This window comes from Pantherophis guttatus, chromosome 2 (assembly GCF_059756535.1).
Source record: "Pantherophis guttatus breed Tessera chromosome 2, ASM5975653v1, whole genome shotgun sequence".
Lineage (NCBI taxonomy): Eukaryota > Metazoa > Chordata > Lepidosauria > Squamata > Colubridae > Pantherophis > Pantherophis guttatus.
In genome coordinates, this window is record NC_142064.1 from 26,160,891 (window position 1) to 26,232,979 (window position 72,089).

General features: G+C 38.2%; 3 long non-coding RNA genes across 3 annotated transcripts; 2 read left to right on the forward strand and 1 right to left on the reverse strand.

The window, feature by feature from the left end:
* Positions 1-12,329: 12,329 nt before the first annotated feature.
* LOC117679102 (uncharacterized) lies at positions 12,330-14,189 on the reverse strand. The gene is made up of 2 exons (XR_004595278.2): positions 14,103-14,189; positions 12,330-12,532 (listed from the first exon to the last, which is right to left on the reverse strand). It is a non-coding gene; the product is annotated as an uncharacterized LOC117679102 (long non-coding RNA).
* A 105-nt stretch (positions 14,190-14,294) lies between these two features.
* On the forward strand, positions 14,295-43,359 carry LOC148115053 (uncharacterized). The gene is made up of 2 exons (XR_015731876.1): positions 14,295-14,556; positions 43,212-43,359. It is a non-coding gene; the product is annotated as an uncharacterized LOC148115053 (long non-coding RNA).
* A 3,356-nt stretch (positions 43,360-46,715) lies between these two features.
* On the forward strand, positions 46,716-55,615 carry LOC117679101 (uncharacterized). Its single transcript, XR_004595277.3, has 2 exons — positions 46,716-46,845; positions 55,059-55,615. It is a non-coding gene; the product is annotated as an uncharacterized LOC117679101 (long non-coding RNA).
* Positions 55,616-72,089: the final 16,474 nt, after the last annotated feature.

The following is a 72,089-nucleotide window of genomic DNA, read 5'->3' on the forward strand; positions in this document are numbered from 1 at the left end:
ACATTGTCCATATTTGATTTTGACCCTTCTCAATACTGGCTTATTTGATTCCCTGATAGCATATAGTCCTGATAGAAACATTCTTCTCCTCTGTCTCTTCACTAATTGGCCTTCTCAGCCATGAAGATTCTGTGTAGCTTGAGTAAGTCACTGTCTGTTAACCTCAATTCTCCATCTATAAATTGGGGCTCTTAAGGACCTGGTCTGTATGACTATTTGGTGATAGATGGGATTAAAATGATCAAAGTGCCCTGTGAATTTAGACGTACTATGTTCCATTATCAAGAAAATAGTAGTGGTAATAACAATAACAACTATTCATAATAATAGCACCACTACCCTCCTATTCTAAAATTATTTTTTCTCTGCTGGCTTGCTGTAGTGAAAATATTTAATTCATTTATAATTTTTGAATGTCAGCCCCAAAGTCCATTTAAAAACATAAATTTTGTGTTATTTATGTGGTAGACACTTAAGGATTTAAATAATTCTTTAAAATATTTACATTTTTGTCTCCTGACATCTTGTTTTACACTGTGTTTTATAGGTCTTGGTTTCTATTTGATGTAGGCTTCAAGCTGGAGATTTATAGTTCGACACCTCGCAACAAATTTTGTAAATATTCCATGGGGCTTGATCCTTCAACATAAACAGTCCTTCTTATTGGGGCCCTGAGGAAAACCAGACTTCTCATTTATTATGTGATCTCCCGAAGTCTAAAGGGAAGTTGATCTTGTTTTCCAGGAACATCTTCAATATGAAAAATGGAATGTCATCAGGCCAAGGTGAATCATAATAAATGCTCTACTTTGGCTGACACCGAGAAATAAATCAAACAGAGTGTGAGAAATATTGGCAACTTTTTTTCTCCCCCACCAAGGTTTGTATCAGTTTTATAAATTAAACACCACACGATGACAGCATAGGAACTGGTAAGCAAAACCGTTGGGTAGATAATCACCATAGTAACAAGGGAGGAAACGGTAACCATCCAAGACCAAAAATAGCACATCTGGGTATAGCTATGGTAGGAGCAATGAAATATGGTAGGCGCAATGAAGACTGCTTTTAGCTGATTAAAAAATACTGGGAATAATTAGAGCGTACATGCATTAGACAGAATTAGTCTGGGGGAGCCAGGAGCTAAAGAAAAACAATTAATGGATTTTGATTTAGAACTTGTTGGTGTGGCAAGGTTCCCTTTCTACCAGAGAATGCAGCATCTGAACTTGGATTCAGGCAGGTTGGATTTCTCAGAAAAGATAGAGATCCTGTTTCCATTAGCATGAAATCAACAAGGAAATAATCTGGAGCAAAGAGCCCCCTCTATTGTCCCAGATATCTCAAAAGCTCATAAAAGATTAGTCTTATTTTCCTCATCTTCAAAATATTTCAGTTTTCTTCCATCAATGGAGTAGCTGAAATGTTATATTCTGCATTTATGGGAGAAAGAACTTTTTAGAAAGTGAAGTCCAGAGGTGAAATCCAGCAGATTCTGACAGGTTCTGGAGAACCGGTATTGGAAATTTTGAGTAGTTCGGAGAACTGGCAAATATCACCTCTGGCTAGCCCCAGAGTGGGGTGGGAATGGAGATTTTGCAATATCCTTCCCCCAGAAGTGGGGAGGGAATGGAGATTTTGCAGTATCCTTTCCCTGGAGTGGGGTGGGAATGGAGATTTTGCAATATCTTTCCCCTGCCATGCCCACCAAGCCACGCCCACAGAACTGGTAGTAAAAAAATTTGAATTTCACCACTGGTGAAGTGTGTTACTTTGCTTACCTTAAAATATGGCAAGCAAATTCAATTTATCTTAAAAGACCATCCTGTTCATTTTGTGGAAAGGGATTTAGACTTCTGCTTCAAAGACTTCTGCTCTAGCCACAATTTGCCATCCAAGAGATTTTTTATATATATACACTTTTCTCCTTGCTTAGTTTCATTGTTGGTTTATGGAAGCTGTTATTTTCATTTTCCTACATATAAATAGATTTAAAAATGTAGGATAATTGCCCAAAGTGACTCACAAAGAACCAATTTGGGAAGATTTTTGTCAGTTTTAAAACTATTAGAACCACGGTATCAGTGTAACACCTTATAACAGCCATTAAGCAGTAATAATAAGAAAAAAAATAAATAAATGTTTCCTATACTATTTGTGGGCTTTCTGGTTATCCACTGTGGAAGAACGGAATAGAATAGACAGGGACTTAGCTTCTGATGCCATGCTCTCTTTCTTTCCCCTTTCCATTGAGGGGAATCCCTGAAGAGCTTTTTAAAAATACATAGTATGTGATTGACATTGTCACGCATGCTTTGATATTTAATACACCCCCATCCTCTTGCAGAACCTCAAGCCATCAAGATTGGTGAGATTCAAGGGCGCATTCCAAACTTCTATATTCCTGGATGCGTGTTTCTCCTGGCTTTCACAGAGAAACGATTCTCTCTCACACACATATTAATAATAATAATAACTTTATTGTCATTGTACGTGTATACACAGTATATCCATACAACGAAATTCACCTAACACCCAAAGACCAGGTCCAACACACATAACTGTTGTGACCCAGGCCCAAGTAAGTAGTAGGAAAATCAGGCAGTGAAAAAACAAACAAACATTATTCGAACAGCTGAGAATTACTTCATTCCCAGCGTCGTTCAACTAAATTAAAGCAAATTCCTCCCAACACAAATTCCTCAGTCCTACCGCAAAGCTTGGTCCAATTAGGCAAACTGCCAAAGGCCTTTCTTGGCAAATATTCAGAAGTCACAGATTCAAAAATAAATGCAAGATGTAGATGAAGAAGACGAAGCTACCAACGTTGTTTTCTGGCAAAGCCCAAACGTCATTGCTGGTCTGTTTTAAGCCTTATGGGAGGGGCCAATCATCTGCTGAGTTGTCCTCTTTGCTTGAGCTGCTCTTGCCTTCGGGCAGCTCTTCTCATGCGTGCATTAGGAACAGGTCCTCCTGTTCCTCTGCTTCACTACTATCAGTCTCTGGAGGCTCTGGAGTCCACACCTCACTCCCCGATGGCCGTGGCCCCATCTCTGCCTCTGACGCAGAGCCCTCATCTGGGCTTTCCCCAGCCTCCAGGACTGGCCAATGTTCTTCTTCAGCCTCATCGCTGTCCGACTCTGTTGCCAGCTCTGCAGGCTGCTGGCAGACCAAACAATAACAATCCCCAAACACACTCCCACCCACCACAATTCCCCACCCCTAAACCACCCAAACATCCACACAACAGACAAGTAATGCCACTTTTATTTTCAATATTACCGCTTGATAGTTCTTTCCATCTGGACTAACTGATTGACATTTTCTGTGCGGTGTTGTATAATGAAGATGCATATGGAAATTGATCCGAGATGCCTATTCTTTTCATAAAATTCAATATAGGATGTTACAATGATCCAGTGATGATGACTATGTGTATATTGACCCTTCCTGAATTTAAGGTAATGTCTTCTGTGAAGAATTAGCAATGGGATACTTCTCAATATTACACCCTTCCATTGTATTTATTGTTGGTCAAGCACAGCTATAACATTTATTTATTTATTTATTTATTTATTTTTGAATTTGTATACCGCCCTTCTCCCTGAGGACTCAGGGCGGTGAACAGCCAAGTAAAAACATCAAGTACAAATATTAAAATACAGTTAAAATATAAATATATAAATTTGGCCCCATTTAATTAAAAACAATAAACAAAACACTTAAAAACACTTTAAAAATTAGGCCAGCCCGGCTTGCTGGAAAAGGAAGGTTTTAAGGGCACGGCGGAAGGCACTGAGGTCTTGGATTCTCCTTATCTCTGGAGGCAGCTGATTCCAGAGGGTAGGTGCCCCCACAGAGAAGGCCCTCCCCCTGGGGGTCACCAGCCTGCACTGTTTGGCTGATGGCACCCCGAGGAGGCCCTCTCTGTGGGAGCGCACGGGTCGATGGGAGATCGTCGGTGGCAGCAGGTGGTCTCGAAGATAGCTAGGCCCTATGCCATGGAGCGCTTTAAAGGTGATAACCAACACCTTGAAGCGCACCCGGAAGACTACTGGGAGCCAGTGCAGCTCGCGCAGGAGCGGTGTTACATGGGAGCGCCAGGCTGCTCCCATCACTACCCGCGCTGCTGCATTCTGGACCAGTTGGAGCCTCTGGGTGCTCCTCAAGGGGAGCCCCATGTAGAGAGCGTTGCAGTAGTCAAAGTGAGAGGTGACGAGGGCATGAGTGACTGTGCACAGGGAATCCCGATCAAGAAAGGGCCGCAACTGGCGGATCAGGCGAACCTGACAAAAGGTCCCCCTGGTTACAGCCGTCAGATGTTCCTCCAAGGACAGCTGCCTATCCAGGAGGACTCCCAGATTGCGAGCCCTCTCTGTGGGGGCCAACGACTCGCCCCCAATAGTCAGTGATGGAGTCAACTGACTATATCGGGATGCCGGGAGCCACAGCCACTCAGTCTTGGAAGGGTTGAGCCTGAGCCTGTTCCTCCCCATCCAGATCCGCACAGCCTCCAGGCACTGGGACATCACTTCAAGGGCATCGTTGGGGTGGCCTGGGGTGGAGATGTACAGCTGGGTGTCATCAGCATACTGGTGGTATCTCACCCCAAAGCCACGGATGATCTCGCCCAGCGGCTTCACATAAATGCTGAACAGGAGGGGCGAGAGGACCGACCCCTGAGGCACTCCACATATAAGAGGCCTTGAGGTCGACCTCTGCCCCCCTGCCAACACGAATTGCGACCGGTCGGAGAGAAAGGAGGAGAACCACCGTAATACGGTGCCCCCCATCCCCAACTCTTCCAACCGGTGCAGCATGATACCATGGTCGATGGTATCAAAAGCTGCTGAGAGGTCTAACAGGACCAGAACAGAGGAACAACCCCTGTCCCGAGCCCTCCAGAGATCATCAACCAACGCGACCAATGCCGTTTCCGTGCTGTGTCCAGGCCTGAAACCCGACTGGAACGGATCTAGATAGGATGTTTCCTCCAAGAATTGTGGAAACTGTCGTGTGACCACACTCTCAACAACCTTCGCCAGGAAGCGAAGGTTGGAGACAGGACGATAGTTGGCCAATATTGCCAGATCCAGGGACGGCTTCTTGAGGAGAGGCCTCACCACCGCTTCTTTCAAGGCGGCGGGGAAGTGACCCTCACTCAACGAAGCATTGATAACACCCTGGAGCCAGCCTCGTGTAACCTCCCGGGAGGCCAGTACCAACCAGGAGGGACACGGGTCCAGTAAATATGTGGCCGCACTAAGTCTCCCCAAAATCCTGTCCACATCATCCGGAGTCACAGCATCAAACTCCTCCCAGGTAACATTCTCAAGACTATTCCTCGTCACCCTGCCCTGATCTACCCAGTCAGAGTCCAAATCCCCCCGGATCTGAGCGATTTTGACATACAGGTATTGTCCGAAATCCTCCGCCCTGCCTTCCAAGGGATCCTCCCGCGCTCCCGGATGGAGCAGGGAGTGGGTTACCCTGAACAGGGTGGCCGGACGATTCCCTGCTGACACAATAGAGGCGGAAAAGTAGTTAAACTTTGCCGTCCTTATCTCCACTAGGTAGGTCTTAATATGCGACCTTACCAGTGTTCGGTCAGATTCAGCGAGACTGGCCCTCCAACCGCTCTCTAGGCGTCTTTTCTGGCGTTTCATCTCCCTCAACTCCTCGGTGAACCAAGGAGCCGCGAGGGATCGACACCGGGTCAGAGGTTGCAAAGGCACGACTCGATCCAAGGCCCCACCAGCCGCCCGATCCCAGGCAGCTACCAGGTCCTCGGCCGAGTCGTGTGCCAGATCTTCAGGAATTGGCCCAAGCTCCGTCTGACATTAACATTTTAAGTGTCACATTTTTTTAAAAAAAAAAAGTATCCAGAAGAGGACAATTAGATTATTTATAGGTCTTGATACTGAGCCTTATATAAGTCAGAGTGAGGCAATAATTTCAGATGGCAGTTACTATTTGGTTTGGAGTGATTAATGAATGGACAATTAAGCTGCATATTTCTATCAACATGTTATGGGCCCTCTAGGTTTGCTTACTGATTTTCAGTCATGTAGATGAATTTGACTTATCAACATTGTTGAAATAAGATTCACCAAGTGAATAATTATAAGTGACCAAATGAATATAGACTTTAATTGATATAGTGGTGTGTTATCTCCCATTCCATGAGGAAAAAAAAATGTCCTGAGCCAGCTGTGACTTTGTGAATAATAATTTGGAGGTCTGGGTATATTTAGTCCTGAGCAAAGAAGTGTATATTAGTAGCTGCCTTCAAAGAGCTGAGAAGTTGTCATGGAAGAAGAGAGAGTGACCTCAACATCGCTGAAAATAATTGAACAGGGGCTAGATAGCCATTTGTTTGTTTGTTTGTTTGTTTGTTTGTTTGTTTGTCTGTCTGTCTATCTATCTATCTATCTATCTATCTATCTATCTATCTATCTATCAATCAACAAGTACAAGGAAATAAGTAATAGTATAGACATAGACATGGACACATGAAAAAAAGTGGCACAAATAAAAGGATATAAATAGGCAAAACATAACCATAAACACATAGAATGATTACATATAAATGTGGACAGTAGGACAGGAATGGCAGGCACGCTGGTACGCTTATGCATGCCCCCTTAGGGACCTCTTAAGAAACATGAAAGGTCCACGGTATACAGTTTAAGGTAAAAGGTATGGGGATTAGAGAGACTAACAACAGGATCAGGTAGAGTGTTCCAAACATTTACTACTCTATTGCAGAAGTCATATTTCCTACAATCAACATTAGAGTGAATTACATTGAGTTTGAATCTATTGATAGCCCTTGTGTTATTACAGTTGAAATTAAAGTACTCATTTACAGGTAGGATGTTTTGGTAAATAATCTTATGAACTAAGCATAGGTTGGAATGTAGACAGCCTTTTCTTCACAGCTATACTTTTAAAAATCCTGGATTGATCCAGACAGGATCAGGAGGTTGTTCTAGTTTCCTTCAATTTTATTATTCTAAGTTTGTGATGATTCCATAATTCTGCCTGATCTGATATTTAGATGGGTCTTGAGATGAAGAGATCATCAAGGTTCATCTAGGATTGGAAAACGTTGCTTGAACTTGGAGACCACTTATTTTAGGGTTGCCTCAAACCACTAGGGAAGGAGTTAAATTATATTTATACATTATATTTCTGGACCCTGCAGAATTTCATTTGCACCTGCCAATGGCTTACTGATAAATATACACTGGTAGAAATTCAACAGCAGAGGGCCAGAGGGTTAGATAAATACCACATGACAAGCGAAGCACAGAAAGGTTAGTACTTTCCCAGCTCTCGTCCTGACACGTTAACCATCATAAACACTCTGACAGCTAGCACGGCACAGTGCCTAAAAAACTGAATAGCGAACCAGGAAGTCTCTATTTTAAATCTTGCCTGAGCTACAAACACAGTAGGTGGCCTTAGTCACACCACCTCAACCCTCACATCTGAAAGGTTGGGATAATAAGTGGCACCAGCAACAAATGTCACAGTGCAAAATGATGCTGTCCAGGATATGAGGCTATTAATTCTGTTATTCACTCTTGTTTTCTGATTTGTTCTCTAAAAGTCCATTACTCTTCCACCCAATATCTGTTGGCTTTTTCCTCATCTTTTAATCTCTCTCTCTCCCTCTCCCTCCCTCCCTCCCTCCCTCCCTCCCTCCCTCTCTCTCTCTCTCTCTCTCTCTCTCTCTCTCTCTCTCGTGGTTGTGCTTGCCTAGTGCCATCTGATACACACACACACACACACACACATATGTATATGTATTGTGCTTTTATTATTTTTATAAATAACTCAAGATGGTGAACACACACAATAATCCTTCCTCCTTCTATATTCCCTACCTGTTAGGTGAGTTGGGCTGAAAGAGAGTGACTGACCCAAGTCATATATGAACAATGGACCTTATAGCATGAACATCAAAAGCGGAAGGGTTGAGAACTGTATTACTATTTAGAAAGCATCATAATTCTGAGGCAGCATATGTACAATGCAGTTCAAAGGCAGAAGGCTCCAGATCACAATGCATAACTTCTCTTCTTAAGATAGCAGAATTGAGTAAGACGATGCTTAAGACCTTGGAGAGCTGCTTCTCTTAACCAGTAGTTCAGATTGGGTTAGAATCAGGGGTGGGTTCTACTTACCTTTACCACCCGTTTGTATCGTGCCCGTGCGCATGCGCAGATCTACTTTGATGACATCCGGGTCAGTGGGCGGAGCCTCCCATCAGTTTTACTACCGGTTCTTGCAAACCAGTCCAAACTGGGGGCAACCCATCACTAGTTACAATAGACTAGTATTGTTGCACTACAAGCCAGCTTCGTATGAAGATCTATAAAATTTACAGTATAATAGGTATAAACTGCCTTGGACACCTGAAGAAGCTCTATAAATGCAAAGTGGTATCTTATTCTTGTTATTTAAAACAGGCTGTAAAGGCTTAGGTGGCCTTTGCGAAGTAGAAATATTTAATAATGGATTAGGAAGCATAAAACGAATGGGCTCTGCTCATTTCAGCTGCATTTCTCTGATAGGTTCACCTATATCTCAGACAGAGAACTTGTCATGCTCCTATTCTGTGGTCAATTTTTAAATAGAAAAGCATCTTGTTATGTCTGGTTGCCAATTCTCAAGTCTAAATACCTCAACTGATATTGCTGTGGTAGAAAATATAATCAAAAATGACCTTCAGATATAAACAAAGATTTTGCTTACTTTACCATAGAAACGGATGTGATCCATCACAGTAGCTCATAAATAATGTGTCAAACTGTTGCACTGATCAATGACGATAAGTAATTGAAATATAATGTGATCTTAAGGCCTCTATGTAAATGTTTGCAGCACTCTTTCAGTTCTTCCAAGGGTTGGTTTTTTTTTTTTTTTTTTTTTGTATGAGTGCATATGTTGATGAATTGTTCCTTAACTGCAAAACTTGTGGAATTGAAATAAATGTCTTCAGACTTTATCCATTCCATTATCCAAAATACTCACAAACAATACAGTAAAACATTGGAGATTTGCTGGGGTCCAATTCCCACCCTAGTAAAGAACTCAGTGGGTGGCCTTGGGCAACTGCTAAATAGCTTAGGAAAATCAGGGCTACAAGATAGGGTGATGGCTATTATCTTAGAGAACTTTTAAAAACATTTGGAAAAACTGCACAGCATTGTTGGTCATGATAGCTAAATAGGACCTCCATGCTCAAAGACAATAACAATTTTATATTTTGGGGAAAAGTCAGGAAAGACTGCTGCCTTTATGTCCTTTGATTATTCTCCATTTATTAAAATTTATGAATTAGATGAAACTTTGGCCTCATTTGATTTCTTGCTGGATTAAGTTACTTGAAAGTAGTCATGGGAAACCCTTACCATGAATTCCAACTCTAAAGCAGTGGCTGGTTTCTCAGGATATGTTAGATTAGGCTAAAAGAGAATTGATACTTATGGATTCAATGCAGTGTGAATTTAGTCATTGTTTTAGTGTCTTCTTTGAATCACAACACTAAACCTTGATAATTCTAATTGTACAAATCTGAACAAATTGGATCAAGAAATTAGCATCCTTTTTTCCAGTGATGGCCCAACATCATCAGAAAGCCTCCTGCTCTCTGAAATTTCTACCCGTCAAATGTTGCCTAAGCTTGTGCTAGATTTTCCTTTCCTTTCCTTTCCTTTCCTTTCCTTTCCTTTCCTTTCCTTTCCTTCCCTTCCCTTCCCTTCCCTTCCCTTCCCTTCCCTTCCCTTTCCTCCCTTCCCTTCCCTTCCCTTCCCTTCCTCCCCTCCCTCCCCTCCCCTTTCTTCTATGAGATAATTATTTCTTTGAGGAAGAGGATACTGACAGATGAGGATCTATTTTCTCATTGCTGTCCAACCCACCCAAAGGATAGCAATAAGGGAGTGCTGTATTATTATAACTTCCCTTTCTCCTTTTTCCTTCCTCCAGTGAAAATTTTGCTTGCTGCTCAGGAGAAAAAAAATAGTTTTCCCTGCCTTTCTGCCTCTTGCAAAGAGTAAACATATGCCCCACTTTCTGCTTCCATTATAGCAGCATTTTATCTCACAAGTTCCTCACCAGATTAGAAAAGCAATGTAGAGATAATAGCAGTGGGAAAAATGATGCACAGTTATAGCAAGAGAGAATGTGAGAGACAGATGGTAGTTTGTGGACACAGAGCATCTCCATCTGGCTGGATTTCTGGCTGAATGCAGGCCAGCTTGCTACAGCTGGAATTCTGAATGGATTCCTTGAAACATTTGCAATAGCAAAGGAGAAAAACAAAGCAAGAACAATGAAAAAACAAATACAAAATATAAAAAGCTTTCTGTATTCAAGATTCAGTCAGATAAACTTACTTATTTAGGAAACAGTCCAGCCGACGTCAAGTGTCAAAGTTTCATGGTGTTTAGTAAGAGATGGTTAAGCATGTGCTTGTTGTCTTCTTTGAAATGGGAAGCTCTGCAATGTTTGATTCAGACTGGAATGCAGGAATTGGGTATGTCTAGTCTAATGAAAAGAAGGACCAGAGGAGATATGAGAGCAGTGTTAGAATATTTGAGAGGCTCCTACAAAGACTGGTGGGGGTGGGGTGTCAAACTGTTTTCCAAAGCATCAAAAAGCAAGACAAGAAACAATGGATGGAAAGAGTGCAGAGAAGAGCAACCAAGATATCTAGGGGACTGGAGGCTAAAACATACAATGAATGGTTGCAGGAACTGGGCATGGCTAGTCTAGTGAAGAGGAGGACCACAGGAGACATGATAGCAGTGTTCCAATATTTGAGGGGTTGCCACAGAGAGGAGGGGGGTCAAGTTATTTTCCAAAGCACCCTGAAGGCCAGACAAGGAATAATGGATAGAAACTGAAGAAGGAGAGATTCAATCTGGAATAAGGAGAAATTTTCTGACAGTGAGAGCAATCAACCAATGGAACAGCTTGCCTTCAGAAGTTGTGGGAGCTTCATTATTGGAAGCTTTCAAGAAGAGACTGGACTGCCATCTGTCAGAAATGGTGTAGGGTCCCCTGCTTGGATGGCGGAGGGGAGGGTTGGACTGGATGACCTAAAAGGTCCCTTCCAACTCTGTTAATGTGTAATCTGAAACTAACCAAAGAGAGAAGCAACCTAAAAATAAAGAGAAAATTCCTAACGGTGAGAGCAATCAGCCACTGGAACAGCTTGTCTTTAAAAGTTGTGGGTCCTCCATCACTGGAGGCTTTCAAAAAGAGACTGGACAATCATTTATCTGAAATAGTATAGGGTCTCCTGCTCAAGCAGAGAGGTTTGCTGGTCTTTGAACAGTGTACCATGCATCATACCTAAGTAGGCTGGTTTAAGGACAGTGTTTCATTTCACTTCATTTCATGGTATCTTGATGAAAATAAAAAAAATTATGAATGAAATGCAGTTCTAGTCATTATCATCCCTATGTCTTTAATAATTTTGCCTTCTGTGTAAAATTTTAATAATTTGGGGAGCAACGTTACAACGTTAGGAAGATACAGGATTTGGGTAGAGGTCTGAGTGTACAGGCTGTTTCTCTATCTCAACCAGGATCTATTGTTTCCAGTTTTGTGTCTGCCTGGGGATTTGTCAAGGCTAGAGGATCCAATAACCGTTTCCCCCACTCCCCTGTTTGTTGTAGATGCTGTTTGGAGAAAAGGAGGTTAATTAAGTATGTGGGATATTCCAATCCAAAGATGAGCTCAGAGTCTGTTGTTTGGAGCTGCCCAAGGCTGGAAAACAAAGAAACCTTCTTTCTCTTTCCTGTACTAATGATTCCCAACTGGCTGTCCATGGAGCACTGGAGAGTCAGAAAGTAACATGAGATGGTCCATTAGAGCAGAGGAAGGGAATAATGCAACAATAATATAGCCCTATGTAGTTCTCCTATTTACAATATAATTTGCTTGTAATATAGCATTTGCTGAATGTTGTGGGACAACTTTGAGAGCTAACATTCTTGGCATGTTTAGTGATTAAGCTATAGACCAGTGGTGGAATTCAATTTCTTTTACTACCGGTTCTGTGGGCGTGGCTTGGTGGGCATGGCAGGGGAAGGATACTGCAAAATCTCCAGTCCCACCCCACTCCATGGGAAGGATACTGCAAAATCCCCATTCCCACCCCACTCTGGGGCCAGCCAGAGGTGGCATTTGCCGGTTCTCCAAACTACTCAAAATTTCCGCTACCAATTCTCCAAAACCAGTCAGAACCTGCTCAATTTCACCCATGCTATAGACATACAAAAAGGGCTTTTATCGGGCCTAGTCAGGAGAAATGGGTTTAAAGTGGCTTTATTATGTGATGGTACATGTTTCTTGCCACTCCTTTTTCACAATCCATTTAAAAGAGGTTGAAAATAGTTTGCCTGTGTTTTCTTCTGAAATTGATCTTGATCTGCAAGAAATCCATCTTGGGGCTGATCCTGAACGATGGTTGGTTTACTGAAAAACCTTCTTCTGGAGCATCGTATTGGTTTTCCTGTAATAGAAAATAATATAAATGGTACCAAAGCTGGTACTATTTTATTCCAAAGTAGAAAAAAGAAGCCAGTTAAATGGGCATTATTTTTATAGGCAGTCCCTGGGTTAAGAATATCTGTCTTATCCCTAGATGTGAATAGGGCAGTTATAAAATGGCAGATGACTCATTTGTTACAGTACTTAAAATGGCGGACAGCTGACTGGAAATGCCATCTGACACAAAATGGCGACAACATTCTCTTTCCTTGAGCTGACGAATCGCTGAAGCTGCACAATGGTTTTATGAGTGTCACAAAGTAGTGCACATATTTTTAGTGCAGTATAAGGCCTGTTTTTAGTAGTTCAGGAAACATTGCTTGGCTTCAGTGGTTTGTCAGTTCAAGGAAGGAGAGCATTGACTGCCATTTTGAGCTGGGTCAAGAGGGTGAGAGATGGAATTCCAATGGGTTTTCCTTGAATTGGGTTCTCCTTAGTGGAAATCTGTCCTACTGTAACTTGGTTTAAAGATATAAAATGTAAAGTTATAAGTTTAAATTTTACCAAAAAAATGTAAAATTTGTTGTTGTTTTTTTGCTCATCCTGATATGCAGAAGAAGGTGTACAGTAACCTGTCCTGGCATCAGTGTTTCAAATTTTTTTACTACCAGTTCTGTTGGTGTGGCTTGGTGGGCGTGGCATGGCTTGGTGGACATGGCTTAGTGGGCGTGGCAGGGGAAGGATACTGTAAAATCTCCATTCCCTCCCCAATCCAGGGGAAGGTTATTGTAAAATCCCCATTTCCTCCCAATCAGCTGGGATTCGGGAGGCAGAGAATAGATGGAGCGGCGCCAGTCAGAATTTTTACTACCAGTTCTCCAAACTACTCAAAATTTCCACTACCGGTTCTCCAGAACTGGTCAGAACTTGCTGAAACCCACCTCTGTCTGGCATAAATACAAATTTGGGTTAAAGACAAAATTAGGGAATAGAACTTGCCCTTAACTACAGGACTCTTTGTATTTTTAGAAAAGTTCACCATTAGATGTTGTTTGGCCAGAGGTTTGTAAAACAGTATGTCTTTTTTTAGCTGCCATGAAAGTTTTATCAATTTACCACTTGCTAGTCACAGGTTCTTGAGTTATGGCAGAGAGAAAAATTAAACCAGCCGAATATATTTTTCCTAATGCAGTAAAGCTTCCTCCATATGTAGTTTTCTGTCACAGAGGAAGCCCATACTCTTGCATTAAGATCAGATCAAATAAAATAATACTATGCCTATTTTCCTGCCCAAAAACCCCTCTGTTGTGGAGGTTAATAAAATCAATGAACCGTGAACCTTTGTCTCTATGAATTTCTACTTTAACAAATGAGCCTTTAAATCATTTAACAGTAAATGTTTTTATTTACATAATAAAAACATATCTATACAATTAATAAACAGCACTTAATTACTATAATTAATTATCCTGTCAACTATATATCTATATCTATTCTCTCTAAGCTATGTTATCTATGACTACTCTTCCTCAGAAGATATATTATTATAAACCACCAGAACTGCTCTTCTAACAGACTTCCAAACTGCTCACAGTTGTCTAATGGAAGATCCTAGAAGAGTTAAGACCTAAGACCAAATAGCTAAGACGAGTGAAGATCGAAGAGCCAAAGAGTTTCTGACAAGAATCTCCTTTTATACTGCTAACTATGACAGTTAGGTTAGGACCGGGGAGATTCAAACATATTAGCTGCCCTCTGATTGGCTTATATATCTGTCCATTCCAAAAGCCATTAATAGGCACAGCTGTAGAGAAATAAATTTTCTCTAACACCCTCCTTTGAATCCAGGATATTTATTTAGTAGGAAACAGGTATCAGTAACAGTAACAGAGTTGGAAGGGACTTTAGAGGTCATCTAGTCCAACCCCCTACTCACACAGGAGACCTGTACTAGGGATTCGAACCGCCGAATTACCGACCCATGTAAAGCAATTTGTCCAACCTTGAGACTCCCCCAAGATGTTTGGATAACAATTTCCTAGAATGGTAAGCCCACGCAAGAGTTAGAGTTCCTTACTGAGAATTTTGAAATTGTAATTTCAGCTGGAGTAGGCTAAAGATTTTGGGTAAGTAATAATTTCAGTCTAGTGTCAAAATGTCTACTGTGAAGACCTTGGTGTTCTCGGAGCTTGGTTGTTTGCTTGTAGAAGTTTCATTACTGAACAAGGTAACATCATCAGTGCCTCTCCAGCAGAGTTTATAGCACCTCATAATTAGGACCTGAACTACCTATTCTAATTGCTATTAAAGGTGTTTTAGCCCCCCCTCCCCCCAATTTGACTCCTTTGTTAAGTTTAAAAGTGATAGATCCAGGAATAAAATTGTTCCATCTTGTACTTCATTAGTCTTTTAGGTTACTTGTTTCCTCATTACCTGGCATGGACAAATGTCTTAATGACTTTGCAAGTCCAATCAATGGTAGTCATCATTTGACTTTATATGTGAAGGGCATACTGACCTGAGTGGAAAGTCCTTCAGACTACACGAGAACTACATTAGCAAGGGAAGGAACCAAAATAAGCTCTTGTTATTTGAAGATTCAAGTCAAAGCCCTGCTTGTCTACAGAGGGAATGAAATTTAATGGTGAAACCAAGAGAAATCTGAGCTTAATGAATCCACGAGATTTATATATAGATTTCTAAATTTAAACTGCTTGGTCATATACGTTGTGTCCTACAGAGTTGTCTCTTCCATTCTGCCCTCCAGATATGTTGTTGATTGAGACCAGTCAGACAAACAAATAAATAAACAATATGCTTGGATATGGATTTATCCTACATATATATATATATATATATATATGCAAGTGATTTATTATCAGTGCTTTTATGCCTCTTTAACCAGTTCATACTAATCAATTTATGGGCAGCAAGATAAAGGTACAGAGCAAAATAGAAAAATTATCTCTTATTTCAAATAATGAAAAACAGTCATTACTTAAAATTATAGGTAGTTCTTGACTTACAGTTTAAGTTGCTAAGTGGGACAGTTGCTAACTGACTTTTGCCCCGTTTTACAACCTTTTTGCCACAGTTGTTAAGTGACTCACTTCAGTGAGTCACTTAAGAGAATCTGGCTCCCCCCCCCCGTGACTGCTTGTTGGAAACCAGCTGGGAAGGTTAGAAATTGTGATCACATAACCCAGGGACAGTACAAGTGTCATATGCCAGTTGCCCAAATTTTGATCATGTGACCATGGGATGCTGCATTGGTTGTAAGTATGAAAACTTGTCATAAGTCATTGCCGTTATAACTTTGAACGGTCACTAAACAAATGGTTGTAATTCGAGAACTACCTGTATAGTTATAAAACCAGACTGTTGTATATCATCAGACATTCATTACATACCTAGATACCAGTGGTGGGTTTCTACTGGTTCGGCCCGGTTCGGCTGATCCGGTAGTGATGATGGTGAGCTGAGAGTGAACCGGTTCTCTCTGATGGTTAGGTTGGCCCTCCCGCCTGCCCCTGTTTTATAGATACATTTCATTTGGTCGTTTTTAGCCCAGATGAAAGGTGCAGCAGAGCGGATTGCTGCATGTCAGCTGTTCTGTAATATACTGCGCTTGTGCGCTTGTGCGCATGAAGCACATGCATGATGCGAACTTGTGGTAACATCGGTTGAAACCCACCACTGTTAGATACCCCCTTGCTTCTGTCTCCAATTAGTAGGATAATTAGTTTGTAGCATTTTTAGTTATTTATTAACATATTTGTATGGCTGTGCATCTTAAGAACATGGTTCTAGATGGCTCACAACAATGAGCCAAAGAGTTATTAGAGTAGTTTGCTTCACATTTATTTTATTATATACAAATTTCTTCAAATATAATTATTTAGTTGACAGAAACACATACCTTTAATTGCTTTTTAGGATTCAACAATACTGGTAGTGTGATCTAATTGAAGTGATTAGATGTAATGTTAAAAGTTGTAAATAATATGAAGCCTTGAAAGAAAGGTTGGCATGAGCCACAAATTATAGCCTGTATATTAGAATTAGGGGCCTCAAGAAAGGTGAAGTCTGGTTATATGAATCTCCATCTGAAGATTGCTCAGGCAGTGACTTTTCTGAGTGAAATGATCCCATCATCCTAACTTCAAAGAACTCACCTTAGAACAGGGGTGTCAAACTCAAACCTGGGGGCTGGATCTGGCCCACAGGGTGCTTAGATCTGGCCCATGGGGCTACCCTGGAAACAGTGAAGGACTGGCCCACTGTGCCTCTGCGAGTGAAAACGAAGCTCAGGAGGGTTGCGTGCCACCTTCCCGAGCTCCCTTTTCGCTGGCAGAGAGTTGCTGGAGACCATCACAGCCAAAAACAGAGCTCGTGAGGGCCCTCAATGAAATCGAGTTTGACACCCTTGCCTTAGAAGCTTATGCTAATCAGAAGCCAACTTCTGTCTTATGCATAGATCCCATTATCTTCTCTGAAACTAATGCTAATTGAACAGAGTATAGCTTTTGAAGCACAGGTGGTTCTTCAGAGGGAAGGAGATAGAACATGTAGTCTGTCCATAGAATTTAAAAACCCTTTATTTACTTATTTTGCTCAAGACATTGTTCTAACATAAGATGTAGTATCAAAAACAAGAAAGAAAAAAACATATACCTTTGGCTCCATCTCTTTGCCTGAATGCTTATCCCCATTCTTGGTTCTGCTTAGGCTTATCTTGACTTTATACATCATGCATTCTTTTCTCTCCCCCCCCCCCCATTGAATGTTGTTAAAAAAACAACAACCAAGCTTTAAAAATGTGCAGGCGCTCTTACAGCAGATGTAATTCAGGATTTTTATAATAATAAAGATGATGGGGAAGATGAATTATATTTAGGCTAGAGTTTCAATTATGTCCAAATGTGCTGTGTAATGCATAGATTTAACCTAAGAACCACAGTCAAGAGTTTAATGGTGACTTTACAGTGACTTTGTGGTTCAATAATTGAAAAATATTTTTTTAGTTAGCCTATTTCAAAATGTGGTAAACTCTCCAGCAATTTCAACCCTGCCTGAGCTACAAATATTCTCCTTTATTGGTATTAAGACCCTCATAATTAGGACCTGAAATTCAGTCTCCAAATCTATTCTACTCTCACCTCTGATTATCTATCTTAGAAAGTCCTGGGTGCCTAGAACCTCTCACCTTGTATTAGAAATAAACAGTTGCTTGTTTGACTTTGACTGATTACAGTACATTTTTCCTGCCTTCCAGAAGACTCCTGAATTTACTCAACTGAGTACTGAGTTTTTAGTAGCTCTTTGTCAGGGTCTTAATGAGATTTGATATTCTTTTCATATACAATACAGTTCTCTGACTTTCAGGAAAATGCACTAAAAATTTAAATGATCCTGCAGTCCTTGCTCAGAAGTGGATTAACAATAACAATGCATCATTCTTTAAAGTGCATTTCATTAAAGAAAACATGAGAATTTAGTGGTTGTGTTATAGATCATTTAATTGTTGTGTATTTAAGCAGCAAAAGAAACCAAAAATATTTCCTGTGTTTTCTTTCATCTCCTTCAAATTTATTATGTCAGTCATTGGCCGCTATGACATCATAAGATGAATTCAAAGCAGTGATTACTTTAGCATTCATACGTTCGCAGCGTTCCAATTATTCAGGCTGCTAAGTGAAAGTATAAATGTCAATTTAGCTATCTATAATGCTGTAACATTTAAAGCTTCATGAATTACTCATGGAATGGGAAAAATCAAGAATTTGCCGAAGGTATTTTTTTTCCCTGTATCATATTTGCTGAAACTGTTTCTTCTAATGCATAGCAGTGATTCATCATTTTGATTTAAAACATTAGATTTATTTAAAGCACAGAAGAGGGGATTTACATTGAATTTAAAAACTTGAATTTAAACACTTTATTGCTATAAGCAAGTAAACCGCAATAGAATTAATGTTGTTGTTTTTTTTAAAAAAATTCTCAGAATGTACAACTAGAAGAGTCTGCCTTCATATTTTGTTTGGAAGGCAAAACTGCCATCAGAGGCAATAGCTAGGCTGAAGAACAAAGGTCATAGGAGATACCTGGTTTATTCACATACCTTGCTCATCTTTAGGATTTGGGATGGACACATTGTTCATTTTTTTAGTCTTACCTTTTTACACCCATTTCTTTATTATTTTTCTTCTGTGAAAAGGTTTGAACAATGTTTTCATGCAAGTTCTCCCTAATATGTACCATACGGAACACATTTTTCATTAATCTACAGTTTTGTATGTACATATATTTACATATGCATTTATATAAGTAATTGTTTTAATTGTTCATTCTTTGATTTTTTTTAAAAAAAAGATGAGATGAACTGTATCACAAAATTTAAGAGCGTGGTTAATATTCACTAAGTTAAGCAGGATAATTTTTATCACTTTATATCTCTCTAAAACATGGCTCACACTTACTGCTTAATTTATGTGCTATGGACTGATCTTATTGTAAATCATTGATAGGACCAGGATGAAGAAGTTAATAGGATGGAGATAAAATATCTATGTTTATATTTATGTTTAGATCTAGTTCTGTACCTATACCTAGATCAATATCAATCAACCCCCCCCCCCCACACACACTAATCATTTCTTTTATTTGCCACATTAAATATTACAATTTAATGGAAATGTCTGGAGATGTAATGATGTTACATCTGGAGGTTCAGAGTTGTTCACAGTCCTACTTTATTGTATTAAACAATCCTGTCTTAGAGCTCTGCAAAAAAGGAAACTGTAAACTTCAGTTCTATATTAATCATAGGCAGGTTGGCATTTTTGAATCTTGGATGCAGTATTGGATGCAGTATTATGTTTTCCCCCTAGTTATTTTTGACTCAAGCTGTGCTTATTTCTTACTGCCTTATTCTTCTGTAATCCAGCTTCCCACACTGTGCTTAATGCTCTGCAGAGTTTCATTGGTCCTATTTAACATCACTACAACTAGTAGAATCAATGATAACATGAATCCCAAGAAACTAAAAAATACACCATGTACCTAAGATTTTTAAAAATAAAAATCGAGAACATTTTTCAGAATTAGAAAATAGGTTTTTTTCCTGAAATCATAAAGGTAAACATTGCCACTTTTCTGAGAATAATGGATATAAGAATATAGGCACAGGCCTATAAAATGAATGTCTTGCCAAAATGAATACCATCTACAAGTCATGAATAGGAATTTAGATTTCCAGTGATTGACAAGGCCTCCTATTTTTGCTATCTGCCTAGATCTATCAGAATTAGGAATTGTTAAGGTAGGTCGTTAAATTGTTAAAAGTAGATAAACTTGTCTTGGAAATCCAAGATATGCAATTATTTTGTAGGAATGGGATCTAATGATTCACCAAGCTAGAGTTTCAGGACTGTAAGCAATACAGAGAAGCTAGAAGCTATATTTAGATAACTGAATGTGTCATAGGCTAATAAAACTGAACACTATTTATAAAATAATTTCAAATTAAATAAAAATGGGAAATAAGGATCCAGTAAACATTTCTCATTCTTTTTTTAAAAAAAAATAAGTTTTATTAATTTTTTCTTTTACATACATATTTTATGAACAGAGTATTGACCCGAGTATTCACATCTTATACAACTTGTAACATAGTTATGTTTTAATTTTTATAATCTATTCCAATCTTCTTTTTTGTTTTTTCCAAATCCAATTTACATATTTCAATTTCTGCCATAATATTCTTTTTCCTTATTTTTGTATCTTATCTGAATCTCTTCTTAATACATAGTATATAAACAATCTCACCAACCACCATTCAAATCCTAATTTCTTAGCATTACTTCAATTAATTATCTTATTTCTCCATTTATAAAATATGTTTCCCAAAATCCTCATCACACTTTTTGACTATAAACAATGTACTTCATCTTATTCAATTCTTACATTGAAATCCTTACATATGAAATTCTTACATTAACTTAATTCTTACATTATCTTAATTTAAGATAATGTCTTATTTTAATCTCTACTTAGTACATAACAAGCAATATCACTATCTGCCCTTAATTCCTAATTTCTTATTATAGCATCAATTAATTATTTTATTTCATCATTTACAACATATTTTTTCAAAATCCCCATCACACTTTTTAACATTTCAATTTTGTCTCTTGATTTCAGTTATTTTTATAATTGAACCAAATTACCACTTCATATTTCATTTCCATTTTACAATAGACAATATACACCATCATATTTGCTCTTACATTCACAATTACTAATGTTAATACAGTTCCCTTAGATTTACTAATATATACCTTATTTCCCTTCCTCCTTTCCACTATTCTTTCCCTTTTAACCATTTTCTCTTGGTCTCTCCAAAATTCCACTTCTAAATAATTTTCTCCTTTCATCCCATTCTCTTATCTTCTTTTTCTTTCTTTTTTTTGTTTTTATATTTATGGTATCTTTTGTCCTGAATCCTTTCTCTAACTTTTGAGTCTATTGCTCACATAATTCTCCCCAAGCTTTTACCTAATCTTTTTCCATTTCCTTCTCTTCCCTTTGACTGATTCTTTTTTTGGGGAATATTCCCCCCATCCATTCTTTTTTTGCCACTGTAAATCCCAGTGTAATCATCTAACTTTTTACCTTCAATTCCTTTTCCTTCAATATTATTTTGCTTTGCATTTATATTCTCTTTTTCCTGTTTTGTGTTCTAACAAAGTTTCTTTTATTTTATTGCCTTTTAATCATTCATGTATGTTTTTAAGCATCTCAAATAATTCCTCACACATCCAAGACTCCATATTGTCAATTTAAAAAAATTTGATATTTTAACTTATATTTAATTAAGATTTAAGTCCATATAGTCTCTTTTTTATTTCCAGATAATATCCAGTTCAAATATTTGTCCAATCCACTCCAATTTAAAGCTTTGTTGTTTTTCACCTCCTTTAAAAATCGAGACTGAGTAGTTTAAAAAGTAACAAATACTCCTTAAAGTTTCTCACAGTTCTCTTAGTGATCAAGGTCACTGCTGTTATTTCCTTCAATTTTCAGGCTGCTCATTGTAGTGCTTTCTTTCCACCAGCAGATGTCTCTCTCCAATCCACCATTCTCAGAACAATAAAATATCAAGCTTACAAAAGTATTTTAAATCCACATAGGAAATACTTTCTCTCAGCTTTCTTCTCCTTTTATTGTTTTTAATTTCTCCAAGTTCAGTTTTAAATCCAGTTGTAAAATTTCCTTTCTTGGGCCACTTGTTTCCTCGCCGGGACACCTTTTAAAGTTTTTTTTAAAAAAATTCTCTTTTTTACCTGTGAGTTGGCCAATCACTCACCCAGTACCAGTACTCCATTCAGACACCGCTCTTGCACAAAATCTTATTCCGGTTGTCCCAGCTTCAAAGCAGTCATTTTTAATGGCCGCCAGTTTGAAGAGCTGTCTCCAATCTTTTGAGGAACTTGCCTGTTCCTCTTGGTTGTCCGAGGCACCTCTCCTTCTTTACCATCCCTACAGGACAGTTCCAGTCCGAAGACCCCCCAACAGCAGTTTGTCTGGCTGGATTTTCACGGGGCTCGTTGGAGCCCGCTATTTTCCAGCCAGTCTCGCCACAACGCTTCCAATGTGGCGAGACCAGCCAGTCTCGCCACAACGTTTTCCCAAACATTTCTCATTCTGTAAATGTTTATAAACCCCAAAGAAAATGCTGGAAGATGACAAGGGATATGTGGATCAGAATGGATTTGTTCAATGTTAGGATCACATTAATTTTGTACACAGCTTTTGAAAATAAACATTGCTTTTCTTTGTTTGCTTTCTCATAACTGAGAATTAGACCCAGTGGTTGTTTTGTTGCAATTCATCTCATTTAAATGACTTAGGCTATATTATGTAAACAGGAATGGATTTCCTTTACTAAAGCTTCTTAATGAACATTAAGCTAGGAAGTTAGCCTCACAAATTCTACTTACAGAGACTTACGTAAATATGTTTGTTTGTTTGTTTGTTTGTTTGTTTATGTGTGTGGGTATGTATGTATTAAATATTCAATTTGCTTGCCATTTTCTTCTAAACACTTGCTTATTCGTTTGAATCATGAGCTTTGAACATTCCTAGGTACAGTAACATTTTCCTTCAAAAAATATTACTTATTAAACATACTGTGATTGGCCCGCTGATTTTTTTATTAAACTCTGCTTATGTGTATGTTTATATGAGTTTGCGTGCACACATGAACACATACATAAACACACACACACACTGAAGAAATGCATACTTAGAATGTTTTCAAAGCCTCACATTGTATCTACGGCTACATTTCAGTAAACAGCTTTACCGCTGTAATTGATTGTGCTTAGTCTTCCAAATAGTTAATTGAAAACATAAATATGTGTGCGAGTAAAATGCCAATATTTCCTTGATTTCGTAAAATAATCTGACAAGTAAATATTCACAAGGTTTACTGTCTACTTCTCGCTTACTCATTTCTCTAGGTTGCTTATTACTTATAACAGCACGTATTTTGGGACACAATCAAAATTAAGCAGCCAGGAGGAGTCCTCCCTTGTTCAGAGAAGGCCAGCCCTGTTTGCTCTTAAAGACCACTTTCTGTGCTGCTCGTTTAGTATGCTGTGTGCTCTCTCTCCTTTTAAAAAAAAAAAACACAAATGAAATTCACTCTGCATTTTCCATTTAAAACTTATACAGCAAAGTGCATCATAACAGGATGTAACTACGTATTAATCCAATTAGTGCAACACATCAAAGGGCTCAGTCTTTCTGTTCTGCTGCTTTATATCACAATTCACGAGGGGAAAGCAGCAGCGTAATGAAGGGCTTGGCAAGGGAGCGGTTTATTTTGTTTCTAGAAAGGGGGGAGGAGGAAAGATATATTGTGGGTTAATTTTCATGACGGGAAAAAAGGCAGAGGAAGAGTAACAGTAAGCATTAAGCTCAAGTGCAATAAATGGAATTTAAAATACTACCGCAGCTTCACTATTGACGGACATAAATTCTGTAATTAGCTGATGACACAACAGAGCTCAAGTGACCTATTGTTAAATTATTCAAAACCTCCCAACCCAAGTGAAGGCAAATGAGATTATTCAATATTTACATTGTGCAACAAGACAGCTGGGGAAGGGTCTTAGGGCTTCACATGACAGTCTTTCCAAACAGAAGTTTGCAAACAGCCCATCTACCTCTATTGATAGAAGTAACTGCCCGAGAAACATATTCTCAAGTACGTATATATATGTATGTTCTTGGTCTCATTTGCAGGACGTTTCTTAATACAGGCATTTCGACTAAACTTCACAGAAAACCTAGAGCTAGTCAACAAGATAGTTGAGTCGTTTATTGTTTCCTTCTGTTGAGAACAAAAAGAATATGGGAAACTTTTAACAGGTAGGTCTTGACTTATGACTGGTTGCTTAGTAACTGTTTGAAGTTATGACCTATCTGAGGGGATTTATGACAGGCCTACAAAGTTTCCCTCCCTATAGTAATGTGACCACACTTCAAGCTTTTGGCAACAGGACGGCATTGTTTGCAGTGATCATGTTTTATGATGGTTTTGCTGAAAACTAGCACTTACCTCTAGTTTGGGGCAAAACCATACTATAACAAACAAGGGGTTCACTTAAGAACTGCTATGTTTGCTTAGCACCTACAGTAAGTGTTTACACATACAACCATTTGTTTAACAACTGCCACATAAAATTGAGTTGTTCATATGACTGACCAGTTTTAGGACTGTTATGACTTATGATTGCAATGGGCAGACTTTATTAGAGTCATAACCCAAGGACTTTACCAGAGACGATTAAGCCTAATGCTACCAGAATGATGAAATTATAGCATCATGTTATTCATACAACTCACAAGTGGGGGGGGGACACTATTTAGAAAGGTTATGCATACTTTAAACATTATTTGGAAGATGTTCTTCAGAACTTTCATGAACCCAGAATTTCTGCTATTCATTAGTATTCTGAGCTGCCAGTTATGTAGGGCTGCTATAAAATTTGTTTTTATTTTAGAGAAAGGTTTTCCTGAGGTGTTGTTTCCCTTATCTTTGGACAGGTGATTGTGCAAAGTGAATCGAGAGGAAGGGAACATTTTAAAAAATGGGGGGGGGGGTTACACAGAAAGATGCCTGGTGGAAGAACCAGCTTTCTAGAAGAATAAACCAAAGATGACCATTCTTTGTAGGATGAGCCAAGAGTTATGTTATTGGTAGCATGACACTTTTCCATACTCCTACCATAACAATGTGTAGAATACAAATAGTTATGAAATCTCCTCTCTGACACTTCATTTTCATTTGAGTTTGCTAAATACACAACTAGATAAAATCTGCCCCACAAAAGAATAAAAATAGGATTGATTAGGTAGACTTGAAAGCTATAAAATAACCTGGCTGATTTTCTCAAAGATTTTTACAAATGTTAATAACTCCATGCAACAGAAAGGATTAGTTTTTCTAGACTTACTAGTATACATTTCAAATAGTAGGCTATTATGAATTCCAAACTAATGACTTATTATCAAAATTATTTTTACTTTATACCTATTGAAAGGAAATGATGCCCATAATTATTATTTTTTCTTTGGGCAAGGGGGGATTTTACGGTAGCAAAAAGTAATTTTGCCCTTTCAGCAGCCTTCTGGAGACTTTCTACTTAGCTAGAAACTGATTCTCAGCACAAAGGATTCTTTCAAATTACATCCCTGAAATAATGATTTTTAGGCGGGTATGAGAAACTGTAAGGCATAGCTGCTAATGATCACAATAAACATAATAAATTGCAGCACCTCTGCTGCAGTCCACCCAAACTGGAAAGGGATTTAAAAGCCTATCAAGCAAATCATGGATGGCCAACATGTGGCCTTCCAGATGTTGTGGACCTGTAACTTACATTAATTCTTACCACCTTTCTGCTGAGAATTGATTGGAGTGGAGTTAAACAGGCCTTGGATGACCACATAGACTAACATCTATGACTTACTTTGCATGGGCAATCAAATTAAATTATAAAATGCTGAGGAAGATTCAAGCTTTCCAGATGGCAGATGGTTATCATTTTTAAAGTCCTCATAGGATAATGATAAAGCAGAGGCCACATATTTTCAAAAAGAGTCTTCTGGCTGCCAGAAGAAGAAAAAAAGCCCAGAAACTAGTGAATTGTGATTTCACTGAATTAGGGCTGCATAATATCTTGGTTTACGTAGGTAGAACCTGGCTAAAGACACACACACACACACACACACACACACACACACACACACACACACACACACATATATATATATATATATATATATATATATATATATATATATAGAGAGAGAGAGAGAGAGAGAGAGAGAGAGAGAGAGAGAGAGAGAGAGAGAGAGAGAGAGAGAGAGAGAGAGAGAGAGAGAGAGAATATGTGGGTGCATGTCTTCAATCTAAATTCTAAAATAGTCTATTCCTATCTCCTATATCCTATAGATACACAGTTCAAATGAATATTACTAACTTTCAGATAATTGTACTGTTGTAGTAAGCACTTTCTGTGAAGACTTCTGACTAAGGGGAACAAAGGTTTTACAATAGTGGTTTCTAAAAATGTTCAAGGATTTTTTTTCTCCCCAAGAATATGTGATAGGTACACTTCTTTATTGTCTTTTATGATGCTGTTCCATGAATACTAGCTGAGATTTTCCTGATGATTTCTGACGTACTATCTGTTGTTGTGGAAGACAAGTCGTGTTAAATGCAGGGGTTCTTTACTTTTCTTTGAGACATTTTATTTCATAAAAAGCTCCATATATTGTAGCTATAAACCATATGTAAGTCAATGGTGGAGTTGTTGTCCTGTATTGGGGTCGGTGGTAGTTGGGAGTGGGGGTTTACAGGCAGTAGTAATACTATGGAAATGCTCCCTTTGTCGCTAGGCAACAGTGTTCTACCTTCCTGTCCCTCAAATGTAATGTCTGTGAAGTCAGTAGCTATTCTCCTCACTTGTCTTCCATTTTCTTGCATATTTTGTACCAATTAGATGCATCAATTAAAAGTTTTATCTAATATATTTTACTTCTCATCCCTATTTTAAAGCACTCTCCCCCCAACACTTAATGGGTCCAGTCTAATTAAATGCAAATAATAATACAGAATGGAAAGTTTTACTAAGTGAACCAAATTATTCAAATGATCAGTTGTGGAAATTTTGTAGTGGAAATACTCTTATGAAAGGATGTTTTATGGAATTCAGTTAACCTAAAATGATTCATACAAACTCCTAAAGATTAGCATGACACTAAGGAAGTGAAAATTCAGCAAAGATAAAACATGAAGCTTTGCGGGAGGCTTCCAGTTATGACTATAATTGTAAATTGGTGCAATCGTAAAACAAATCATCTGATGATTGGACTTGATTTAATGACCATTTTTATTACATTGTTAAGCAAATGACTGTGATCATTAAGGGAATCTCATCTCCCCAATTGACTTTGATTGTCAGAAGCCAGTTTGTGGGAAGGTCACAAATCATGATCATGTGATGTCAAGACACAGTTCTCAGGGTTCAAAGTAACAGTCCCAACGAAATCAAAGCCTGAGACTTGGAGTTTCCTCAAAGTAAGAATTTATTAGGAATGCCATATTGGCACAGCTGGTGAAAACCCAACTCTGAAGGACCCAAGGTTTTCCCCACATGGATCAAAATCCAGAGTTCATGCCCCCAGGTCACACATCCATCACATGGTCCAACATAGTCCTCCTCTGGCTGTCTTTGGTCCACGTCTTCCAAACACCCGGTAGGGATGTCCTTGGCTCCCATGGGAAAGAATGTTATTTTGGCTACACTTTCCCCCAGTTATCTCTATCTCCCCTCTCATGTTCCCACAGCTGCAACCGGCCTTGCTGTGGCAGCCCTGAAGATGTCCAAAATGGCTTCAGGGTTGTACAACGGTAACTGCTGTAAATATGAGCTGATTGACAAGCACCCAAATTGTAATCATGTAACCATGTGAGTGGTGCAACAATCATAACTTTGAGGATGGGTCATAAGTCATTTTTTCCGAGGCTGTCGTCACTTTGAACTTTAATTAAAACAACGATAGTAAGTCAGGGACTATTTGTACATGAAAGAATCCTCCATGAATAACAGGATAGTAAAACTACATGCAATAGTCTGTGAGAATAACCTCGGGAGACAGGAGGAGGAGAAGGAGGAGGAGGACGTATAGTCTAGGCAACAGATGACAAGAGATTTGTTAGCCTATATAAGGAATGGGGGCATGAGAAACATCTCAGAAGGGATCTCCCTAGTTTCCTGGAAGATAAGTCAAAGGAGGGGAAAAGTGCTTTCAAACTTGCAAGATCCTGTTACTGAAACCTTACATAAAGGCAGCATTAGTACCCAGGATTTTTGTTATCTAGCCTAGACTACCTCAAAGGGCTGTGTCATGCCTCCATTGGAGTCTGAATCTGAGACGGAAGATGAACAGCTGACAGAGAGCAGGAGAGTGGCTCTGTTGGCTGTGGAGGAAACTGGGGAAAGGCAAAGTCAGGCTGGGCATAGCAGGGGAGAGGTAGAACAAGGGAGAGGGGATTCAGATGAGGACTAAGGCCGACCCCCTCCTCATCCTAGTGCGCGCAGGGAAGAACTCAGAAGAGAGCAATGGGTTGCATGGCTTACGAGGAAGGAAAGGGCCCTGATTCCCTTCACAAGGCACACCCGGGGATGGAGTTTAAAGGAGATGCAGTTGGGAGGGGCGTTTGTCAGGAACAAATGCTAAATTCATCTAGTGTTGAGAGTGGGGCCTGCATTCCTGGCATTCCTCCTGACTGTTTTAATTATAGTCGTGCTTCTGTGTCCTTATCTTTTCTTGCTGGAATTATTGCTGTGAATTCTTTGCTTTTGGGACTCATGATCTTGCCCTGCTCGAGTGATTGATTTGCAGTCATTCTGCTTACAGCATTTGGACTGGAGTATCTGCGGACACTCCAGTCCAAGCTGGAGTGCAGGTTTGTGGGAGAGCTTTTCTCCAAGCTGGAGAGTAAATGGGATGTTGGGGGCAAAGTTGGTGCCAATAAATGGACTCATACCAGTTTTCTGGCTGTGTTGCCTTCGTGCCATGCCCTGGTCTTCACAGGCTGATTGTCACCTCTTGAAATGATTCTAGCTGAAACCATATTTTTCTTGTTTTGTTTCTTTGTTGCCATACTTATAGGTGGGGGAGGGACTCATGGAATGTAGGATGTCTTTCTCCAATGTGCCAGACATAACAACGATAAGGCTCCTGAGAACCAAGGCCAGATCAGTGTGTCTTAGCAATGGCAGGAGGGAGTGCTGAGAAGTTCATCACCTGCTTGGTTGGAAAACGTGACCTGTGACGCAAGGGGGCTGGACAGTATCTATTCTTTAATTATACCAAAAATGTGGGAATTATTCAGTGTTGGTTTCACATTTGACTGTGCCGATATGATGTACCCAATAAACAGGATTTTTGAGGAAGCCAAGGCCTCAGAGTCTTGAATTGGTTGGGAGCATTACTCAGAACCATGACACAGACGTTGTATAAGATAAAATCTGGTACAGTAAAAGTAAAGTTATTCAATAACAGAGAAATGCTTGGTTTACAGTGCTTGAGAAACTGTATGGACTGCTGAAAAGATAAACAATAACCCAGCACTTTTATAGCATCTACTGAAGACATGGCCCACTTATAAATGATTTAGAAATCAAATAGGCAAATGGCCATTGAAGTAGTTAAAGAAAGACTCATTGGTTTGTTTCAATTGCTGTCAAACAGTAATTATCAAAATACAAAACCAGCATTGCAATAACTACATTTCATTTAGCTATTTTATTTTTATTTATTACGTTTCTAAACATCCACTTCCCAGTGACACCTGGTGGTTCACAGATAAAAACACCCACAACACACACATTGTATAAAATAATATAATGATAAAATCAAAGAACAGAAGATGGCCCAGTCATCCTTATCAAACACCTGGGCACAGCCAGATCTTCAAGGCTCTCTAAATTACCAGCATGATGTTGGGGGACATGTACACAAATGAAGGCAAACACAAAGAGAGAAGACTGGAATCTTTTTCAGGGACCCCCCTCCCCAAACAAATTACATTCAGACAGAGAAATTTTCAAGCACCCAGACAAAAAAGCTAAAGTGACAATCAATGTGGAAGTGACTAATGACTGAAGTTGAATTTTTAAAGCTACACAGAAAAAAATTATCAAAAGGCTGGTGGATTAACTCTGGAGTGCTGAGTTATCTGACAAGTGATAAGATCTTCTTTAAACAATCAGTACGGTGTGTTAAAGGATGGGTTTATCTTGCTGAAGGAATATGAAAGCTGAGATGTAGTAATGAATCTCAAAGACACCAACTAAACTGGCAATGTAGCCTCATATCTTGCATGTTACAGACATAGAAGAGTTTTTGCCAATAAAAAAATTAACAGAAAAAGGACTTACAATTATATACTGTATGCATTATTTACTCCAATTTCAGGACTCATGGCCAGGGCCCCAAAAGATGAACTCAACCAATGTGTCCTTTAAAAAGGCAGAAATCTGTACAAGTAAGCAACAGAATGGCATAACAGAGTAATATAATATTTGGCATAATTGTTAGGTCATAGGCAGTTAGAAGACATATTAGAATGACAGAGACAAAAGTTTAAAAAGAATGTCAAGATGATCTCATGATCTGAAATAATAAGAAATGTATGTGGTATAAGAATGATGGCTAGATCTACAGATCTTTTGTGTAAAATAACTGAAAATAGAAATGAACTTTTGCACAGCAAAAGTCATAGAGATCCAGTGACTTTTATTTATGACTCTTCTTGAAGACAAGTTGCTTAAAAAAACTTCATAATAATACACCACTAAGTTAATGGATTTTGTAAAAAACAGAAAAATCAGTTAATATTTATTCATTATTTTATTAATTTGATTTATAGGACCACCAGATAAGAAGTAACTCAGTAATAACAAAGAACAGAATGATGATGGTGATGATGATTTTAAATCAGAGAGGAAAAGATAATAAACATGTGGCTCTAGGACAGGGGTGTCAAACTCGTGGCCCGCGGGCTGGTTATGTCACTTGCTGGCCCTGCCCCAGCCCGGTTTAGTGATGGGGAAAAAAGTCCCGATATGTCACGTGATGCTGCTGCGAGTTTGACATCCTTGCTCTAGGACAACAAGTTTCCCTCCACTGATCTAGAGCAATAAATAAAAGTCCATATAAGATCCATAGATGGAAAATATTGAGGATCCTCTTTCATTACTGTATTTATAAAGCACTCACTGAAAAGAAGGTAGTTTTGTGCCTGATGCCACTAATCCAAGGATTCCCAAACTGGGGTGCTTGCACCCCTTGGGGGGTGAGATGATATTCCAGGAGGTGTGAAAACTTGGGTTTAGAAGTTTCAAAATTATAGTGCATATGCATAATTGCCGTATTTTTCAGAGTATAAGACGCACCGGAGTATAAGGCGCAACTTAGTTTTTGGGGAGGAAAATAAGAAAAAAGCTGATTGGCAGGTGGATCGGCCTCCCGGAATACCTCCAATTAGCTGTCCCCAGAGGTGAATTTTAGCAACAGGTTCCTTGGTTGTGAGCTCTGTGCCTTGCTTTTTTTTTTTTTTTTTGCTTTTTTTTCTGCCTCTGAAACTTCTGAAACTCTGTTTCAGAAAAAACTTTTTTTCCTGCCTCTGAAAGCCTCCAAAACAGGGCTTCAGAAAAAAAGCCTCTGAAGCTCTGTTTGGGGGCTTCTTTTCTGAAGCTTCGTTTCTGATGCTTTTTTCAGTCTCTGAAACCTCCGTTTGAGAAGCTGGGCAGGGCTACATTCGGAGTATAAGACGTACCCAGATTTTCACCCACTTTTTTGGGGGGAAAAGTTGCGTCTTATACTCCGAAAAATATGGTATATGTAAACTAAATGCATGTAATTATTTATTTTGTAAGGGGTGCGAGAATATATCAGAAGTGTTCTAGGGGTGTGGGGTGTAGAAAAGGTTGGGAACCCCTGCACTAATCTATTTGAAGCTAGATTGCAGGCTTAGTATTCAGATGGAGCTTACTTAGAATTTTAGCTTAAATACACCCTTTTAAACATGGCACTCTAAATTCCTGGGCCATGCTTTGCCTACCCAAAGTCTAGCCTTGTGCTTGACTGAGAAGTTTTAATCTTTAATATAAAGCTTAACTTCTTGCCAGTGGGTGAGCTCCTATAATAAATTTTTGATAGTTTTCATTTGCCGTGGACCTTTCACGTTTCTTAAGAGGTCCCTAAGGGGGGCATGCATAAGCGCACCAGCATGCCTACCGTCCCTGTCCTACTGTTCCCATTTATATGTACTCATTTTATGTGTTTATGGCTATGTTTTGCTTATTTATTTCCTTTTATATGTGTCCATGTCTATGTCTATACTGTTGCTTGTTTCCTTGTACTTGTTGACAAATAAATAAATAATAATAAATAAGAAGAAGACTTTATTAGCTAAAGTGCTGGCCTATACCTGTTCACTGGAGTTTTTGCTATTTATTAAAGTCTGCAAAGGCATCTAAATAACTTACTATTTTGGAACTGCCCCAAACACTTAAGAATTTCTTCTTAGGCATATCGTAATGTCTTCTCCTTTCTTCTTTCTTGTTATGAGGAACATTAATTCCAACATTAAAGACATCCCTTAATTAACCCTCTTACAATCTCGTTTTCAATTTATGTTAATTCTATAATTGTTTTAATTGGTGGTTATATTCTGTTTTAGTAGTTAGTTTTATTGTTCACCAGACAGAGTTATCTTATGTGAGATGGGCAGCCATATACATTTGATAAATAAATAAAATAGAAATAAACATCGCTTCCTCTTGCAAAAGGCAATCAAAAGAGTTTGGTGTGTTTTCTTTACTGTGCATTTTAGTAAGTTCATTATGGTCACTTTAGTAAAATTCCTAGGTCACACAGATGAATTCTTCCAGTCTCTCTCTTGTTTGAGCAGACAACCTGCTAATATTTACAATGTACCTATACTTTGTATGACAGCACACAGAATGAGACAGGGAATAACAAGGAGTTGTAGAATGATTGGAAGTCCAGTCACCATTCTTTTCTCTCGCTGTCTATTATGTTACTGCCTATTTTCCTTCAATATGTACTATTGTTTGGATTTGTTTAGCTTTCATATGGCAACTTATTGGCCTTTTGTATAATAGAGATGGCCTATCTACTATGTATCTATAAATCTATCCATCCATTCATCTATATACAAGGTCAGATGAATCAGTGGTAGTGCGATTTTGAAGAATTCAATAGAAACAGGAAAAGAAAAAAAAAGATACAAGTGGTGATTTTCTCATTGCAGATTATTATTAAAAGTAAAAGATGCAGGAACAAGAGTCACCTGATGAAAGTGTGAATTCAAGTGTGAAATGCACGTTATTAAAGATGCAGTACATCTCTTGGGTGTTTGTCTTGCAATATGCGAGTGAGCTTCAAGGTGTTGATTATCACCTTTAAAGCTCTCCATGGCATAGGACCTAGTTATCTTCGAGACCACCTGCTGCTACCGACGGCCTCCCATTGACCTGTGTGCTCCCACAGAGAGGGCCTCCTCGGGGTGCCATCAGCCAAACAATGTAGGCTGGTGACCCCCAGGGGGAGGGCCTTCTCTGTGGGGGCACCTACCCTCTGGATTCAGCTGCCCCCAGTGATAAGGAGAGTCTAAGACCTCGGTGCCTTCCGCCGTGCCCTTAAAACCTTCTTTTTCCAGCAAGCCGGGCTGGCCTAACACTTTTTAAAATGTTTTTAATTGTTTGTTATTGTTTTTAATTATGGGGCCAAATTTATATATATCTTTTTAATTGTATTTTAATGTTTGTAGTTTATGCTTTTACTTGGCTGTTCACTGCCCTGAGTCCTCAGGGAGAAGGGCGGTATACAAATTTAAAAATAAATAAATAAATAAATAAATAAATAAATAAATAAATAAATAAATAAATAAATAAATAAATAAATAAATAAATAAATAAATAAATAAATATCATCCATAGTTAAGTCACTGAGGCTACTATATTATATATTCTGAAAAGATACTGTATGTATATCAGAATAGGAAGCCCCAAAGTCAACACTGGCGGCTGATGAAAATAATACATCTTGGGAATTTACACCTCTTCCACTTAACCAAAAAGATGCAGGATGCAAGCAGATATTCAGAGATAAATGTAATGCCAAAAATATACATTTGGACTACAAAAAAAAAAAAAAAAGAGAGAGAGAGAGAGAGAGAGAGAGAATATCATGAAAGTCTGGAGAATATTATGATATGCAGTTGACAAGGTTATTAATCGTTATGGCTAAATGAAATATGCAAGCTAAACAATGCTATATAAATATATATTTAAAAAGAATAGAGCATCCAGACATCCAGAAGATGGCATAGATGGAAAAACCTTCACAGAAAAAAAATTATTTTTGAAGAAATTAGAAAGCAGCATTTAAAAATTCAAATATCTGGAACAGCATGAAACAGACGGTAAGTGAAAAAAGAACAGGTGAATATTGATTTTGATCAATGTGGATAACCTGTCATAGCTTTGAATAAAAAGGGAGTGAACAAAATTCAGTGAAAGTAACGTTAGTCTTGTACTTTAACTTGGCCAACTTCTTGAGGTACCTAGTTTTGAAAGTTGTTCTAAAGTAAAAACAACAACAAATGAATTCAATGTCTTTAAAATGCCTTGAAAATTATTCATTTTCAAATTTTCAATTATTAAATGATGAAAGCATGATTTTCGACTACCTTGTAAAATTTTCAGAGAGATGGATTGGGGAATAAGACAGCAGGAAAAAAAATATATAGGAAAGAACTCAGCATCTTTGAAGATGTCTATGGGGGAAATGAAGAGATGTGGGCAAATAATTTTCTTTTCTCATAAGATGTTTTTATGTCTCCTCAGAACCAAAATCACATTTTGAAAATATGCACTTTCCTTAAAAGAAGACTAGAGAATACTGTTAACATACTATGTTGATATTCACTTCTTAAGTATGCTATATGTGTGTTGTGGCTATAAAGCAATAATTTTATTGTCTAGTTAGATCTTCTAAATTTCTTCAGATTGTGGCTTATATTTATGCATTTTTGCTGCAGAGAAGGCAATAGAAATCAGTGATTGATTTTTGTGCTTTATATTTATTTTATTTTATTTTATTTTTGCGATTTATATGCCACCATTCTCCTGAAGGACTCAGGGCGGCTTACAACAACAATCAATAATACAAATAACAAAATAAGTTAAAAACCCCTTAAAAACCATATTTAAAATTATTACAGTTTGTGCAACCCCTAGCAGATCAAGTTATTTGACAGAAGAGCCACGTCTTCAGTTCGCAGCAAAAGGAGATGAGGTCCGGGGCTATCCTGAGCTCTGTGGGCAAATCATTCCAGAGGGTCGGTGCTCTGACAGAGAATGCTCTCCCCCTGGGGGCCACCAGTTGACATTGTTTGGCCGACGCACCCTGAGGAGGCCTGCTCTGTGGGAGCGCACGGGACGGTGGGAGGAAGGCAGAAGATGGTCCTGCAAGAACCCCAGGCCTAAGCCATGTAGGGCTTTATAGGTAAGCACCAGCACCTTGAAACGGACCCGGAGAGCAACCGGCAGCCAGTGCAGCTCACGCAGGAGAGGTGTTGCATGGGAGTAACGAGGAACTCCCGTAACTACCCGCGCGGCCACATTCTGGACCAGCTGGAGCCTCCGGATGCATCCCAAGGGCAGCCCCATGTAGAGGGCGTTGCAGTAATCCAACCGAGAAGTAACAAGGGCGTGGGTGACCGTGGCGAGGGCATCTTGGTCTAGGAAAGGGCGCAACTGGCGCACAAGACATACTTGTGCGAAGGCCCCCCTGGTTGCGGCCATCAGATGGTCATCCATGGACAGCCGAGAATCCAGGAGGACACCCAGATTGCGAACCCTAGCGGAGGGGGTAAGAGTGTCCCCTCCTATCACTAAAGATGGTACCTCTAGATCCCGCGATGCCGGCATTCCCAGCCACTCAGTCTTGGATGGGTTGAGTCTGAGTCCAAGCCCGCACTGCCTCCAGGCAACGGGACATCACGGAAAGGGCATCCCTAGGGTGATCTGGGGTGGAGATATAAAGCTGGGTATCATCCACATATTGGTGATACCTCACCCCAAAACCACAAATGATCTCACCCAGCGGCTTCATATAGATATTAAAAAGCAGGGGGGAGAGAACCAATCCCTGAGGCACCCCACAAGTGAGGGGCCTCTGGTAGGATCTCTGACCCTCGCCGATACAAACTGCAAGTGGCCCAAGAGATAGGAGGAGAACCACTGCAGAACAGTGCCTCCTATCCCCAACCTCCCGAGTCGCTGCAGGCAAGATCTTTTATCATTTCAAGAATAAATGTTCATTTATGCCGGAATGTAACCTGCCCTTACTTGATTTTTAAAGAGCTGATAGCTCTTATAGGTAAACCCTGTTTCACTAACATGGCTGCTATAGAAAAATATAAATGGTATTAAAAAGTATTTTGTATAGTTTTTGGATGCTTTAAATTATGAATTTATTTTTTAAAAATCATAGCATTTTGAGGATGGCCATTTCTGTTTTAGTTATCAATAATTTTTCAAAATAATCTATTAAGAGTCTATATCAGCCTATATCAGTAAATCTATGAATAGTTAACAGGATAATATGTGGGTATCTCCTGCATATTGATTACCTAAAACAGAAAGTCTGCTCAGATATTTTCCTGTAGAGGTGGAAGGCTCAGTATAGGAATAGAATATAACAGAACTGTCCTTTTATTCCTTAAGCCTCTATGCATCAAATATATGAGAATTTAGGAGAAAAGAAGGTTTAAATGCAAGGGTGATCCAGTTACACGTATGAATTGGGCAGTTTTTCTTCAAGATAAAAATTATTCACTGCAAGAAGGAATGGATTCAGGGTATGAATCTGTGGCCTATTTTTGAAAAATCCTTGTGTTCTAAAAATGAGAGGACTGAGCATATGATCTAGATTTAATGATAAGCTAATGATTAAATTAATTTGGTATCGAAATCAGTGGATATTATGCAAATCCTTCCTCTTTTTTTATATGTGGTAGTATAATTTAGCTTATTCTTTGGAAGCAGAACTACATGAAGATGGAACTTAAAATTCAGGCTGGGAATAGAAATTATTCTTCCCAGGAAAATTATGTTAAATGAATATAATTTATTGATTTAATTGATTCATCTATGCCCTGATTTTCCACAAATTACAACAGTAACAGATTTGGAACAATGTCCAGGAAGAAAACATAGTTATTTCAGAATTCTGCTTTCACTTTTTGTAGTTACAGACAGCAGAGAAATGAAAACTTTTTCTGCAGACCTTAAAGCAGAGAAATACGTTGTTCAGAAAAGCAAAATTAGCTGTGAACAATAAACATGGTTATCTGGCTAGTGATATATTTATGAAAAGGTTGTAAAAAATACTATTTAAAAAAAAAATTAAACTATCCTCTTAAATAGTTTACAAATTGCAAAGTCAACAAATAGAATGCCCAGATTCTGTCAATTCTGTCATTTTTCATCTGAGAGGATGGACAAAGCTAAGAGGAAATAAAATAATTTCTATGTCTTGAAGTGATTTGATGACATCGGCAGTTAGAATGAAACCCCTGAATTGCATTCTGCCAGCTGACACTTTGATGGCTACATAATAATATTGGCAGTATAGCCTTTTGTTGCACCATGTAGAGATAGAGAAACGATCTGTGTTTTTGCATTTACTCTGAAATGTTCCAATTTGGATGGAATAATAGGACTTAATGTGCAGTTGTTATCCTACCCAGAAATCTCAGTGAAATCAGTTAAAACCAATCAGTGTGTAGGCAAAAGGCGATTTGATTTCTCTTAGTACCACTAGGGTGGCTGAACCTACGCTTCTGCCAGAAATTATAGCACTTTGTATCTTATTATGATATTAGGATCAGAACAAGTGTTCTGAAACTGACATATTTTATTGCTGAATATGTTCTATTTGAAATGAATCTCCAAAAATCTTTATATTACACAATCTTTATGTTTATTTTGGCCATACTCAGGTAGCAATTTAATACCTTTCATATATTTGACAAGCATTTCTAAATCAAGAATTTAAGTTTTAAAATCTTATTACTATAAAATATAGAATATAAATCACTTTTGCCATAGATTCTGCTAGGGAAGAATTGGTTCTTTTAAATTTTTTTTCCAGTAAATCCATGACTGAATGAAAGGCAGAAGGAATATGGTTTGATTAGGATTTGTCCTTCTTTGGGGAGAAAGGGGAGAAATCCAACTTTTCAAAGAAAGAAAATAATATTTTCTTTCATTTCCCTGGAAAAATGCTGTTCATGCTCATGTATATGTGAGACTCTTGGTAGAGGCTGCTCCTCCTCTGTGGCATTTCCAGGAATAAACTTGCGATCATATAGCATTATTTAATCACATCATCCATCTATGAAACTTTGCAAAGAAGCAGCATACTGAATAGGGAACAACATTATTCTCTTGTGATTGTAAGTGTGCAGTTTATTTTGGCTTTAGTTAGAAAGAATCACCCTTATACACTTTCAGAAATAAATGCAACCCTTTTTTTTTTTAACATACCAGGGATTTAATATCCATATATTTTAGAAAGAAGTTTGACCACAAAGTTTGCCGTTATAAAAATCACATTCTTATTTACAGACCATGAACATTACTGGAATATGATCATTGTTGATTTGAGGGTATTTTGGTTATTATAATTTCTGAAGCAAATTATGTATGCAAGTTCAGTAGTTCCATGGAAAGGCATAACCATTTTCAAAGATTACTGTTTGTTCCCATCTATTTTATAAGGGTAGTGCTAGTCAGCATTCAGTTAGTTCCCAATAGTATTTTAATCTCTGCTGAACAATTTGACACAGAATAGAGCTAATTAAATATGAAACAGTTCTGGCCATTTTTCAGGCTGATTGTTCAGTGTTGAAGGTCACACTTGAATTTGTTTTGCCATTGTCATGGTAAGATCCCAATCTTCCATTCTACAATCAAGCAACTGCACAACCAAATAGCACAAATAAAGCTCAATTCTTATGGTTTTCATATTAAACACACTTGGAACAATGTGAAAGAAGCTCAAGCAAGTTGTAGCCTTAACAATCTAAAGAAACGATTGCAAAATAATAATGTAACAGGTATTAAGATATATAAATTAAAATTTAAATGCAAGCTAATTTCTATTACTTAAACAACAGTACTGGGACAATAAAAACTCAAATGCTAAGGTTATTATCATTGTAACAGAGGTTTCTTAGATGATTAAGTCCACCTTCCTACAATTCAGGAATTCAAATTAAAGCAACTTCAGCAGATTTTCCTTGAAAAAATTATTGACAACCGCCCAGTTAAAACCATATTTAAACTCCTTGAAGAAATAGATATATTGTATTTTATATTGGCTAATACATGATAACATATGTACAACAAACAGGTTATGCATGCCAACCCTAACCAACGATGTTCCCAATTTTCCATGTTTTGCACTTTACTCATGTCAGTATGAGAAGGAATAGAAACGGAGCCTTATTTAATTTTGTTCTCCAAAATGTGTAAAATAAGTATGAATAAAACCCATCTATGACTTCAGCTCATAAATGGACGAGTCAAGAACTTGTAAAAAAGCAAGTGTTGCAATTACCGTTTACCTATGGACAAATATCTATGCTATTCATACTTCCATATGAATCTACTGATAAATATTTATGATTTATTATGGGGACAAATACCCCTTCAAAAATTAGTAAACACCAACTCTCAGCATCTCTTATCATAGTCCTTGCTGTCTGGGATGAAATTTTATTTAAAATAAGCAAAACCATATCATAACTATGCAAAGCATAAGTTGTATTTAAATCTTCCCCCTCAAAACATTTAATTGATATGATTTTTTTCCCCTTGAAGTTTTTGCTTATATGTCTTGGTGGAAAAAACCTGGAAAAATATATTAGTGTTTTAAAAAGGGATTAATATAAGGCAAATGACACTGGAGAATTCTAAAAAAGCCACTAGTCTAATATTAAAATTATATTCAACCTCTCAGTTCATTATGTCAGTATTTAAATTAAGGATGGGACATATATTATAAAGCTCTTTATAAAATCCACAATGACAATATTCCTTGGCATATATTGACTCAAATATATGATAAACAGTGTCTATTAATTTTGGATTAATTTGAATCAAATGGATCACCTTCAGCCTGCAACTGTTTAATTTAGCATTTATAGACCCATACAGAAAGTATCTCCTACGATAGCACTAGCAATAGTAATATGCACTTAGACTTATATACCGCTTCACAGTGCTTTACGGCCCTCTCTAAGTGGTTTACAGAGTCAGCATATTGCCCCCAACCATCTGGGTCCTCATTTTACCCATCTCGGAAGGATGGAAGGCTGAGTCAACCTTGAGCCTGGTGAGATTCGATTTGCCAAACTGCTGGCAGCCGGTGATTAGCAGAAGTAACCTGCGAAACCACACTCTAATCACTGTGCCACCACGGCTCTTATATCACCATATATAACTTGTAAAAATCCAGATGATCACTCGATGGTAGCCAAAAGATTAAGAAAATGCTATATATTTTTCAGCATTGCCTAGCCATTTGGCATTTATTTAGGTTTTCCTCCTCTTTATATCTAACAATGGAGAGTGAAGTGTAAGAATAATATCTTTTAGAAACAGCTGAATCCAGTGCTTCTTCCCCAAAGAGTCAAGCTATATTTTTATATTTCTCTTTCCATGTTGAGTTACAGAGATATTGTTGTGCTCCATTAAAACAATGGCCTTTTTAAGGCTTGATGATCAGCTAGGATGAAGAAGCTTTTGTTCTGCCACTTTGAGGTTCACTGAGCAGGTGCTTGTCTTCCTGGCAGAATTTTATGGTAGTGGATGAAGAATTTGAGGAAAGGGAAAAAAAGAAAAGAAAAGAAAAGAAAAGAAAAGAGAAAAGAAAAGAGAAAAACATGTGTGGCTAGTTGATCTAAGGAAGGTCAACGTATTTTTCTCTTTTTAAAATACACATTGTGAAAAATCTATTGTATTGAGATTTATAATGCACAACAATCTCCTAGTTTGGGAGAACTAGGAAATGATTGTGAAGACTAGGGTAACTTTTGTTTTGAGCTATTAAATAATCCACAGATAGCAAAGTTCATACAACAAGACTAGATTGCACAAAATATGTGGATTTGACATCAATGTACATTCTTATAATACTCCAATGCACTAATTTAATGCATGTTTTTGAAACAGTTTGTGTATTCCAAAGAAGGGTCAAAGAGTCTGGTCATGCCTTAAAAGGCTAACATATTTATGAAGACATAACAATCATTGCCTACCTCTATATCTCTCCCTTTTCTCATACTTGAAAATTCCTGGGCAATTCTTTGTCAGCGTCATGCTTAATTCTGTAAATAAAGTTAAAGACTAACAATATTCAAGAAAAGAGAGAGTTGTCTTGGGAAAAAATTCCCAGGATAAATACAGTGTATGGTAAAAGAGAAGGTTTCTCTAACATCTAATTTAACTTATCTTCCTTAACCCAGGGTTGCATAAGGATCATGGAAAATAAGTAGCTTGTCAGGAGTAGCGCTCCAAACAATAGGCTAAACTAGAAAAAAGGAATATGGACAAAAGCAAAGATGACTTTGATCCCTTATATTTAAATTTATAAAAAATAAATCTGTACGGTTTTTCAGCATGTACTTAATAATTCGGATAAATTTATTATTAATCAAAAATTAACGTACCACAGGATGGACTCCATAGGCTACATCCAAAGTTTTATAAACAATCATCTCTGCCTTAAAAGCGAAACATGCCCTCTGTGGATGATTTCTAATCATGGCAACTTTTAGACTTATGGACCATGCTGGCTGGGGAATTCTTGGAGTCCCCAAGTCTTAAAGTTGCCAAGGTTGGACACCTCTGCTGTAATTATCATATGATCAAGACTTTCTTATTTTTCCTCAGCCATTGTTACACAATCTATTCTAGTCTGTCATTTAAAAGAAAAATTGGTGGACTTCAATCTCTTGGGGAAAAAATGTTAACCAACCCAACCCAACCCAACCCATTTTAAGAAACCAATCTCAGAAACCTATAGACTGCCCATTCCTGTCAAGTTGATATCTATTTATTGTACAGACTTCACTTGGGAATCTATCAGTTTCACTTTCTATAGTATAGCAATAGTTATGAACAGGTTTTGTTGGTTAGTTGGTTGAAGCTTTTTTGCATTTTCTCTAATGGCTAATGTATTTTCCAACTCGGGTACAGTCTCTAGTATTTTTAATTCCAAAGTGTAAAACAAAAAAACCCAAAAATCTAAGAAGCCTGTTGAAAAGGCTTCTTAAGATGGTTTTTTAAAAATGAGTTATTATAATACTCATCTGTTTTAACATCTTTTTTTTTAAGTGCACTTTGTCTGGTGTCCTTAATTATATACAGCTGTCTACCATTAATATTGTCAGATGGAGAGTGGAAACAAGGGAAGGATATGCAGTCAGCAATGAAGGCCTGTTTGAAGAAAGTTCACTGCCATTTCTCCAGCCATACCCTTCCCCCCACATCAACATATTGATTTTGTTTTCATTATGCTTAGAATAATCCAAACATTTGTCAGCTGCATCCTTAAGCATGTTGTAACCAAAGAGTTGTTTTCCAAATAAAGTGGGGAAATCCTTCCATTGCCCGATGATGAGTTTCTGTTCAGTCTGAAAATAAATATTAATCTACAGACTTCTTGTCTTGAGAAATTCCAGTTTCTATCAGGTAGCAATGGAGGGGATGATAATTCTGGTGATGAATTATGCATTAATTGTTTTCTTCTGTATGGGAAGGAGGGAGGGAGATTGACTTTATGACTGCCTCTCTCTAAAAGGGTTACGAGGCCTCCTTTTTTATTGTATGCACCATTCTTTCAAATCAATATTTATGCATTTTCTCTAATGCTAATGCACACTGATCCATTTGTTAAAATAAACAATAAAATCTGACCTATTTACAGTGCTCAGTGCTTGCAATTCAATGGCACTCTATCAGATCAGATCACAAGAAATTGTCCAGAAGAATAGTGTAGATCGAAATGGGGTGAAATTATTTTTATCAGTATGTTTTTAAACTGCAGCCTTTTAATCTTGAAGGGTTGAATTTTGGTGGGTGTTTAAATCACATGGACCTATAATTGTGTAGGCTGGATATCAACATCTTCTTAGTACTTGAGTATGTTAGCAGAAATGACGGCTATTGATGTAGAACTGACTGTGGCAACAGAGATAAAGATATGATATTGAGGGAGAAGGAGCTGTTGAACAGATCCCAGAAATTTTAACTAAAAAGGATACACTAAGTTATAGATTATATTGAAGAGAACACAACAAGATTTCCTCCTCCTCCTCCTCCTCCTCCTCCTCCTCCTCCTCCTCCTCCTCCTCCTCCTCCTCCTCCTCCTCCTTCATTATTCAACCACCTCTTTGGTTGTTCCTGATCTGAAAAATACATTCTGTGAGACATAAACTTTCTGTCTTCCTTTAGGATTTCATTTGAGCTTGGAAAACTAAGGAGATTGCAGATCCTTTGAGAGCTGATGGGCTGAAAAATGTACCCAAATAATTTAAGCACCTTTTTAAGAACTATACCCTGCATCCATACAATTTAACTGGATTTTTCTTCTGTGAGAAGGTAATTCGATTTCCATCAAATTGAATGAGAATAGTTTTTTTTAAAGGCAGAAAATTAGCATGATAATTAGTCTAAATGTTTATACATGTTAAGCTTCTTAGGTGTTTGCTGTTGTAAAAATCAGAAAAAGTCAAAACAGATATGCATCACGGTGTCTAAAAGAGAATAACCACATCCTAAACTATTTAGTACCTGAAGTTTAATAAGGTTAATCAATGTGCTGTTATGTTCAGATCCAACATTAGTGGAAGTCAAAACTTTTATAAGTAAAAAAAAATATAAGTAAATATTCTTGCTTTCTGGTCACAAGGATGAAAAGATGGCTCTAAAAGGCTAGTAACCACTTTAAATTGCATTGGGCACTTGGGCACTTGGATAACTGACATGTTATCATCAATTGGTAAAAATTCAAATATAGATATTTTTCTAAATCAAATATGCATGTTTGACATCATATTTGGTGACCTGTTTCCTTCTCTTTGTACTATATAAATTGATCCTACATTTGTTGCAATATATCAAATCATTAATCCTCCCTCCCTCCCTCCCTCCCTCCCTCCCTCCCTTCCTTCCTCTTGTTGAAATTAAAAGTACATATCAAATTCAAATACATACTTATGCATATAATATGGGTTACAACACTGCAGTGATGGTGATGACGCAGAACAAAGCAACTTTTGAAAACCTAAGACAAGCATTGTGGAAAAGGGACTATCCATATATCCCATTTCTGGAAACTAATCAACAAATAAAATGCAACAGCATTCTCAAAACAAAAGCAAAACGAAGAGGCTTGGAAAAAACAGAGCTAAATAAAAAGGTTTGGAAATTATTTTATAAACATCAATCTCCTCAAATGTTGATTACTATTAATTAAAGACTCGGAAAGTCATTTTTCTTTTTTTAAACTTGATTGCATTTCAGGATTATTCTGAAAAGGTTTTCTGAATTCCACAGCTACTTTAGCTGGGAATTCTGAAGACTGCAATATTCAAAATCTGGGAAATATGATTTTTTGCAAAGCAGCTCTCTACACACTTTAAAATGTGCTCTCAGTTTTCACTGCTGACGCATAAGCTTCATAGCACTGCTGTTATTGCTTTAACAGATGATTTTAATTTTTTGTGTCTGAAGTTAAAAGCAAAGAATTTTGCACCTTGGTAAGGGCGCCATTACTTTTAATACTGATATCATTAGTTATGGAACTAATAATTAACCATGGGCATATGGCTGTGCCCACTTCACCGCAGGCCCTCCTGCTGCAGGCAACCCATCAAGGGCATTTATCATCTGCTGGCCCTCTATCAGCATTTTCCCCTGCCATTGGTCCCCCATCCCCTAGTCTCAGACAATTCACAGAAGGACAATTTTTTCCTGGCCAACTGGCTGCATGGGACAAATAACTGCCCACCTGTCATGGCCCTGTCGGAGCCTGAGTCTATGGAGGAGGAGGAGCCAAAGCTGGGGCCAACGGAGGAAGAGGGTGCAGCCTCGTTGGCTCTGGAGGAATGACTGGAGGAGCAGGATGAGCCAGCCCTGGTCCCTTGGGCGTGGGAAGGATTGCCAGCAAGGAAAAATGGATGCAGGATGACCAAGAGAGTGGGGAAGAGAGGGCAGGCAGTGGAGCAGAGGAGCAATGGCACTCTAGCGGTGAGCAAGGACTGCTCCTTCCTGATCCCCAAGCACAGAGAGTGGAGAGTAGGCAGGAGCAGCGTAGGCTGACCCGACTACTCAGGAAGAGAGCACCCCACCACTCTTCAAAAGGCTCACCTGAGGACTGAGACTTAAGGAGGCACCATTGGGAGGGGCATTTGTCGGGAACAAGCGTTGAATCCATGGAGCCTCATGTGCAGTTGCCAACGTCTGGATTTTGCCGTGCTTTGTCTTGTGTGCCTTGCCCGGTTTCCCTGCCTTGCTGGACTTCTTGCCTTGGTTTCTGCCTTGCTAACTTTACTTCCTGGACTACTCGCAGCCAGAGGCTGTCGGAGATGCATGTGAAAGCTTTGCTTGAGAACTTGCAGTAGACGTGGGGATGTTTGGGAGAAAGTTGGAGCCAGAGGTAGTATTCAGCAGGTTCTGACAGGTTCTGGAGAACTGGTAGTGGAAATTTTGAGTAGTTCAGAGAACCGGTAAATACCACCTCTGACTGGCTCCAACCCCATCTATTCTCTGCCTCCCGAGTCCCAGCTGATCAGGAGGAAATGGGGATTTTGCAGTAACCTTCCCCTGCCACGCCCACCAAGCCACGCCCACCAACCATGCCAAACCCACTGAGCCATGCCCACAGAACCGGTAGTAAAAAATTTTGAATCCCACCAGTGGTTGGAGCAATAAAGGGGAGTTAGAATTGTTCTCTGGCTGTGTTGCTTCCGTGCCTAGCCCTGGGTCATCAAACCATCCCAGCAGCCAATCAGCTATCAGGAGAAGCTGAAAGTGCATAGGGGATAAAAGTGAAGGGGCTATGGCTTGCCAGATGAATTTCCTCCATGCCAGGGAGTTGCCCGTGTAGAATGTGGCTGACTTGCTGGGAAAACCAATACAGAATATTGCTGTTTTGTTGGAGAATGTTTTCTCTCACTGCTCTGCCATTCCTTGCCTTGCAAGAGAAGACGGCCCAGTTTTCTCCCCGCCAAAGATTTGACACTAGTGCCTGCCTGGGTGGGTAGTTAAAGGGAAGCACAAGTGTTATTACCACCCCTCCTCTCTCTCTTTCTCTTCAACTTGCGTGCACTCTAATTGGCTTGTTCTCCTACACTTTTCTTCCAGGGGAAAAGAAAGAAGTGCTTATGATTTCTTAAAGGGCGTGCCCAGGTTATATACCTATTTTCATTTGTCATTTTTACAAACAACTCAAAGCAGCAAACATATCAAACACATCTTCCTCTGATTTTCCCCACAGGAATCCTGTGAGGTGGCTTGGGTTGAGAGAGAGCGAACTGGCCCAAATTCTCCCAGCTGGCTTTCATGGTTAAGGCAGGACTCAAACTCATGATCTCCTGCTCTCTAGCCTGGTGCCTTAATCACTAGACCAGACTAGCTATGCAGTATGTACAGTTATTGCCTAATTTTCATCAGTGGTAAGAAAGCCTTAGGCCTTTCCATGATAGATATTATCGAATCAATTTATACCTGTGGAGTTAATACGCAATATTTGGGACTTTGCTTTCTTACAGTTAAAATATCTTACATGTTCATCAATAATCCACTAGTTTCAGAAAGGGATGAAGTGACTTGCAACTTCTCAGAGCAAAGCTGATCTTCTGTATGCCTTTGGAGCAGATAGAAGAACACTGAGATTCATACAAGTTCCATATTATTGCCTCACTGAAGGAAAATTGGATAGAATACTTTAACAGAATGTAAGACAACAAAATCGAGTGGCCCACTTTACACTTAATGGAAAGCATCAATTGCTTTTCAAATCAGAGAAATTGGATATGAATACTTCAGAGGGTATTGTTCCTTCTTTCAAAACATTGATACAAAGGTCAGTATTGATCTAAGGCTAACACAAGCATTGTAGAAAGGCTTACTGTAAGTGAAAGCTTAGCGAAAATAAAAATTCTTCTTTGTGATATCACTAACACTCTACAAAACAGATTCAAAACACATCTAAACCCTTGGAAAGGTGAATGAAAAAAGTAAACTGAAAGTAAAAACTTCTTAAGTATTGAACAAAAAGTTTGAGAGCCAAGGTGATGATGACAACTACAACAATACAAATTCTAATAAGTAGCAATAGTAGTGATACTATTAGATTTAAGAATGACGCAGAAAAATACAATTGTAATAGTTATAACAATCATGGAAAAAGTCTTATTATTGTGGTGACAGTGATGTGTATGCATGGTACTTTTTTGTAAAGGTATTCCAGATTAAACTAAATGAGAAATAAGAGCCAGTTTGGTTTGTAGTCTAGTAGTTAAAGCACCAGGCTAGAAGCCCAGATATTGTGAGTTCCAATCCTGCTTTAAGCATGAAAGCCAGCTGAGTGATTTTGGACCAGTCATTCTTTATTAGCCCATCTCAGAATTGTTGTTGTGGGGAAATTAGGAGGCGGAAGGAATATTAGGTGTGTTTGCCACCTTGAATTATTTATAAAAATAATAAAGATGGGATATAAATTAATAAATAAAAGAAGGGAACGGTGATCTCATCTACTCTCACTTTGTAAACTTAGTGTGTCTGAAATCTGACCAGGATTGTAATATCAGTGAGGGCAGGATGGATTCATAATCCTTATCCATGAAATTTATTTATTTATTTATTTATTTATTTATTTATTTATTTATTTATTTATTTATTTATTTATTTATTTATTTATTTGATTTATTTGATTTATTTGATTTATTTGATTTATTTGATTTATATGCCGCCCTTCTCCGGAGACTCAGGGCGGCTTACAATGCATTAAGCAATAGCCTTCAGCCTTTTGTATATACCTGCTTAGTAGGGCTTTTTGCCCCCCCCCCAAAGCAGTGTTCTATTTTATACAAAGTCAGTTTATTGCCCCCACAAACCAGGTCCTCATTTTACCTACCTTGAAAGGATGGAAGGCTGAGTCAACCTTGAGCCTGGTGAGAATTGAACTCGCAGTAATTGCAGGCAGCTGGCAGCTAAATGCTACTTTTAACAGTAGTTTAGTCTGCTGCGCCACCAGGCTCCTAGTATACCACATTAGATCAGGGATGAGTTCTACTTACCTTTACTACCGGTTCGCAATGGAAGCGCGCATGCGCATGCGCAGATCGTCAATTATGAGGTCTGAGCAGGTGGGCGGAGCTTCCTGCCACTTTTACTATTGGTTCTAAAGAACCAGACAGAACTGGGAGCAACCCACCACTGCATTAGATACTTGCACTCTTGCTTCTGTCACTAATGACTGTTGTCATAGATCATTGTGACATATTGTATATATCCACAATATAATCTTTACAGTATAATGAAATAATTGGAAACATTGGTCATACTTTCCTTACTTTACTTTGTGGTAGGGAAAGAAAGAAATAAAAAGGGAGAAAGGAAGAGTGTGCTTGCTCCAACCAAAATATGAATATATATGAATCCCATATAGTGTAGTTAAACATGTACCTCAATGATACGGTCAGGGCAAGATACATTGCTGTCTAAAACAAAAGACAAACTGGTGCATACACCCCAGGGGTGGCATTCACTGACTTTTCCTACCGGTTTGCAAATGTGAGCGCATGTCCATGCATGCACCCGCCCTTCCGTGCATGTGCTTTGCTGCCACCTGCCCTTCCGCACATGTGCTTTGCTGCTGCCTGTGCCTTCTGCACATGTGCCTGGCCTCAAAAGCGTGCCTAAATAGCATGACTTGGACCAAGGGTGGGTGGGTGGGCCCACCTCCAATTTCCGCTACCAGTTCAGGTGAATCATTCTGAACCGGCTGAATACCACCTCTGATGCACTCTCTATTTGAACTCATTGTTCCTCCAGCTCAATAGGAGGTCTTAAAAATAACCAGACTCCAACCCATTTAGGGTTCCACATGGAAACAAACCAGTAACCAAACCAGTAATACAATTTCCATAAAGAAAGCTGTAACATGACAATAATGAGGTTGAACAGGCATCAAATGGGCAACTAGATTCTGCACCAGTGGAAGTTCCCAGATTGTTTTCAAAAGCAGCTCCAAGTATAGCAAACTACACTAGTCCAATTGATGTGAGCTTAAGATATAGTAGTCAGTACATACTTACTTGGTTGAATTTGGACAAAGACTTTCTTGTCTATGGATTTCACCCACTTTTTAAGTAGGAGCCATGAGTTTAGAAATACTGCCAAATTTGGAGTTTTCTCAGGTCAAAACCTTCACCCACATCTCCACTTTCATTTGGTCAAATTGGAGATGGCATGATATTGTCCTCTCCCAGTAGCTTCATGCACAGTAGATGTTAAAGAAATGTCTTCATATGAAACTCAAATAATGGCAACCTAGATGGATATTCTTAATGAGGATGCTGCTTCTGTAATAACCTTGAGTTTTGATATTGATGAATTCTGAGAAGTGCATTTTTGTACAAAATAGTTCTTAAAACATGTCACTCATGTAAGCTGAGAACAATGAATGGCCTTAAAGATTAAAGGTAGCATCTTAAAGTAACTGGTATGAATAGGCAATCTGGTGTCCTTGAAAAGTTTTGCAGAGAATTATTGCCACTCCTTGTCAACCAGTATGCAGACAAGGGCTGATTATAACCAGGTTCAAAATTCTGAAATATATTAGGTTGCCATCTCTAAAGACACTTAGCCATCTGAATTGTTGCTATTCTCTACAGCAATCTCTTCTGCTGCATAGCAGTCTAAACAGAACGTTACTAAAACATAGATTAATAACAGTCCTTGTACAGGAGAAATAACATCAAGTTCACCCAATTTTAGTGAAAACATTCACTGACTGAGAACTTTCTAGCTCACCTTGAACAGGTAGAGATTAAATCCAGCTTTCCTGGGCAAGGAAACATTTCATTGTTTCATTTTTAAAAAAATTCTCTTTGAGCCCATTACTGGACTCTGACAATGACTTAGCTTTTCCAGGCCTTCATTTAATTAGGAAGCATTCAGAAACAAATGAGACATTGCCTGATTTTTACTGACATTTCCTACTAAATATCCAGATGATCTCTTCCAGTTATTTCACACAGGTGTAAATTATCATGAAGGCCAAGATGTAACCTACAGATATCCACTGCACATATCAAGGTTTAAAAATGAGAGAACTACCATATCATCAGGTACTTGACTTCTAGACACCATGATTGATTTTATGAAATCCTAGTGAGAGATCAAGACAAATTAAGAGGACCACATACTTTGTGATATAGGCAATCTCTCTTGTTGAGCCAATCTTAAATGGAATTGACTGCAATGAGTTTATGGACTGTGCATCAGCCAAGAAACCATGAATATGCAGTGTATCTTGTCCCAAAAAAGAGGTTTGTCACTGCTTTTCTGCATGCATAGTAGTATTTCATGACTTTTTACGAACCACTGAAACCATTTTGTTTGCTAAAGAGAGATCCATCTCTCCCATGAACTTCCTTAGCTAGCCCTTCTCAACCAACAACTGCAAAGCAGTGGTGGTTTGCAATATTTTATCAAGAATCTTGACAGCTCAGCTGATGAGATGGTTAGTTTGTGGGAGGAAATGATACACCAAGAATGAAAATTTAAACCCTAAGATCTCAACAAAATACAAATACTGAAATATTGGCTGCTTAACAGATCTGAGCCATGTCCATCCTATATTCATTATAGAGTACATTAGAAAGGTACTGATTCCTTTCAGTATCTCTAACAATCATGAAATCAGGTGAGATCCTTGTACTACAATCAAGTCATAGACAATTATGACAATTCAGTCTTAGACAAGACTAAAGTGTATTCAACACTAGCATATTGCTAGCAACACTACATAATTCAGGAACAAGTTGTCAAGACAATTCAATTTATCAAGGTAGAGAGAACTGGAAAAATTGTAACAGTTCTTCTTCTTCTTCTTCTTCTTCTTCTTCTTCTTCTTCTTCTTCTTCTTCTTCTTCTTCTTCTTCTTCTTCTTCTTCTTCTTCTTCTTCTTCTTCTTCTTCTTCTTCCTCTCCTCCTCCTCCTCCACTTGCCTTACTCTATATCAGTGGTTCTCAACCTTCCTAATGCTGCGACCCTTTAATACAGTTCCTCATGTTGTGGTGACCCCCAACCATAAAATTATTCCTAAAACCATTGAAAATATGTGTTTTCCGATGGTCTTAGGTGAGCCCTGTGAAAGGGTCATTCAAAGGGGTCCCGACCCACAGGTTGAGAACCACTGCTCTGTGTAGTTTTCTTGGCAAAGTCTTTTGGAAATGGTTGCCATTGCCTCCTTCCTAGGGCTGAGAAAGAGTAACTGGGCCAAATTAATACAATTGGGTCAATCACTGCAGTATCTTCCACCTCCAAGATAGGACTAGAACTCACAATCTCCCATTTTCTAGTCTAATGCCTTAACCACTAAATAAAACAGGCTCCCATTTGATTTTATAGATATAAATTGATATTATAAAAAATACATTTTCTCATCCCCTGAACTATCTGATTATATTTCTGTGGTTAGAAGGCATAATCACCAAAAATATTGGTGCAGTTTTCCACTGTAGCATAATATGGAACAGGAACAGCCATCCAGCTAATCATTACCACCACCGCTACAAATTATTCCTGACAAAGCCAACATGAAACCCACACATTTTGTATCATGACAGAACCTCTACAGTGTCCTTCGCATCTCCTCTCTCAAAAAAATTGAAAAGGGTCCTGGTCTAAGATAGATGGTATGGCAAGCTGAAAACCATAGATCACAAAGCAGAAATGAACTCTGTCTTCCTAATGCCTTTCTGATTAATATTTAGTTGACTTGGTAAAACTCAAGAATGGAATTTGAAAGGTCAGGGGCTAATTCATCATGTCATCTGTCACAAAAAGAAAAATGTTAAACAAATAAATGTTGTGGAGAGACTACTGAGCTTTCCCTGATTGGAAGATTCTATGTGGTCTAAAAGTGTTGACTCTTTCCTTTCCTTTCCTTTCCTTTCCTTTCCTTTCCTTTCCTTTCCTTTCCTTTCCTTTCCTTTCCTTTCCTTTCCTTTCCTCTCCTCCCCTCCCCTCCCCTCCCCTCTCCTCTCCTCTCCTCTCCTCCTTCCCCTTCCCTTCCCCTCTCCCTCCCTCCCTCATTCCCTCCCTCCCTCCCTTCCCTGATAGAGCTCATTGAAGGAATAACTTCATTTTTTTTACACTTCTAAGGGTGGGAGGGAATTCCCACCCCTCACTACAGCTATATATATATATAAATAAATCCATCTTCTGCAGGGATCTGAACAGCACTACCTTCATATTGTTGTGACACTGACCAGTATTTTAAAGTAAGAGAGTGGGGGAACAAGGCACCTTGATGGGGTAGATGAAAGGAATAAAGGAAAACCCGTCCCCAGGAAAAAAAAATACTAATTTTTTAATGGAAAAAGACATAACTTGGTAGGTAAGCATCCTCATAAATTCCAAAAACAAAAAAAGGGGGCAGCTCTTAATGATACACTTAGAGCAAATCATTTGTCTTGAGAGACAAGCAGTCTCTGGTGACCTGTGTGAGAGCCACCAGAGACTAGCAGCCTAGCTACTTTCAGCTAAATGTACTCTCATATTAATATTTTAAAATGCCATAATGCTTCTCTGTAAACCTCGGAGGACAGATACATCAATTTACGAGGTCTTCACTCCAGGAAATAGAAACAGGGATAATCTGCCATTAAAAGAAATAGTTCATTATGCCAGCTTCTTGGGAGCACATAAACTATGTCCCAAACATATTTAAGTTGCTAATCCTCCCTTTAATGGGAACGGTCTGGGGCATTTTTGTCCCTCCTCCTTGTTTATCACTACAAAAGGTTTGTTGCGGTATGAAATTTTAAGCTCATCACAGTGATCAATCAGCTTCAAAGGGAGATGTTACCCTCAGCCAGAAATCATTACTGATCCATCAATTAAACATAAAGTTTCTATTTTCAGAATGACTTGCAGTACAAAGGACTGGCAATGCATCATAGTTGAAGGCAACAATTTTACCGGTGGGGCTTCTGTTATTATAGGCTTCCTCCATTACTTTTCTTTCTTTCTTCCCCCTTAGTCTACATTTATGTTCCTTCTTGTTTCAGTAACATACAGAATATTTTTTTTATTGTATTCTTAGGAAGAAAACAACAAAAGAGAAGAAAACACATTTTCACAGGAAGATGAAAATGGACAGTATCACACTTTATTAGAAGGGGAGAAAGTGGCAGAGAGATTCATTAGCATCCTTTCCTTTGGGTTGGCATGTACTGTTGACTGTTGATGTGCTGATGCTAACTCTGCAAACACTTTTCCTGACATAGGTCAAAGCCCCTGTTGAGCAACCAAATTACAACTATGTAGGATTAGATGCTTTTAAAGCTGGTATATGCATTGTCTTTTTCATACTTGCATACCCATCTGGTGTCTTGGGCCATGAACGTCAACCAAGAAGCCCAGGCCTGCAACAAAGGAGTCCCTCAAATGGCCAAACAGAGAATGGCAGATAGTTACAGTATATAGCTGTGAATCAACTACTGAGTGTATTTCAGCCTTTCATATCCTCAATATCTTCATGGGGATCAAGTTCTTTATGTAGGAGGAGTGAAAGAAACTGGTGGTGGAGTTAAAAAAGGGATCAGGCTAGAATCTCTATGTCCAAACCCCTCCACGTTGGATTCCATTGACCCATAACCAGCTCCAACAGGTGCTAACCATTTGTTGAGAAGATTCCTGTGCATAGGCTTTTTAGCAACAAAGTTCTCTAATTAGACCTTCACATGTGGACCATCCTCACTCAGCTCCTATAAGCTAAAGATATACTAATGATCTAGACAATTTTATGAGTCTTTGAGAATTATATGAATGAGAAGAGCCATGGTGGCACAGTGGTTAGAATGCAGTACTGCAGGCTACTTCTGCTGACTGCCAGCTGCCTGCAATTTGGCAGATTGAATCTTACCAAGGTTGACTCAGCCTTCCATCCTTCCAAGGTGGGTAAAATGAGGACCCAGATTGTTGGGGGCAAGATGTTGACTCAGTAAACCGCTTAGAGAGGGGTGTAAAGCACTGTGAAGTGGTATATAAGTATATAAGTGCTGCTATTGCTATTGCTATTGCTATTTTATGCCAGTGAGATGTACAACCATGATGATAAGCAATTGACTATAGCGATTTCACTGTTACTTGCAGCTCAGCTAGAGAAAGAAGATCCTTTTAGTGCTACTTTCTATTACCCCATTTAAATCTATATGGTGTCTGCCACAGGATATAGGAAAATATAATATTTCATGAGAAAAGGGAAGAAAAAATAGAAGGAAAAAGGAAAGTGAAATGAATTGAAATAAATTGTACTCCTCCTCCTCCTGAAACCAGTTGAGGGGTCACAGTCAATATGGAACTGAAGTGGGCATACCAATTACCTCTTGAAAAAGAAGGGACAAATTAATTTGGCCATTTTGGATTAGCCCTTCTTGGTTTGTTTCCTATTTCATCAAATATGGTCAGGCGTGGGGCTTTGGACAGGAATAATAGTGTATCAGAAGAGCAAAATTGTTACCTTCTCTCAATTTTATTGTTGACTAATCTGAAGGAGAAGGAGAAAGGAGAGGAATTATGGTTTGTTGCACATTCATTCTGATGTTCAGACTGGATTTGGCATTTTTATCCACTATTGAGCCCTTCCAAGGACTTGGGATAAGTAGATGCCCCTGTTTGATGGTGTTAAAAGTATCATTGCAGGAAGTAAGCTTTTCTGCGTAGAGCTGCCTTTTGCAATTGCCTGATGGTGATTTTGCCAGTGCCAATGGTGTTCAATTGGTACTCCAGTTGTTATTATTATATACGCAACAATTTGAAATCACAGCTGCCAGTTCTTTAGCTGGTATTGGTCTTCATACACATATTGGCAGCAGGAACAGCAGCTTCAGTTGTTTTCAGGTTTCAACTTAAGGATATGCCTTAATTACACTAGCTCTGAGATTTCCAGGAAATAGAAAATTTACTCATTACTAATTTCTGCACATTTGCCTGTCATCCTGCAGAATTACTTGCTTCTTTCAATGAACAAATGTGTTATTCTCTCTTTTTTTCAATTAGGAACACTCTGCACTTGGCTGCTAATGGCAAGGTTACAGAAGCTACAGAAGTTCCAATAAATGATTAAAAGAAGAAGAAGAAGAAGAAGAAGGAGAAAGCATTATAGTTTTACAGATGCTTTGGCTTTCCCATCCCTTCCTTTTATCAATATTGAATCACCACATCATTTCTATTTTTAAACTTTCAAGAAATCATGATTGGAATTCTTTCTCTTTAGGCTATCCTGTCATCTCACATTTTACTCATGTTTTTCGGAACAACTGATGCTTCAAGAAGCAGGAAACAAATTACAAGTTTAGAAATAGTCACAGGGCATTGCCCCATTCTTGGTATCATTCTGGTTGACTTTGCAATGATACTGTGGCTATTTAGTGCTAAGAATATGATTTGTGGATTTTTTTTTTTTTTTTGCTGGCAGATGCACATAAATCATTGACTTTCCATCAATCATTTCACACCTGTCTTTAGGTGAAGCTATGTTTGTGCATGAATCACTATATGCATGAATCATATAATGTGTATTACGCTGAAATACAGAGATGCCTGGAAACTAATAATCCATTTCTCTTTCCCTAATTTTGGACACAAAATGCAGATTTGTACTCCATAAAATTATACATAAACTTATATAATATATATAATATATAAAAATTAATCTAGTTTAACTGGATCAATGGATAAGAATATAAACTGACCACATTTTATGAAAATTTATCTATCTATCTATCTATCTATCTATCTATCTATCTATCTATCTATCTATCTATCTATCTATCATCCATCTATCTATCCATCCATCCATCCATCCATCCATCCATCCATCCATCCATCCATCATCTCTCTCTCTCTCTCTCTTTCTCTCTCTCTCATCTATATCTACTATTAAAGTTCTTTTGTATGGTTTAGGTTACTTTTTCCCTTTTGTTTCCTTAATGACTTGGTTCATTCTTAACTAGTTCTCTAAAGGATATTTTCCTGACTGTTGTCCATACTGCTTATGTGCTTGCTTCAATTTTAGGTATGGCAGCTTCAGGCTAGCTTCAGGCTTTCCTCCTTCCCTCTTTCATTTTCCTAGTCAAGCAAGTGATTCCATAAAGATTTTATTGCCTATCTAGGGCAGTGTTTCTCAGCAACATTAAAATGCATGGACTTCAATCCCAGAATTCCCCAATCCATCATGCCAAGGTTAAAAAAAAAAAAGCTGATCTGTAGATTGTAGGGGTCTGATTGAGAAAGTACAATTTTGGCTCAATCCTAGATAAGACCAAGTGGCTGTGAGGTTTAGGTCCTCAGAGGTTTCTGGGTACAATTAATATCTATAAAGGCTTTCATTGCACAAAGTTCTGTGCAATGTCTGATTAGTTCTGTTTGTCCCATTAGTTTTGTTTGTTTCACCTGATCTGACAGGTTCTGGTCCCTTCTATTGATCAATGCCACCTGACTCACAAAGGTACCTTTGCCAAGGTACCAACTCTGTGGAAGAATTTGTTTCCTAGATTCAGATGCCCTCAGTCTTATTGATCTAATATAAGGCTCTTAAAATTGGAGAAGACGTTGTGTTTAATATAGAAACCTTAGAAAGAAGAATATGCTTAGATTTAGTCAGTGGTGAAATTCAAAATTTTTTTACTACCGGTTCTGTGGGTGTGGCTTGGTAGGCATGGTGTGGCTTGGTGGGCATGGCTTGGTGGGCATGGCAGGGGAAGGATACTGCAAAATCTCCATTCCCATCCCACTCTGGGGCCAGCCAGAGGTGGTATTTGCTGGTTCTCTGAACTACTCAAAATTTCTGCTACCGGTTCTCCAGAACCTGTGAGAACCTGCTGAATTTCACCCCTGGATTTAGTGCAAACTGTGCCTCATGAGCCTATTGAGATGTGGCATACTTCTCTCAAATGACTAGGCATCAGATATTAATACCATTATGCAAATTTGAGTAGAAAATTAGCTTTGTTCTGTTCCAAGTATATGAAGTTGTGATGTATTGCAAATGTTCTGTAATGATTTATTTTCTCTCTGTCTTGAGCAGTATTAATATGAAAGGGAAAAATGAACTTATGTTCCCCAGCTTCAGAATATGTATAGGTTTTGTAGTAGTTTGAGAGAACATTGTAGGCACAATTGCCCCTGGTATCAGGGAGATTCATGGTTCTCCTATGGCACACCTCCTTTTATCTTTTTTCACATATTTCTGGTGTTGCAAATACCACCTTTTGAAATGGGGGAGGCAGAAAGCAGATTGTTCCTCCACCCCAGTGGTGGAATTCAAATTTTTTTTACTACTGGTTCTGTGGGTGTGGCTTGGTGGGCGTGGTGTGGCTTGGTGGGCATGGCAGGGGAAGGATACTGCAAAATCTCCATTCCCACCCCACTCTGGGGTGGTGGGATTTGCCAGTTCTCCAAACTACTAAAAATTCCTGCTACCGGTTCTCCAGAACCTGTCAGAATCTGAATTTCACCGCTGCCCCATCCACAGTGAGGTCAAAGCTCCTTGTCAGACCTCAGTAATGGAAAATCAGATTTTGAAAGAACTGTGGTTAAAAACCATGGTGGCACAGTAGTTACAATGCAGCATTGCAGGCTAATTCTGCCATCTGCCAGCAGTTCGATTTTCACTGGCTCAAGAGTAACTCAGCCTTCCATCCTTCTGAGGTCGGTAAAATGAAGACTCAGATTGTTGGGGCAATATGCTGACTCTGAAAACCACTTAGAGAAGGCTGTAAGGCACTGTGCAGTGATATATAAATCTAAGTACTATTGCTACCAGACCAGAAATCAGGAGACTGTGATAGTTATGAAAGCCTTAAGTATGAAAGTTGGCTGGGTGACACTGGGCCAGTGACTATTTCTCAAGCTTCTTGTTGTAAGAAAAATAGGAGGATCCAGAGTATGTTTGTTGATCTTCAAGTATTTATAAAAATAATAAAAGTAGGATTAAAAAAATGAAATAGAAAGAAATGCTTAAGAATGTTCAAAATGCAAATACTGGTCATCTATAAAGAAATATTGTAAAGTAATTTATATTATCTTACCCTATTTCAGATGAATATTAGAGTTGTAAGTACAGTATTATGCTCTCTATGCAATTTGGGAATATGTCTCATTAATCTCTATATCATTTATAAGGAAGACATACAATAGAATGTGTCATTACTAATATACAATGTTTCTTCAAACTAAGGTTTCTAAGTATTGAAATGCTTGGGGGAAAAAAACTTCGAGATTTCTCTTTAAATATTCAGGGAAGATTCCAATAGTAGAATATGATCTTCTTCTTGTGCCATATTCGCCATCGGACGTTGGCGATCATGTAGGCCATCCTATTTTTGTCAACAGCCACATGAAAGAGTGCTGCTGAGTTTTGTCCAAACCAGTCCCTTAGATTTTGAAGCCATGATGTTCTTCTTCTGCCTGGACCTCGTTTGCTTTCAATCTTTCCCTGGAGGATTAAGTGAAGGATGCCATAGTAGAATAGGAAAGAATTCTTTATCAGCCAAGTGTGATTGGACACACAAGGAATTTGTCTCCAATGCATAAGGTCTAAGTATACATACAAAGTGATATGTCGTAGATCATAAACCATAAGATACAATAATAAATCATAAGATTCAAATAATAAGTGATAAATCATAAGATACTAATTGAAGATAGTAGGAAAGATGAGGCGAGAAAGATGAAAAGACGACACGGTTAATAGCAATAGAGTCTACTACATGGGTAAATATCTTTAGGCATAAGACAGTGGGAGTTAGGTGTTTAGCAGTGTGATTGGTACATATATATTTATGTGTGTGTGTGTGTGTGTGTGATTAATCTGGACTGACTTTCAGTCTATGTTCTGCCCCACTTCCAAGTCAAATATTACTTTTTAAATTCTGACATAATCTAAAACATATGTGACTCCATATGTTTCTGGTCTTCAATTTCCAGCAGCTCACAGCCTAAGGGTGGTGAGACTATTAGTGAAGCAACATATGCATGATCTCTTCAAATTCTTCATGAAAGGTGGGAAATCCTGGGAGTGCAGATCAGAGATGTGACAAAACAGTTACCAGCTTGTCAAGCCCACGGATGGACATCTGTTGCTACCTATCTTTTTTTTTTTTATCTGTAAGTGCTACATTATGATCTTTTTTAAAAAATTACATGTATACATTGGGTTTGAAGCTTTAGAAATGAAAATGACAAATCTGGGAAATCAAATAGCATGATAATCTAGTCTTCCAGTTCAAGGAAGAGAATTAAAAGAATGATGATATACACAATGTCAGCTACCTGTCAAAAAATGTTAAACAGAAATCTTTTAAATCGAAGAATACAATGAGCCAGTGGTTTGGACGATAGCCTAACAGTTCAGCAATATCTTATTCAATTGTATTTAGTTATTTCTAATTTAAAGATAATGTTCAGAATCATACAACTACACTCAAATGAATACAATTCCAAGAGATTTTTGTCCAAATTCTACATTGTTTATTCCTGGTATCAAGTAAATCTTTTCCCCAAATACTTTTGAATATTTCATTTTTTTTTCTACAGCTTCTCTCCCCCCTCCCACCTCTCTCCTGCATTACTGTAGGTTTTATTTTATTTCTTTTTTTATTATTATTAATTTTTTATTAGTTACATTTCTTAGTGATTAATAAACATTGTGCTGTCTGGGCATTAAATTTGCTTAATAACACATATTACATTCTTAATCTCCACTCCAACCACTGATAAAATTGATTCCATGTTTGATAATATACTGAATCTTCTTTCTGTTTCATTTTTAATCTCAGCCTGTCCATTTCTGCACACTCTAGTATCTTCTTAATTATTTCTTAATCTCATAGTGTTTCTTTATTTTTCCAGCATTGCACAAATACAACCCTCGCTGCTGTCAAAACATGCAATATTAAATGCATACTTTTCTTATCATGTTTACCTGATATTATACCTAATAAAAATATTTCAGGTTTAAAATCTACATGCTGATTTTATTCAATTTCTATCAGGTTTAATTTATTCAGATTTCTGGGAGAAATAGAAATGTGACAAACAACTGGCTAGGAGCAGTTGTTGAGAAATAGGCAGCCCGAGAAGAGGAGACATCCAGACTGGCCTCAGATTCAAAAGATTTGATGGACATTCAACTTGGATCATGTCATTTTAAGCAGAGGAACTTTCTAGCATCAAAAATTATTTTTGTCTCAGGCTATCCAGCAAAGTTCATGACAGAGCTGAATGTGGGGAATTTGTAGTTCATAGTTCAGCTTCTTTGGCCAGTGTCCTATAGCAGTATAAGGAAATATGCATAAGGGGAACAAATGGTTTTCAAATATTAGACAATAGTGACATGCATTGGACATCACTCAAGAAAGGATCAAGGGGCACAAAGAGAGAGAGAGAAATAAATAGGCTTAATGTCCTTTTTCATCTCTTCACAAGGACAGCCATATATGTAATCAAAGCATTATAATTGCAAACACTTTGTATAATTACAGTCTCCCATTTTGAATTTTAAAAAATGCACAGTGAATAATAAACAAACATGATGAACAGGTACAGACTTACTCAGAGTCACAAAGGTCAGATGGGAATGATTCAGAAACTTGACCCAGGTCTCTTGGGTCTATCAGCTAAATCTTCCTTCAGAACAAGCAAGATTTCTGAGTAAACATCAATGTCACCCTCCAGGCATCTTTCTGTCTTCTGTTCCCCCTTTTCCAAAGAAACAAAGTGAAGGAAGCCAATGAGAAATTAAATGGCCCTTGCAGCTTGTCTTGAAGGTCAGTAAATTCTACCGACATCCACAGTTGAAGGAAGTTCCTAACTGGAAGGCTTTTATAAAATGGAAAGCACCATTTTAAATTTTGTATTGACTGTTCCTTGAATAAAAGAAACAAAGGTCTATACATTTCTCAAAAGTATTTTTTTAAAAATCAGAGTTAAGAGCACAATGTAAGACCTTCAACTCACAATTTATTTATCTCTACATCTATAAGATCATCCTTATATCAAATCAAGCATGCTTTGAAAAGGTCAAAGGGACATTCTCTCTCTCTCTCTCTCTCTCTCTCTCTCTCTCTCTCTCTCTCTCTCTCTCTCTCTCTCTCTCTCTCCCCCTCCCTCCCTCCCTCCCTCCCTCCCTCCCTCTTTGGAGACAGAGAGTTATTTGAAAACAAAATCTATCCAGTTTTCTGAGCCTAGATTCATACTGGTTATAGTTGCAAATTATACAGTTTAGTTCCAGCTATATCTTATAACTCCACATTTGTATGCTTACACTTTCTTGCCTACTCTTTTCTTAGATTACCAATACACGTCCAAAATTATATTTCTATGTTTCAAGGTATTTTTCATTGCAGCTCGCTCTCATTTACCATAACAACAAAGATCCGAACAGTCAAAACAGTATTTCAAAACAGTATTTCAATGGTCATGTACAGCTGTGAAATCTGGACTACAGAAAAAAAGCATAAGAGAAAGAGAAGGTTTCAAACTATGTAGACAGTTACTAAGAATACCACAGGCTCAATATACCCTAAACTGCTGTCATGTGGTGATGATTAGCAAGTGGAAACTCATAATTTGGGTATGTTTTGTGAACAGATGATTGACTAGAAAGGTTGACAAGGTTTTGAGAGAAGAAGATAAATAGTTGGATGGAATGTTCGTGGAATGTTCTTGAAAGATCTATGAATTATAGCTGGAAACATGTCAGTGTTATCAATGTCATCATGCAGTTATCAAGACAGTATATTATCCCCATTTGTTTTCCTTCAAAAGTAGGAAACTACTCATTAGGTCCTGGTGGCAAAAGGTTTCATATCTCATATAGCAAAAGCAATAGCACTTAAACTTATATACCGTTTTTACAGCCCTCTCTAAGCAGTTTACAGAGTCAGCCTATTGCCCCCAACAATCTACCTACTGGGGAAGGATGGAAGGCTGAGTCAACCTTGAGCCTGGTGAGATTTGAGCTGCTGAACTGCAGCTAGCAGTCAGCTGAAGTAGCCTGCGGTACTCCACTCTAACCACTTTATAACCATATATAAACCTTCATCTGAGTAATAGGGTTGCTTTTATGTTTCCTTCAGTAACAGAACACTTAGCTAAAGGAATATTAAAACAGAATTTGTTTCTGATCATTGCAAGGTCGCCATCCTCATAAGGAACTGACCAAGGTACTGATCTCTCTCAATGGCTGCTCTGTTTCTGCTCTGTTGATAATTCTTGTTGGACTTCAAGAAATGCCTGATGCCTTGAGACCAGAAGAATTAATACTTGTCCTAAGTAACAATTCACAGGACAGTGAAATCACAAATAAGTTACTGGCTAACATTGGAGCAACATCAAAAAACAGCATTTAGTTTTTAAGCAATCTTGTTTAGAATATGCCATGGGTGCTATCTTTTTATAGTTACCATGTTGCTTCTGATACGTGGTACTTTGATTTCTTATTTGTTTATTTTCTGAAGTAGAGTGGTGATTCATTCCAAGATCGGATTAAAACTGATTTCAGTTCCATGTCTTGGTATATTTATAATTAATTATAATCTTTATAATTAATGAATACTGTTTGGAAAACTCAAAAATCCATCCTATCATTACCTATCTTTAAAATAAATATATAACTATTTTTGTTTGTTTGTTTTTCCCAAATGATCACTCTTGAGTTACTCACAAGGTGCCATCGTATATTTGAATCAATCTTTTGAATCCTGTTGAAATCCAGAATATGGAGGGAAGATGGGTCCAGATTATCATGAAAGCAAAAGCTGGAGCACTTTCACTTATACAATTGGTCAGTTATACAATGACCAATTAATACAGAGAAATATTTGATTGATGCAGCTCTGTGCTATTACAATAAACTAAGATATGCCCGATATAAGAAATGCCTGAACAGTTTTAGGGCGTGTCAAATTTTTCAACTTTCAATTTCCAAATATTGGGGTGCTCAAATATTGTGACATTCCTTGGGGATTGTAAAGATACCTTATTTTTCAGAGTATAAGATGCTCTGGAGTATAAGATGCACCTTATTTTGGGGGGACAAAAATAAGAAAAAAAAATTCTGCTTGAGTGGCTCTCTGTTTGAGAAGCTGTGTTTGCAGCCTCCAGAAGCTCCAAAAACTCCATTTGCAAAGGAGCTTCTCTTTGCAAAGGCAGCCTCTCAAACGGACCTTTTGGAGGCTGTTTGAGAGACTGCATTTTCAGCCTCCAAAAGGGCGTGGGCTGGCTGGTGAGTGGGGCTACATTCGGTATAAAACACACCCAAATTTTCACCCTCTTTTGGGGGGGTGGGAAGTGCATCTTATACTCTGAAAAAATACGGTATTTTGCTGACTTTAACGTAATTTAGATGTGCTTGGTAAGCAACTACATAAATATCATAACTTTTTAACATTTTGCTTGTTTCATAAACTTAGCTGCTCATTTCAGCCTCCAAAATCTTATTAATCTAGGCTGCAATTCTGCCTACCCTAACTTCATTCTTCTTTATTCATCTGTTAGGAACCACTCAGGTATTCTTAGCATTTCCTCCTTGGTTGTCACTTCCATTTTTCTTTCCTGGCACTCTATTCATTGAAACCTCTTTCCTTCCTTTCCTTTTCCCAAGTATGTTCCTGAACTGGAGCTGTATGTACAGGAATTGATGGGTAGTGAATCAGTGAGTTGGTACTCAGCAGGGGAGTATCAAAGACCAGATTATTCAGAGGCTCTTACAAAGTTGAATCTTGATCAGTCCAGCTGGAGATGTTATGGTTGTGACATTAATGTGTAAAGGCAGAAAGTGTGTGTGGGGGAGGTGAAAATATAAGGATGTTCAAGTACTTTGACTTTCTACTAGAATAAAATTAATATATTTTTCTTAGAGTATAAATATAAACAGAATAAGAAGAGACATGGAAAATTATTACTAGATTATTGATTTGTAGGCAGTTATATTGGTATTATTTGATCTCAGTATAACACCTTTATTATTAGTACAGTGGTTTAGTGCACCCTGTCATTAACACAGCTGCCTGCAATTTCTGCTGGTTCGAATCTCTCCAAGGCTCAAGGTTGACTCAGCCTTCCATCCTTTCTAAGGTAGGTGAAATGAGGACCCAATTTGTGGAGGCAATAAGCTGACTTTGTATAAAATATACAAAAGAATGAAGGCTATTGCTTAACACATTGTAAGCTGCCCTGAGTCTCCGGAGAAGGGCGACATATAAATCAAATTAAAAAAAAAATATTTATAACCTTTCCGTACACAGGATTCTTAGGAAAGCCTTTACTTTTGATTTTCTATAGATACCTACTTTTTTTTGTTATTATCGTTAAACCTTGTGCCTGAAAGGTGCTAAGTAGAAATCATAGAATAAGGAAAAAAAATATACATCTATTTTTATAAGCTGCCTATAAACCACTATGTTTTTTTTAAGCATTGATGTTTTGAACTAAGTGCATTTTCATAATATCTTGGCAGCAGTTTTTGGATTTCATTTCCATTTTTAATATAACAGGAAGGGGAAATTTTTAAATATAGTATGGGAATTTTTGCTGTTGTTCTGCTTTATGGATGTATGTCTATCAAAGTGAATGAGGGTCTGAGCATGAAAAAGCATACTATTGCTTTTTATTACATAATTATTCTTATTATATAATGGTTTAAGCTAAATGCCCAATTCCTTACAGAATGTAATAATAATCTACATTGCATGTGGAAGAACCATTCTATTGTGATTTCCCACTGAGATTTTTTAAAAAGACACTTAGTCTAGCACTTTAGTAGAAAAATGAAAAGGTTTATTTTCATTTTTTTTCTCAGTTCTTTTTTATCCCTGAGACAAATGCTGTTATTAGAGTAAGCCAGTAGAGATTTCCATACCATTCCTCAACTTAAATCTCTACACACTTATATTTCTTAACTCAGTCACCTCAATTGTGAATCTACTCTGAAGCGAAAAGTGTTGGTCTCCAGGGATTGCAATTCTTGCAACTGTCAAGAAGTTTTAAATGTTTTTGAAGAGAAGGCAAATGCTCAGGTTTAGATGAAAGATGCATGTTTGATACACACACACATTTCTCCAGAAGATATTTAAGAAATGCGTATATTAATAATAGATATTATCAGTATATCCCACTAAAGTAGTTTGAGTCAGTGTTGTAAGAATGATGCTTGTAGTTTTATTATTATTTATTTTATTTATTTATTGGTTCGATTTATATGCCACTCTTTTCCGGAGACCCAGGGCAGCTTACAATGCGTTAAGCAATAGCCTTCATACTTTTGTATATACAGTACCTGCTTAGTGGGGCTTCCCCCCCCGCAAAGCGGTGTTCTTTTTTATACAAAGTTAGCTTATTGCTCCCACAAACTGGGTTAGAGTGGGTTTCCTGCCTAAGCAGGGGGTTGGACTAGAAGACCTCCAAGGTCCTTTCCAACTATTCTATTCTATTCTATTCTATTCTATTCTATTCTATTCTATTCTATTCTATGCTATGCTATGCTATGCTATGCTATGCTATGCTATGCTATGCTATGCTATGCTATGCTATGCTATGCTATGCTATGCTACACTATTATTAGTAATGGTCACCCAGGATCATCACTATACAGTTTTCACTTTATACATACACATATTTGCATAAAAATTGTTTTTCAACTTCTGAATGGACAAAACAAGTGTCTGTATGTTGGTGCTATGTTGTCTGACTATTTCTGTTACTTCATAATACAAAAGCAATAATGCTTTATGGGATTCCAAGTAGAGATACAGTATGTTACACCAATACATTGCCATCTCTATAGGAAATCCCTTTTCCATTCTGAATGCATGTTTTGGTCTTTCGAGCCCATCTTAGCATATGATCAGCCTGAAAGATCATTTTCACATGCCAAGGTCTTAAGATATAATTGTGAGATTCATCTTTATATTGTATTTGTGCTGAAAGTTCGCAACAATTGAAGTATGTTTCGTATGAATAGTAGCACCCTAATTTTTCCTCTGATTCTATTCCCTTTTCTTTCTTTGGCTAGTGAGAACTCCAAGAGAAGTTAACCTTAGCAAGAAAGGCCAAAGAAGAAAAGAACAGCAGTCAAGAAAGAAGAAAACAGGACCTTGGACAGTTCCAAGTGTATCCTGTTGGCTCTGTGTGTGTTGGGGGAGGGTTCCCTCTATTGACTAATAGGACTCTGCAAAGCTTTGGCTGGGTGCACTTCAGCAATTCTTTAGGGCAGAGGTCTCCAAACTTGGCAGCTTTAAGGCTTGTGGACTTCAACTCCCAGAATTCTCCAGCCAGCTATTCTGGAAGTTGAAGTCCACAAGTCTTAAAGCTGCCAAGTTTGAAGACCTCTGCTTTAGGGGAAGCATTTCTTAAAAGCCTCTTTGCAGAGCTAGCACTTCTCAGGAGCAAAATCAGGCTGCCACATTGCTTAATTTTGCTTTGCTCAAACAGCATCCTCTAGAAATTGGCCCTTCCAGCAACCTGAACTGAAGGAGAACATCAAGGTTAATACAAAACAGCTCAACAATGTGAACAATGTCATTACAAATTTGATTGAACATGAATAGTGTTCTCTGTGTAGCTTAAGCAACCTATAGAGAGCTGGAGGTAAAATAGGACTTTCAAACAGTTCTATTAAAGAAAAGCAGAAGACTTAATACTGAAAGCATTCTGAAGACAATCGAAATCACTTATAGATCATCAGGATCTATACCGCCTTGAATTTCATTAGAAGGACTATGAAAGTCTCAGTTTTCTGCGAGACTGAAGACTTCAAGGGCTATGCTTGGGGTCTATCATGTGACTTTAGGGATGATGTCAAGGCTTCTCAGAGGAATCTTCTATTATATGCTTCATTGTTTGAAGGCCTAACAATTTCAGTATCAAGTGGAAACAATTTTTGGAACATTTATCTAGTTTTTTAAAATCAGATTTCAATCGTTGTTTTTTTCTTTGTCCATTGATAAAAAGGGAACAAGTTTGCAGAAACTTACAGAGGATAGTTTAAAAGGCCTTACAAGATCTAACAATGGAGCTGGTAAGAAAGATTGAAAGAGAAAATAACAAAGAAATTTAGAATCTTTTTTTTTTTTTTGCAGTTGCAATTTCTAGTCCTTAGGATCACATGTGCCTCTCCCTAAATTCTACTTTTGTGACTCTTAATCAGCTATCTAGACTGTGTGGGCTTTCCTGAAGATGCTGTAGTAAAAAATATCTATTTCATTTCTGCCTCTAACTAAAAGCTGAAGTCATTTATTCAAGGCAATGAATCTACTACTTCCAAAAATCTGAGCAACATTAATGATATTAAAACAGAAAACATAATTTGAAAATAGTGAAATGTTTTTCCTTGCTAAATTGTTGGCACACTGGTTAGAATATAGTATTGCAGGCTAGCTCCACCCACACACCAAGAGTTCAATCCTAACTAGTTCACTTGAACACCATCGGCATTGACAAAATCACCATCAGTCAATTGCAAAAGGCAGCTTTGCTCAGAACAGTTTACATCCTGTGATGATACTTTTAAACACCATCTTTTAAAGTATCAGCCTGTGATGATACTTTTAAACACCATACTTGTAAAGAACAGCTGCCTATCCTTGATCCTTGGGAAGGACTTGACAGGTGGATAAAACTGCCAAAATCATTCTAAACATCTGGCTGACTGTATAATGAACTGTAATAATAATAATAATCCTGATAATCTCTTCTAGATCTCTGAGTTTGGTTGTTTGCTTGCAGATGTTTTATTACCTGACTAGGTTACATCATCAGTGTGTTTGAATGTGGGTTCCCCTCCTTGATTATATACTATAAATAAAGTTTTGGTGGGTGTATGGTACTAATATAATCCTGATTTCAGGGACTTTTAATCATCTCCAAATTCTCTCTGAGGCATTCATTCTTTCTGTGAAACAAGAAACTCTAATGAAGGGTGAAGCTAGAACATTTGGAAGCTAGAGCCAGTTTGGTCTAGTGGTTAAAAGCACCAGGCTACAAACTAGGAGATTGCAAGTTCTGGTCCTGTTTTACCATGAAAGCTGTCTGAATGAATTTGGGCCAGTCACTCTCTCTCTCAGCCCATTCTGCTTCACAGGGTTCTTCTGGGGAAAATAGGGGGAGGAAGGAGTATTTAGGTATATTTGTCCTCCTGAGTTATTTATAAAAATAATAAAGGTGGGATGTAAATAAATAAATAAATAAATAAATCTGATGCAGAGGAGAAGGCCCACCATGAAAGCCTCCAAAGAATTAGTCCCACCTTTTTCCAGGTCCCTTGCCTCTCCCCCTTAAATGTGAATTATTCTATTTGAAATGCAGTGTTTCCACAATCCTTGAAGAATGAATCCATTTTTGGAGAACCATTTCTCTGTAGAACAATTAGTGCATCTGTAAGATGACAACAATTGTATTCATTTCCTCACTGACAATTGCACTTTTGGGTTAGTCATCTTTCTCTAACCAGATGACAACCAAACCAAAATGTTGCACAAACATTTTCTCCCCTTGATGGTCATAGAAAGAACATAATTGATCCATATTTGTGTGTGTGTGTGTGTTGTATGTTGCAAAACACCAGTTGTGAAAGATGTCACTTCCATCTCCAGAATGCAGGTTTTCTAGCAAGCACTTTGAAAAGAAAAGAAAAATAAATAAATAAAGTGTTGCTTATCTAGCAAGGCATTGTCAAATAACACATAATTTCCCCCTCCTCCTCAGCAGCCACAAAGATATTTTGCTCATGAAGCATTTGAATGACAATGGCACCTAAGTCAAGGCTAGGCATGAAAGCTGAGTGACTGTATCCCCGAACAAGTCACACAAACTGTAATTTTGTCACAAAGTCGGAGGCATTTCCTATAATCAGACAACAATCCATGATTTCATTACAGGAAAAAAAAAAGAGAGAGAGAGACAGAGAGACAGAGAAACAGAAAGAGAAAGGGAGAAACGCACTGATGCAGTGGACATGGATTAAATCCCCCATGTTAGACTGAGAATTGGATGGGAATTTTCTCTCTTCTCTCTGCTTTTGCCCTGTTACACTCCACACACAAAACAAACCCAGTGAATGAGGTGCTTGGGGCTTCATCTGAATAGAGCTGTTTAGCAATTTGTTTGTCCTGCTCTCTGTCCCCCACCCCCACCCTTTTTCTTTTTTCATTAAAAATACGTGGTTAACACTGGCCAAGCTGATTTGCATGCGTGTGTTCCTGATTTGTTCGCCACTCGGCCTCCCATCTTCCACATCTTAATCACATCTAGGCATCCGCCCCATTACATTACCAGAAGGGAAGTGATGGACGTCCCTTGACTTTCTCCATGACCCCCTGATAATCCTGTTTCACAGACAGGCTCCCTGCTGGAGGGAACACAAAAGCTTCCAGTGTAGTTCTTTACTTCCAGTCGATATTCTGACAGACTTGATCTAGCAAATTAGTGTGCTGTGGTAGGGGCTCGACAAAAAGACCCCTTTTGACACACTCTGAATCAATACAAAGGCCAAGAGAGAGAGCCATTTCACCACAGTTCTGTTATTTTTTTCCCCTTTCGGTGACCCTGTCTTTCCTTAAGGGGGGAGGGGGGGAAGCTTGTGTGACCTTGTCAGATTTTTTAAAAATGTAATGTTAGAAAAGTCAACGTTGCTGAAGCACAAAAAAAAGGGGGGGTGAGAAGAAGGGGAGGGTAATTCTAAAAGGCTGAAATTCAAGGGAACAGATGAAATGGTCTTTTTTTTAAAAAAAATGTTGTTTTTCTTCATTACCCTCATCATGATTATGTCATTCTTATTCATCATCAATCAATGTTCACATTTCTGAAATAGCATCATGCTTCAAATGCTGATGTACCCACATCAGAGTCCTTCGGGAGAAGGGCGGTATAGAAATAAAATTATTCTTATTCTTTATCATACCAAACCAGGGATGCAGGATTTGGAGCAACCCTTAATGTTGCTTCAAACGATGCACAGTTTTCAAACAGAGTGTCCTATTGCACTATTTTACAGCATGTCTTCTGCATGGGTCCCAAGACAGCAAGTTCAAAGAAGCTTCCCACTTCCCCACCCACTTCTCTGTATGCCAGCCCACTTTTTTTTCAATGCTTCTCTTGCTGAGCCAGGAATGCTCTTGCAAAAATCAGGCTACAGTTCAGGAGAGTAAATAGGAGAAATGTGATAAATATGAGATGAGGCGAACCCCTAAGTATTTGTTATATGGAGACAATGCTTGGGCTTTCAACTTTTTTCCACCATTCACAGAACAGCACTTGTTCTGACATTTGTAGATTTCAGAATATTGCAAACTTTTCTTAGAGAAAGAGTTCTATCATCATTGTCATCATCGTCATCGTCATCATCATCACCACCACCACCATTATATTTTGTCTGTCTCTCTCTGTCTCTCTGTCTCTCTGTCTTTGTCTGTCTGTCTCTCTGTCTGTTTCTCTGTTTCTCTGTCTCTCTGTGTCTGTTTCTGTTTCTGTCTGTTTTTCTGTTGTCTCTCTCTCTGTGTCTGTCTGTCTTTCTCTATCTCTGTCTATCTGTCTCTGTCTGTTTCTCTCTCTGTGTGTCTGTCTCTTTCTGTCTCTGTCTCTGTCTGTCTCTTTGTCTGTCTGTCTGTCTCTCTCTCTCTCTCTCTCACACACACACACACACACATTGTCTCTGTCTCTCTGTGTCTCCCTCCCCTATGCATTTTAAAGGACTTGCCCAGAGCACCATCCTGTACTTGTTAAGGCACTTCCTTTCTTGTTTTCTTTACTTTGGCACAAATTTCTTCTTGCACAAACAGAAGGATTTTTATATTGAGTGGAGGAAATGAATACCTAATTTTCAATAATACTTTTATTCTTCCACTTCCTCAGATGCACCATATAGTTTCTCACTGGAATTTCTTTGCAAAGGATTTTGTATCCCCCCCCCCCCCCGCGGTCAGGTGGCATAAAAGGGTATCACGAACAGGTGGCAGATAGGGTTTTTTCCCCCCACAAGGAGAATTCTACCTGGATTAGTTGGAGCCAGCTGAGATAGGTAGTTTTACCTTATTCACTATTATAGCTCATTCTCATTTAGACCTCATCAGTAGAATTGGTCATGTGTTGTTAAGGAGTTACTTTGTTCCTGAAATAGTTTTTCTTAAACCATTAATATACTGGTTGTAGCTAATGCTGCTTCTCTGTAAGGTGCAATGCATCCCATACACGCAAGTGTGAATTTACGGTTGCTTGCTCTTTCATTGTCAGCTATACAAAAGAGCCCAATTTTTTCCCCTCAGGCATCTGGGTGTTAGACAGCATGCCAGGTGTCCTACCCCCAAAACTAGGTGGAGTCAAGATAAATAAATAGGTGGAGCCAGAAAAACATAATTAAATTAAATTAAATTTGTATGTAATGAGAGTTAAGGAAGGAAGGAAGCAAGCAATTTCTAAGAATGTTGCCAATAAAACAATAATAATGGAGGGACATGTCCAGGCAATTGCCTAAAGTCAAGACTGACTTGAAGACACAAAGGGAATTGGGGGAAAAAATGAACTCAGCTAATATTACTTCATAGATCATTTCTTTCTTTTCTCTCTTGCATTCAACATGAAATGGAAAGGATTTGGAGGTCACATGTTTTACAAACTCGGACGCTGAGGGGAAAGACCCACATGACTCTTAATTCATGCAGTTGTGATAAAAATGCATCGCGTCGATAATAAAAAGATAACTAAGATAAATTACTTTTAAGCTGCACTTTATCAATAGAAACTATGTCATCTATTTTTGAAATTTGACAAAAAGATTAAACTCCTGTAGGTATAATGGCTTCTTTCATAATCACAAACCTTTTGAAACAGCCCATTCTTTTAGCAGCCTTCTCTTTGCATTTTAAGAACTCCTAGCACTAAAAACTCCCCCCTAAGTCAATATCATATGAGACATTCCTAGCACTTGAAAGCACTTTTCTTTTTGTGCAAAAAAAAAAAAGCTCTTCCAAAAATACAGGTGGACAAATTGCCTTTCATATTTGCCATACAGTATGTACATTTAACCTCTGCCGC